General features: G+C 38.9%; 4 protein-coding genes across 4 annotated transcripts; all 4 read left to right on the top strand.

The window, feature by feature from the left end:
• The first annotated feature begins 26,344 nt into the window (after window positions 1-26,344).
• Window positions 26,345-29,368, top strand: LOC140951079 (uncharacterized). Its single transcript, XM_073400301.1, has 2 exons — window positions 26,345-27,170; window positions 28,814-29,368. Exons 1-2 carry the CDS (start codon window positions 26,506-26,508, stop codon window positions 29,115-29,117), a joined length of 969 nt encoding a protein of 322 aa, XP_073256402.1. The 5' UTR covers window positions 26,345-26,505; the 3' UTR covers window positions 29,118-29,368.
• A 7,709-nt stretch (window positions 29,369-37,077) lies between these two features.
• On the top strand, window positions 37,078-38,185 carry LOC140951101 (uncharacterized). Its single transcript, XM_073400319.1, has one exon. It carries the CDS (start codon window positions 37,078-37,080, stop codon window positions 37,624-37,626), a length of 549 nt encoding a protein of 182 aa, XP_073256420.1. The 3' UTR covers window positions 37,627-38,185.
• Window positions 38,186-41,514: 3,329 nt separating this feature from the next.
• Window positions 41,515-42,895, top strand: LOC140950933 (uncharacterized). Its single transcript, XM_073400148.1, has one exon. The coding sequence runs from the start codon at window positions 41,553-41,555 to the stop codon at window positions 42,081-42,083; it is 531 nt and encodes a 176-aa protein (XP_073256249.1). The 5' UTR covers window positions 41,515-41,552; the 3' UTR covers window positions 42,084-42,895.
• A 2,276-nt stretch (window positions 42,896-45,171) lies between these two features.
• Window positions 45,172-68,132, top strand: LOC140950070 (uncharacterized; the record flags this gene model as incomplete). The annotated part of the gene is given in 13 exon segments (XM_073399236.1): window positions 45,172-46,100; window positions 48,937-49,032; window positions 49,859-49,978; window positions 50,517-50,615; window positions 55,126-55,245; window positions 59,587-59,668; window positions 61,243-61,281; window positions 61,824-61,932; window positions 63,128-63,192; window positions 63,683-63,727; window positions 64,743-64,870; window positions 66,151-66,229; window positions 67,780-68,132. Coding segments are annotated over 13 exon segments (1,659 nt in total), but the record flags the coding sequence as incomplete, so codon positions are not given.
• Window positions 68,133-72,089: the final 3,957 nt, after the last annotated feature.

Raw genomic sequence — 72,089 nt, 5'->3', positions numbered from 1 at the left:
GCAAGAAATACAATACTTAAATTTTAAAATCATTACAAGAAATTACCAATCCCAATTTGTAGTATATGCAGATTTTGAACGCTTTACCAAACCACTTTCTACTTGTGAACCCTATCCTCATGATTCTTGCACTTACTCTTACCAAGAACACGAGCCGTCTGGATTTTGTCTCTATGTCAAAGGTCTTGATGGAATTAACAAACTATACAATCCAATAGTTTGCACAAAACAATCGGATAATGAAGGTATTGCAGCAATATTTGTATGAAAGTTAAAAGCAATAACAAAGACGATTTATAACGATTATTACAAGAAACCAAAACCACTCACACCTTACAAAACAAGAACAAGAGGAGTTTGATAAAGCAGAGTTTTGCCATATTTGTGAGAAAGAATTATACGATGATGACTCAAGGGGTAAAATGTTGAAAGTTAGAGACCTTTTTTAAAGTCTACAAAAAGAACAATAAAAATTCTGAAGCTTGAAAAGAGGAAACTGAACGTTATGCTAAACAAATAATTACTCCCATAAGTATATTGTTCGTTAAATCTGACATTAAAATCATGACACTATAATTCTATTTGTTAGAATGAACGTGTCCGTTTTGGGGCAGCAACTTACTGTAATTCCAAAAAAAAGTTGCTTTTTCTACAACTTAAACGCCAGAACTATTAAAAAAAAAAACATAATTTCCGTTGCACTAAAACTCTTACAAGTTTGATACAGCCTTATGGGTATACTGTTGACATCGTCTAATTAAATTTCTCGAGCTTTTTTGCACTGAAAACTCAACGCTGTAGACATTTAAAATGTCAGTTATGGTGAGCATGTATGCATATGTCACGTAGTACTACTTTCGGCTACAGGATGCCCCGAAAGAAGCTCGTGCGGTCACTGGACGTGCTTTAGGACTGAACCAAGAAGCAATGCCAGACGGTCGCATTTTAGGGCTTGTGATGGCTCTGACAGAAAAGGATCTTCCAAAGGCTTGCACTTTAGGGCCTGAGAAGGTCCTAATAGCAGAAACTCCACCAGGTTTTGTGGATTGCTTTTCATCGGGCTTGCTGAATTAGACGGTAGAACCGTCTCCTGCGCGCTTGTTCAGCACAGGAAAATATCCTTTCTTCTTTGTCAAACTTTCAATGCATGGCCCCTCTACTGTTTTTTTTTTTGCCTTTTTGTAGCAACCTACTTGACCACGAGGCTGGATTCTCTGTGATGTTTAAATTTTCCAGCCACTCTCTTGTCGATATCCTGTTGAGGCGTTGGACTTTTGTGCTCCTTTAATCTTCTGTTTGTATTGTTTGACTGCCCCACGTACAAGTACTCAATATCTTCGTCTTTATAACTTTTTTCACCGATGGCATAAATGCCTGACTTCTCAGGTACATTTGGTACAGAGGATGTATACTTTTTCCATGGCGTTTTCAACAAATCATCACAAACCTTTTCGCCACTCATCTCTGCTTTGGAATCTAAAAAGAGATAAAAATCTCTGTTAAGCTGATAAAAAAGGGACCTTTACGCAAACGAAATGTCACATGTACTACTGCAATTCAACTGAGAAATGTAACGCAGGAAAATCTCAGACGATCGGGGAATCGCACCTAACTCAAACTTTGAAGTTAAGTTTTCTTTATTTCCTCATACTTATTACAAAATTTATACAAAAAACGAGGATTAAAAAAAATGTGGACGGGTTTAAACGAAAATCCACTGTTGAAAAGTCAGTTACTCACCTGATCTCATACTTAGGCTATGTTCGCACTATATTGGATAGCTTTTGCCCCGGCACGAAAACCATTCCGGATAGGGCTTCTGTTCACACATAAGAACGGTCATTTCGGCACGATTTTTGTAACAGAGCGAAGCTGTGCCGCGCCGATCTCTAAAGTGAAGAGTCACATATTGGATAGGTGTTACACTATACGGATAGCTTTTCGTGCCGACACGAATGCTATCCACTGCCCACCGAAAAAGGTGACAAACTTTAACTTCAAGTACGATACCGTAATAGAGTAATAAACAGCATGAATGTTCAGCAAATATTTTTTCCTCTGTTTTGACTAACCTCCTAACATTTATCGACCGTCCTAACGATGTATTCGTATATTTTTCACCTGGAGTTCAAGGCTCAAAGCTAAGCCTCCGTTTTTATACTTATAAAAAAGTTATTAACTTTCAACTAATATCTAACTCTAAGCCACCAAAAAGAAATCTTTATGGCTTAACTTTAGGAGCCTTCCATGTACCTTAGGGAAGGGGCTGGGTGATTAAGAAGAAAGATATCCGAAAACACACCTGAAAAAACTCTCCTATCATACTTAAAGTCTTGTGTTTACAGCAAAAAAAATAATATTAAAATAAATAATAATAAAAAAGAATTCATTATGCATCTAATTCGATCACTGCAATTGGTTTGGGAAAAGATCCTTCCACAGTGCACGACCGAATCCCCCACTATACCCCTTTGCGAAGTTGTAGGTCAGCCCCTACATTTAATGCACCGGTAGCTCTTTAATTTTACGATACCTTTTTCGGTAACCAGGTAAATATTTCTTTCAAAAGAAAAGATCTAAAACAAAAATAGGGCCACCCAAAGCCTTCGCCGTCAGCGTGTTTTCTTACTGTGGCCCGCGCAAACAGTTATGTGTAAATAGGCCATTTGCACGATGGTGTCATTTTCCTACTACCACCAGAATCCTTTGTGGAATCGGCTTTCTTGTGCAAATTGTTATATATATATATATATATATATATATATATATATATATATATATATATATATATATATATATATATATATATATATATATATATATATATATATATATATCTTTAACGTCCATGGGATTACCGAATTTAAATAGCCTTTACATTTATACATTTTAGTCTAAGTTACTGTTTCTTTTCTTTGGGGACAGACCAAGGACATCAAAAAACTGATCATTCACCTTTTTCGCCACTAATGACTTTTATTCTTTAATCTACACAAACTATGAGGCACGTGTTCAGTTATGCGGTGCACTGTATTGTGCACTGCATTCAATGTGAAAAGTGCGATAGATTTTATACACTACAAATTGTAAATGTTCCAACAACTGTTAAATAACCTACATAGGCAGGCGTTCGAAAGGGAAGGAGAAGGAAATTTGAGAGGGAGAAGGGAAGGGAGGAACCCTCCCTTCTTCCTCGTGCGCACCACGTGCTTCTTTTGCGCCCGAAATCCCCTTTTCCTTCCCTTTCGAACCCCTGCCACGCAGGCTACAACTTAAATAGCCTGAATTTCAGCCGTCTCCTCGAGTCGCAAACTCCCGAGAAAGGCGTCTGAATCATCGAGCCGCTAATGCGGTCCAGTGTCTCACTACCCGTTTACTTCGTTTGCAAAGGTCTAGAGGGTACAGAATTGTTTTACTCTTAAGTCGTGATTCCTGTTAAGCGGAAGAACTGTTAACTGCAAGCAACATTCTGAAGAATCTTTTGATCAAACTCGATCGCCGCCACGCAAAGAGTAAAATACACAGGGGAAACTTTCTTCAATTTGCTTTGATTTAAAAGAAGCTATTTAGTCCTTAACGAAGGCGAAAGAAGGAAGGAAAAGTAACAGAATAATTGTTACACTTGAAAGTGGAAATGACAGGAAGTTCGAAAAATTACTAGGTCGACACAAGCTTGTTATAAATCTCACAAAAATCGGTCACTGATGTTTTGCTTAAAGGCCTCTGCCAACCTTGATGCATTGTGCGCAACGAACACAAATCCCGCGAATTTCGTGTTAAACGTAATTATTGATAGTTGTATCCGTTCGAACGGCTCAAGCTGTGAGTTAGAAAAAAATTGTCATCCGTTCGAACGGCTCTGGTTATCAGTTCGAAAAAGAAATGTCATCCTTTCGAACGACTTAGGCTATCCATTCGAGAAAAATTGTCATCTGTTCGAACGGCTAGAGCTATCCGTTCAGAATAATTGTCTGCCGCCTACTTCACCAGAGCCGTTTGCGACGAACCTGTCAAAAAATGTAAGGTTTATGAACAAGACGCTGTGGGAGAGTATATTTGGCCGTCGGTGTACTAGGCGTGTGTGAAGTAGGGATGTGTGAGTAGTGCTTTAGGGTTGTATATTTTAGGGGTTGGCTAAGATTCGTGAAGTGGAAGACGTGGAGTTATATTGGACGTGGATTGGTCAGTTAACGGCTGTAGTTTAAGTGAAACTGGTTTCTCGTTGAATTTAATATGAAGTAACAACAACTAATTTTCGGAAGGTAAAAGTGGTTTAAGGCGTTGTAGTGAGGTAGTTGTAGGAGTGTTAATTTGGTTATGAAAGGATAGTGTAGTTACAGTCTGTAGCTAGTCTGTTGAAATGAATTGGTGGTTGTGAAAGATATTACCAATAATCGAAAACATACTTGTCCTTATTTTAAACGTTCTTAGGCTTTCTGTTTAGAAGTGTTTTTCGGTTATCTTTGATAATATTTGTATGGAGAGAACGTGGATAAGGGAAGTTCGTTTAATATGGAGAAGGGGGTATGAAGATGTGGAGTGGGGGCTGAAATTTTGTGTGTATGTTCGGAGGGCTATGAAAAATCAGTGAGGTCAAGGGGGAGGGCGTAAAATCTGGCTATAGGACTAAGGGGCTGATTACATGAGCCAGGCTGGCTCGCTTTACAGAGACCTCGGCACCTTAGTCAAACGCAACAAAAATCAACTTTGTGATTATATGACTAACGAGCCAGCCCGGTTAGCTGGGTTCCCAGTATTGTGATGCTGAGATCTCGGGTGGAAATTTTCTAAGTAATCAGGCTTACCAGGCGGCCCGGCGAATGAACCAAGCGAGAAGCAGGACAGCGGGTAACACACTGCTCATGCGCGTTGCTTCCAAACTCTATATAAAAATGGCGGCTCCGGGCTGGCCCTTTTCATGTAACACCAAGATAAAAGTCACTTTGGCAGAGCTAGCCAGCCCGGCTCATGTGATCAGGCCGTTACTGTGGGTTGTATTGTCACTACACGTATTGTCACTACCCTGCCGCCTTTACGGTTTGAACGTGAAAGAATGCAACTTGGTTTCGCCGGAGATCATTTTACTCAATAAGATTGTAAGAAATCACCTCCTTTCCGAAAATCTGCAATGAAATTATGCATCATTCAATGCTACCTTTATTTATCTCACGCACGATGGCGGAATTTTGCTTGACATCTTCTTTGACTCTCGACAACTGAGAGTAAAATATTGTCAAACTCTTGGCAATAAGCCACACCCATCAATTCCAATTATTTTCGGCAGTTTTACCTTCAAATTTCTGAAAAATCGCCTGGCTTCTAGGTAACATAAAAAATACCGTAAGCTCAAGATTTATAAGTTTATCTTTTCCGAGCAAAAATCGTCCTCTGAGAGAAAATGTCCTTACTGGCAATTATTTAATAGTGTGTACAATTAAAAAGGGCAATAACCGGTACCTATGGTTCGGAGGAAAAACATTCACGCCGTGTTTTCCAAAGGAAAAATTTAAATTATTTAATAATTTGTTTCACTCGGTGTACATTGTTTTTCCAATACGTTTGTTTTTCTATTGCCAGTTTGCTTGCCGTGCGTTACCTGTGGGAAGTATGTAACGAGGATAAATGCTGTGTTGTGACACATCACGCGGCAGACACTCGTGTCGCTTTGCTTGTTCACTTGGCTTGTTTACGTTCGCACGTATTGCGTGCCAACTGCAACTTTGAATCAAAACAAGCGATCTCGATTACCCTATTTGGGCGACGCCAAAATAATAATTGATTCTTCTAAGCGTTGTTTACCATCACCTCATGAATTTTCACGGTACATTTTCTGCTGAATAGCCTTCTTTGCTTTCATAACATTCGATTATCGTTACAATTTTTATTCAAGACTACGTTAAAATATTCAACAAATTTCTCGAACAAGTTATGTTTTGACTTTTCGTATGCAAATATCACGCGCTTTTGGTAGTTTGATATCTACCGTGGGAATACACTCTCACGTACTGTCAATGAACTTCGCCTGTTCATCATGTTTATTACCATCATCTTCCTTCACTATTTCCGGGAAAAAACAATTAAAAGCTATTGCCACGGCACAGATCTGAAAAATACGGTTCCTTGCATCTTCACGGTGGTTTATGTTTTTAACTTGAATGCACTTGTATATTTTGTCACATTACCTCGGCATCTCACGATTCCCCTTACGCGTTTCTTTCAGGTGAACCTGAAATGTCAATTGACTCATCCACTTCCATGAGAAATAATACAAATTGCGACAGTACAACGTGCAAAGTTGTTGTTTGCCAATAGAAACCTATTTCTTTTTGCCGTTCTCGTTGGCGTTGCCGCCGTTGTCGTCTAAGCTCCCTATTGTTGTGATCCCAAAATCTTGCTACCATGGTAACGTGACAGTCACACTTCTCCTCTCTATTGTCGGCGAATTTCCGTATAGATCGTTTTCACTGTCACGCAACAAAAAAATAAATTGGAAACCGTCCAGTGGAAGAAGCCGAGAAAATGACATGTTACAAAATACTAATACATAAACAATTTGTCCAAGTCTCAGGTCTTTGTGGCCCACAGTTTCTGAGTTATTTGCCGAAACGTTTCACGCACCCTTGTAGAGCTTTGTATGGAGACGCCATATTGGTGTACCGTTTTGGTCCACCAATATGGCCGCCGGAAATCAACAAAACATCTGGAGTTCACTTTTTCTATAAAAGCTCTTTCTTTTCACTCGAGAACCAGCCTACGTGCGCATAAACATATCTTGTAATACTTGAAATGGTTATACTGCTGAAAATCAAGAGGAGAGACTTTTTTCAACGAGACAGCATCCCTGTTTTGGTGTCACGCACTGTGAAAACTCGGAAGTTCGTATTGCTGTATTTTCGAAATGAAAAATGCTACGGGAATGGAAACTTGAACAAAGATTTATTTTTTGTTTATCTTCAACCTAGTCTAAATAAGAATTCGTAAAACCTCGCTGTTTTGACTTAACAGTTTGATGACGTCACTGTGAAAACCATCTATAGTAATCGTCTATCGTTCTGCTGATAAGCTTTTTTTTTGCACTCGTTCACTTAGGAAAACTTGTTGGTTTTTGGACTGGGTCCGTTTATTCTCCCACAGAGATTTGTGTCTGACAAATCGTTTCCACTCAAAGATTTGTGAATGATAAACTCGTGTCTGGCAAACCCTCTAAGTGCCTACAGTTGTATACGCCCCTTAGAATTTTATTACTGTGTGTCTTTCGGTCCATAGTTTTGGTGAAACACGAGATTTTCTCTTTCGGGGTCAGAGAGTTTAAGATGCTTCTTCAAGCGAGCAAAATGAGACAAAGAAATGCAAATTTTAGCTACCTTCAAAATGAGCACAGAAAGTTACTGAGCACTTAACGCAAAAGACAACTGAAAAGCCGGTATCGAATGGGATTGTACAATGACTGTCACAAAACCAACCCAAGCGGTTTTAACCGTCCAAAAACAGGGTTTTGGATTTACTGTTAACTCCTGCACTGTGATGCCACAATACCCATAATCTACTTGGGCATTTTCCGTTTTACGTTCTCCTAACGTAATCATTTCATACTTACGGGCGTTCAGCGCTGAAACGTCATCAATACCCAACCATTTCACATGGTCTCGGATTTTTTCTGGTGTACAGACTGCATATTTCAGCTGTAAGTACTTTTCTATATATACGCTCAAGCTACTAGAATGCCTCCTCGAGATTTCGCCTTCTGGGGGAAATGCCCGTGGGGCAAAACAAGGCCACGTAAATACCTAAATAACAGAATTCCCTAGTACTTCGTCCTCATATACTTCAAGTCGTGAAATCCCTAATCTTAGGTCAACATTCAGAATCCTCTTTGGATCCGCAGATGCCTTATCACTCTAACGGCATTGTGTTGGTATGGAGATCTTATGTGACGAATGAGCTGAATATCACTTAACACTCTTAGCTACAATAAATCGTACTTAACTCTCTCGTAAGCGACCACCCTTGGTGCACGACAAAGTGGCCGCTTACGGGAGGTGGTAGTGAAGTCCATAAAGTCTATGAGTGTGAATAAAAGTTTTGTTTGTTTGTTTGTCATGACTTCTGGTTATTTCTTGCTAACGTTAAGTTCCTTAGCGACTGACGCGTTGTTGTCAACCAAATAACCAAATAAACTATACAGCCTCTCCATTGGTTCTTAATAACAGTGACCAGAGTGGCGGAGTGAGTTACTTTTAATTTTAGATAAAACGCGTACAATTCACAAATTACATGTATAAGAACATTATCCTTTACCTACCCTGCAACTCAGGCTCTTCCATCTTATCTAGCCGGAAGATCGATGGGCCTCTGCTCGCAGGGTATTCTTTAACGTGCTCCGCGAGAAGATACTAGTATATACTATTGTCCATGCTACAGTGTTCGAGGTTATTACGTGCAATCCTCAGTGGTACTTGAAACAACTAAAACGTCTCATTTTTTTCTTAAAACCCTTTGACTATAACTCGACTATATAAGACGGTAGAAACCATTAAGCTGTAACTGCAACTGTGTAAGCAAACGGAGAAGTCTACAGCCTTTCCGCCTCCAATGCAGACGTTCTTAGGGCCTCGTCACGCGTTCCTGCTCCACGCGTGATCAAGCCCTAACAAGGTCTGCGTGGCAGGCTAACAGATTGATAAGACTTCTAAGAACAGCTGTTACCGCCTTTCTTATTGAACGGCGGCCTGTATCCAAGCTTCCTGGTCATGCATTCGATATAGTTCCCTTCGTTACATCTTCCGTTCTGGTCCTTCACCCACTTCGTTAAGAGGTCTTTACCACCATTTTTCTGGATCTGCTTCTTTATAAACTCGTCAATATCGAGAGTTTGCCATTTATGCTCTGGTAACCTCCTATGCATGTCTTTTGAATATCCCACGTAAAGGTAGGTAACGTACTCGTATCCATATCCTCTTTGAATGAGGCCTATGGTATAAATACCCTCAGCTTTGGGAACATTGCCAAGATCAGAGATGAACGAACACCATACTTTCTGGATCAGACGGTCACAAATAGAAGATGTCATCTAAGAAAAACACAAACAAAACGTATGTGACGTGACTGAAGTTTCGCGAATTTCATCATTAATTAAGCTGTTTGCCTTTTCGACAATATTCAGTGTAGCTAGTTTGTGAGACTCTTCCGGCTCAACAAAACTGATATTGTGGGCAACCTTGAACCATACTTGATAAGATTCCGGCAATATTGTCATTAGCTTTTCACAATCAATACCGAGAGACTTATATATATATATATAATTATACGTCTAACCTCTCCTTACGGACACCTCTATAATACAGACACCTCTATTACAGACAGTTCGTTTGGTCCCAGAAATGCCAAAAATCATTCATTCCTTACCTCAAAAATACGGACACCTCTGTAAAGCGGACACTTGGTTCTGTCCCTTTGGTGTCCGTATTAAAGAGGTTTGACTGTAATTATTTAAACAGAACAAATAGAAAAAGAGCATAGAACGTCAACGTTTCGATCTGAGAAACAAGACCCCCATAATAGGGGTACATTAGTCTGCCATACGCGGTACGTGACAATTTGTTTAGTCGGGGTTGTATGGTAACTTCTACCAGTGAAAAAAAAAATGCAAGTTAGCCTTTGGACAAAAAGAAACGATTGGCATCTTATAAAGCGGTATCAGGGTCAAAATTTGGTTCCTAATAGGGACAGGCACAGCGAAAGGCCAGCTCAACGTATTTAGGACAGGCACAGCGTATCGAGGATAGTCACAGTGTAGACAGCGTATTTAGGACAGGCACAGCCTATCGAGCACAGGCAAAGCGTAATGCTCCAGCGGCTGACGCGCTGGGAGTTGAAGACATAGCACCAGGGCGGATAAAGGTTGGGCGGTGAAACGAGCGCGTCCGAGCAAAAAGGTGTGGTGCAGTGGACTGGAACTCTGCTTAGAAATGTCGCTTGTTTTCGACTTCGGTCAGGGCTTGCGATGTGGTTAGTCCATTAGACACTGGTGACACTGCCGCTGTCACTGAATTATGGCGGCTTGATTTGTTTTCTTGCACTTCTTCCTCGTTCCTTTGTGCTGGTACGCTGTCTCCGAGAGGCAAATGTTGCTATTTTTTGCGGAAGGTTTAATTGGAGTAGACAAACATCTCTTTCAAAGGGTTTCTCTTATTACTTCCATTACTCTACCACTGAATTATATTTTCGTTCTACTACTCGCCAATTCGATGATGTTATTCCAAAACAAAACACGAAAGAAAATCTCATCCATGTCACCCATGGCAAAACTAAAAGACAGCAGATCGTGTTTCATAACTAGATGACGTGTATTTTATAAATGCGTGCAGCTCGTGCAAGGTGAAATTATGCTAATTTCAATCACCACCATCCTTCTTTTTAATTTTGAAAAAAACATCTTATACATCTTTCTGTTTCTTCGAAACTTCAAAATTAGTTTCCCCTTCAGTTTTTACTGTTTATCTTGTTTTGTTTTAGAGAGAAAAACGGAGAAAAAACCTTACAACTAACCTCAATAAATTTTGTTTATATGCGGTTGCCGGATTTGCGAAGCATGGCGCGAATCGCCATGGTGCGTTGCACCCGAGAAGCAGAGTTTGAAGGAGTAAAACGCCACTATATCAAAATATATCAATCTAATTTTTTGTTATGTTATGTAAAATTTACCCCCCCTTTCATATATGTAAAAATTGAGGTTAAGAAGTGTTAAGCTTTTGCAAACGAAACGGCGAAAGACGATTAGGTGATATTTAGTGGAAGGAGGAGGTATTCAACACTTTCAAATTAAACTCAAATTTTGGCATTATACGACCAACAAGTTTGACTTATAGGGACACAGACACAAACATATGAAACTGTTTATTGATATTGTTATGAAACGAATTTATCTTTTTATCACCGTAGCCTGAAATTACAGAAAGAAAATAGGATTTCCGGTTTGCAAAAAGGAAAATTTCGCCGGCCTTCAAGCGCATCGGAAGCGCGGAAAGAGCGCTCGTGCCAGTCCTACTCCGCAAATGAAGAGCGGAGTGCTCGTTTCACCGCCCAACATTTGTCCACCCTGCATAGCACAGATACTGTCGTCTATATTGTCTATTATCTTCTGCAGTTTCCTTTTAAGATGGTTCATTTTCTAAGCTAAAAACACTGCGGAAATTATTAATTGGATAATTTTCATAAACAGAAAATATCATAACTAGTAGAGTTTATATATTATAAAATTGTATATATAGTTTTTTCTTATTTATTACATAGGTGTATTTTCGAAGCATATTGAATATCGTGTATCTTTTAAGTAGTTTAAGAATAGTTAAATCTTATATATTTCTTATTAATAATTAATTTAAGTAGTGTCCCCGATTAGTAGGCCTGACGGCAAGCTAGAAGATTAGACACTTAAATAAAGTTGTTGATTGATTGATTGATTTGTACAACTCCAGAAAAGCTCTCGAAAAGCACGTAAATTCTTCGTGAAGACTCATAGGACAGTGCTCGCTGTACGTATGTATGTATGTAAATCTTTATTTAAACACGGGAAATCATCAGTTAAGCTTGAGTTAAAAACTAAAACTAATTACAACTGCTTTGCATGATTGCCATGTGGGAGTCCAATATATCAGCTACCTTCTTGATATTTCGCTTAAAATGCTCAACGGATGCAGCATTTTTTAAGTTTTTGGGCAAGTTATTCCATAACATGGCCCCGCTGTAAGAGAAGCTTCGTCAAATAATTGGTGCTTGGTTTGGCTGAGAGAAAAGACTTTGTAGATATTCCGGAGCTAGGGTCATTCATGGTTTTATACATCATTAAGGCTTTTTGTTTCTTTCGTCGAAGAGATAGCCTCCCCCAGCTGAGGGTGGAGAGAAGGTGGTTTGAGCTCGCATCAAAGGGTGATTTAGTAATAACTCTGGCTGCACGATTCTGTAATTTTTGGAGCTTATCACTCAAGTAACCACTCAAACAGTCCCAGACGGGGCTGCAGTAATCAAAATGACCCATAATTAAAGCGTTATAAATTTGAATTGCAGTTTCTTTGGATATAAAGGACCGCACACGTTTTAGGACGCCTATAGCTGAAGAGACTTTCTTGCCAATCTCTTCAACCTGTTTACCCCAAGAGAGTTGAGCATCTATGGTAAGACCCAAGGATTTGGTATGATCGACTCTTTTGATAATTTGGTCATCAATTCTGATTTCTACATCGTCACATTGGGCAGATAGTCTTTGTCTTGATCCAATAATCATTAGCTCTGTTTTAGCAACATTTAGACTGAGCTTGTTAGCTTTCAGCCAACAGCTAAGGTTATTCAATTCAGGGGTTAGAGCTAGCTTAAGTTCTGTTAACGTCTTAGCAGATAACGTAAGGTTGGTGTCATCGGCAAACATTCTCGCTACGGCGCCCCGCAGGGAGTTGGGAAGATGTAGATGAAAAATAGCAAAGGACCCAATATGCTACCCTGCGGCACGCCGCAACTGAGGGTACGAGCAGATGATAGTTTGCCACTAACATTACATCTTTGGGTTCGGCCACTTAAGTACGACAAGAACCACTTAATAGCTGCCTGATCGACACCCAAGTATGGCATCTTACGCAAGATGATCTCATGATCAATGGTGTCGAATGCCTTACTAAGGTCAATAAAGCCAACCCCATTTAGAAGGCCATTGTCGATGTTTACTGACCAAGCATTTGTTGCCTCAAGCAAAGCCGTGAGCGTACTATGTAGAGAACGGAACCCTGATTGGCAAGCTAGTAGCAATTTATTATCATCTAGATAATGGAAAAGTTGATTGTAAACAATTCTTTCAAAAACTTTCGAAATTATAGGGATTACAGATATTGGCCTGTAGTTGATAGGGTCCGATTTAATGCCCTTTTCAAAAAGTGGAGTCACTTTGGCCTTTTTCCAATCGTTTGGATATATCCCAGTGAGAATAGACTTTGCGAATATTGAGGTAAGAGAGGGTTCGACGATATTAGCAGCCATTTTCAACAATTTACTCGGAATCATATCAAGACCGGTGGCTTTCTTTTCATCAATTTTCGACAAAACGTTAGAAACAATATCAACACTCAGAATTTGCAAAGAAAACGAATGATCAGTGGGCTCTAAGTAAGACTCAGGATTAGCATCGACAACAGGAATATCTTGGGCTAATATTTGCGCAACGTTTGTAAAGTGATCGTTAATAGTTTCCGCAATGTCCATGGGGTTACTTACTATTTTATTATCTACCTTGATCTCCAAAATATTCGTTGACATACCACTGTTACGTGAAGTTAGCTCGTTGATAACATTCCATGTTTTGCGCAAATTACCTTTGTTGGCTTCCAGGTTGTCAGAAACATAGAGTTTTTTTGCGAGTTTAATTGCGTTATTTGCCTGGTTTCTTGCACACCTAAATTGATCCCATATAGCCGGGTTATTGGAGGAGATTGCCTTCCTTTTAAGGAAATCTCGTTTTCGGATTTTGCTCAGTAACTCTCTAGTAATCCATGGAGATCTTTTTTTTCGAATTCTTTTGGATTTATGTGGTACGTGTTTATCGACGCAGCTAAGAAACATTTCTTTCGCTGTACAGTAGAAGAACAGTATTGCGGGCTCTGTAGTTTCTGTGCCTGTCTACGATACGCTGTGCCTGTCCTGGATACGCTGTGCTTGTCCTCAATACGCTGTGCCTGTCCTCGATACTCTGTGCTTGTCCTCAATACGCTGTGCCTGTCCTAAATACCCCGTGCTTGTCCTCGATACGCTGTGCCTGTCCTTGATAGGCTGTGCTTGTCCTCAATACGCCGTGACTGTCCTCGATACCCTGTGCTTGTCTTGAATACGTTGTGCCTGTACTCAATACGCTGTGCCCGTCCTCAATACGCTGTGCCTGTCCTAAATACCCTGTGCTTGTCCTCGATGCGCTTTGCCTGTGCTCGATAGGCTGTGCCTGTCCTAAATACGCTGTGCATGTCCTCGATACGCTGTGCCTGTCCTAAATACGTTGAGCTGGCCCCTCGCTGTGCCTGTCCCTATTAGGAACCGAATTTTGACCCTGATACCGTATTATACATTTCTTCTACCCCAAAAAATATAGCATGACAGTATAACGTGCCTATTTTGATATCAATGAAAATTCCATTACATTGCCATGGCGACTCCGATTGCAATAAAACCCAGATCATAAGAAATTTTCATCATAATATATAATATTGTTGTGGTAACCTTTTTCCCATGTCTTTACTCATGCCGACGTAGTTAAAGCTCAAACGTGGGAGGTATCCCCCCCAAAAAAATCCAGTCGAGTCACCTTAATACGCAAAACAACAACTGTGCACGTGCATCACGCTTTTTTGTACATTTCTTTGCCGTCCTTGCACGACTACGACATGAAAATGCCTAATTGCAAGTTTTATGGAGGACGTAAACAAGCGACGACGAATCTCTTATTCTCCCTCTCTAAAGTTGAGTGCGGTCCTCAAGAAATCAACTCTAGGGAAATTCGCCTAAACTTGCCATTTTCAGCAAATTGGAATAAACGCGACAAAGATTGAAAAAACGGGAATTCATTTTAAAACTAACGTTTTCGCTGCAGTCGCCGTCGTAAATGCTAAAGCTCCCTATTTTTAAATTTGGGGCCGCAGGCAGCCCAATAACAAGTAGCTACAAGTGTTTGTCATACCGTGGTGAAAGTAAGGCGAAGGTGAAGAACTTTATTTGCTTTGTATTGGTCCCTGCAAGAGCCACTGTTTCAAGCAGAGAACTGTGGGGCAAAAAACAAGGAAAAAACTGGCTAAGAAGCTGCAGCAAAGGCCTTAAGGGAATCAGCTGCTAAAAACGGCCACGGCGCCGATTTAGGTTCTATAATAGGGACCTTAAGCAAGGACGACGACGACGGCAGTGAAAACGTCGGTAATAAAAAAAAAATTAATATGCGTTCTTTCAAACTTAATCGCGTCTATTTGGACCCGCTCAATATGTCAAATGCAGGCGACTTTTTCTGGAGTTGAATTCTTAAGGATTTTATTCAGGTTCAAAAAGAGGAAGGAAAATTCTTCGTCATATGTCCACGTCCTCCATAAAACGTCAAATTAGGAGGTTTCACGTCCGTCGTAGTCGTCCAGTGGACGTCAAAAAAATGTACTAAAAAGTGTGATGTACGCGCAGAGCTGTTGTTTTGATCATGAACCGGTTTTTTTTTTTTTTTTTTAAGTCGTCGTTCTGGTCGTCGTTGTAGTTCATTAAGCAAAGACCCCTTGGCATGACCGAGGTTAGTCTAGCGTGACTACTTCTGAGAAAATTAGATAGTGCTCAGTTTCCGAGAATTAAGCCATAAACCGGCTTGATTTTTGAAAACATCAAGCTTATATATGGCTTTTAATCTTCCCACCATATCCAAGCCGAATAGAAAGTGGTCCAAATGGTAAAGCGATATTAAAACAGGAGCACCAAGCGACTAAATTCTGTAAAATAACTCATTCAAAGGAGAAATATTGCCTGGAAATTTCTTCTGGATAACCTTTCCATTCGTCTAAATTATTCGGAGTTTTTCTAACAGCTCAACTCCGATTTTCGAAGGTTGTGTTTTCACATTTTAAAATCGATTATTGTTAAGAAAAGAAAAGGTCTCCTAAAACTTTCGCTATAAAGAAAAAGTGTCCCCTATAATTTTCTATGAAAGCAAGGCTACTTCATGTCCTCGAGGGTAGCTAACACTTCCGGATGAGACGAGAAAGCCAGCTAAAACGACCAAAGTTTCCCCTAAGACATCCGAACAGATAAATAGATTTTAGGGCAACTCTAAACCAAACAGGCTTCTTAAGCTAAGCACAGAGAAAACCATCTCAGACACCTCTGGCGTATTTGGAAGCGTTCGGTCTTTGGGTGCACCTGATTAAGATCCATCATACTGTAGAATCATACAAATTGCATGGCCAGTGAGATAAACAAGCCGCCGTGTTGTATCCAGACAATCCGGTGAAAGACCTTAGACACAACTTCAGTCTATTTGTACAAAAATAACTGTTTAGGACGATTCTGCAAGCTCATATTGTCGTCAGCAACTGAAATGATATCACTTGCTACTTGTAGTTAATGACAAAAAACCTAAATGCAGTTATCGATAAAAATATGGAATTTTTGCCAATGTACGCTACTTCCGTTGTAATACTTTTTATTAGATAGAGAGGACGACCGCGGAAAGATCGAAGGAACTTATCGTTCGAGCAAGCGTTTGTAACAAGGTGGCTTCTATCTTGATTTGCTCGCGCCATGCATGATTGTGCCAATTTAGTCCTTTCAGAGATTTCTGCATGAGTCTAACACAACAGTGCCGCATAATACTATTATAAAAATTTTCCGTTTTACTTTCTGGGGATAAAATGATTCGGCAAAAAAGCATTCAGTGTTACCTTAACAACTGTACTGAAAATATCGAGTCCACTCTTGAGTAAATGCGACCAGCCAAGATCTAGAAAGAAAAATCAATAAAATAACACGGTGAGGATAGAAACTCGTCAATTGATATCAAATCGGTAAAGTACTAATCGACAAAGATCTTACTGTTTGGAAAGAAAGTTCAAACGGATTCACAAAGCATCAAAATTTATATAAATCCGTTAAAATTTCCGCAATTTTTCCGGCGCTTGCTTCCCAAATAACATAGCACGTTTGCCAGAACTGAACGGACCTCTTACTAATACCTTACAATTTTGCTCACTTGATTCGTCCTTCCCCTTGCTTGGCTTTGTTGGCCTTCCGAGGACAGAACAGCAAAAAGTTTAAATTTTGTAAAGAAAGGATCGATAAACCATCAATCTTAAAGTGCAATGTTAGAATGAATTTGAATTTGCGCGCCGATGAGAGTGAGAATTTATAGGCTTCATGACGTAGTCGCTGTTTTCGATTGCTGACCACTCATAGCTAGGCTTCTAAAATTTGATTGGATAGAGAGGCAAAGGTGTTTTCCCGTCCGCTAAAAGGCTTAAAATATATTCCAATAACAAAGGGATATTTCCCTGCGATGGCAAATGGTTTATAAATAACACTTGCTGATTAATCACGATGATGGAAAAATTTTGTATTTTCTCAATAGGGCGTGGATAGGATATCTATATCGTTTCGCTTCGAGGACAAAATGCGGTACATGACTTTCTAAGGGACGACTTTTTCCTTAGAAACGACTTGTTTTTTTTCTTAGCCGAAAGACGGCGCAAACCAGGAGCAAACTGAAAAACAAGCCGATCGAGGGGTGTGGCGATATCCTACAGCAGCATTCCCGAGCCTGCTGTGTAGGCGTTTTTTTCGGGCGTGCGAATGGTGCTCGCCGCGAAGCGCCATGTTGAAACTCCCGAAGAGGGGAGTAAATGGTGCGAGTCAACCACCCCCCTCCCCTCTTTCCTTCTTTCGCCCTCACACCTACCCGAAGGGCTCCCTAAGGGTGACTATTTCTACTCTCCCCAATCTTCCTCTGTCATAAAATAAAAAATGGCGGCTTCAACAATACGAATGAACGAAGAAGTCGAGGTCAGCATTAGATCCCATCGGCCGTACGCGTAGCCCCTTTCTCCTCTTATGAAATTTACACAAGGTAGAACTGTTTTCTACTTTTATATCACACTTAGATGATATTTCAAGCTGGAAATGTTCATGAAAGTGAAAGTCTCTTCAATTTAAAAGGAAAAAAAAATCGGAATGAAAGGTGTTAGGATTGGATCTGGACCCCTTGTACTCAGAAGAACCAGCATACCACACTAACCACTAGACCACTACGGATTTTTTGGATGGTGGGGAAATAATTTAACAACATATAGCATCAACCTCAACCCAAAAAAGAACCTAACCAGTTTCTAACCCTAAGAGGGAAAACTATATACGTTGCTTAAATTACATGCATATGAGGTGTACGAAGGGGCTACGGTCCATGATGGGATGTAATAATAACCCACAGACGAGGGGAGGCGCCATGTTTTGCTGTTCTTGTGGTTCAGAATGCTCATCTTTTGCAAATGTTTGCGCCTGCTATGGCCATTAGATCAATGACGCCATTGAACAGACCTCGACACATACAGTGGACATTGAAGAACTAATCAAAGAGTATTTCCACGGAGGATATTCCTATATTCCATCGTTGGTTTGTTCAGGTTTGTTGGAAAAACAAAATGGGGTGCAAATGCACGTCCGAACTCTGAAAAGGAAGCTTAAGGGTATGATGAAGATTCATTACGTGATCTAATAAAGCTGGAGATGCAAGGACGGGCGCATTATTATAGCTGGCTATAGCTACATTTGGCATTCTCTCCATTTAAAACACCACGTCAATGTTCTGCAAAGTTTTGTGGCCAGTATCTTGAAAGAAATTGACCCTGAAGGGAAATTAGGAAGAAGGAAAAAAGAGCGACATGACTTTATAGGTGCGCCTATGTTTCTGAGGGACCAATCTTCTGCTGGCACATGATGGTGGGTCTAATTATTGTTAAATTGATTGGTTGTATACTTTAATAGCTAAACTTACACCTTATATATTTGATTGACTTCAAATTTGTGCTATATACCAATCAATCCCAAATTTTAATATTCCCCACATCCCACCTGGTAAACCCTGGGGATATGTACAGGTCCGTTTTTAAAAGTTCAAAATTTGAACATTTAATGTCCAGAGTATTACCCGTTAATCCCCCAATGGGCTGGGGGATGTTGAAGTTTCAAATTGATTTTTGCACATTATTTTCTATCATCTAGAGTGGCCATATGTACTTGTCAATAATAGTTGTAATATCAGACATCTTTTTGCCCTACTTCCATAAAAATGAGTGGAGACTTTAGAAACACATGCATGTGTACTTAAGCATTAAATGTCACTCAACTGCCACTCCCAGAACATTCATCATGCATTTTTAATGCTATCCTAAGATTGCATACATGCTGTATTAAGTCTGGCCTCCTCCTTTTCCAATGAAGATATCAAATTTTATGTTGCACAGCCATTCCTCTCTTTTAAAACAGGAGTTAGAGTACCATAACTGCTGTAGGATTATTCTCCTTTATTTTGAACTCTAACAGCACTGTGTTTCACTAAGTTGAATCAGCTCCCACCATCTCTCTCCATCCACCCCTTCAAATAAGGAGCATGGGGTGTTAATGGAAGATTTATGTTACATGTTACAGGTGCATTTCACAGGAAAAAATAACAGATTCCCATTTTTGGATATTTTAGGGTATTTAAGAATACCCATAAAAATCCCAAAATTGGCAAAGTGAGACAAGTCCCAACCAGGGAATTCCCAACCAAGTTCCCTCGTTGGGACTTGTCTCACTCTTCCAAATTTGGGATTTTTGTGGGTATTCTATACCCTAAAATATCCAAAAATGGGAATCTGTTATTTTTTCTGTGCTTGTGGATACAGCAGAAGAGTAATATGGTTGGAATTTGATAGATCCAACAATGATCCTAAAATTCCAGCAACGTTTTACTTGGATGCTGTCCACAATGGTGGAGGCTGTCCAATGATTGTATGATCTGATTGTGGAAGTGGATACGTGTTGGTTGCGGCAATGCAGTCCTATTTTTGAGCAGGTGTAGACGACAAGTTTGCAGGGTCAAAAGCTCACCAATATGGATCTTCTCCTTCAAACCAGAGAATAGAGCGTTGGTGGTCTTTTTTTAGACAAAGCCACTCAATTGGTGAATAAATTTTTTCCAGCCTAGTCCCTACGCGTTCTTTCTTGATCCGTTGTCCACGCCCGTGACGTCACAGCTCATGGTAGAGTCCAGGAATGACTGAGCCAAAAATGCCTGGGGACTAGGCTGAATTTTTTCTAGAACATGAGTGAATCTAGGATAATAGAACTTGGCAATGACTTTCAGATGGAATGCCTTTGGTTCTGCTTTTCAACGGTAATTCAAGAAGAATTAACCATAGACTATTATTCTTGCAACTGCTTCCCATTCTGATTTCTACAAATCATGCCTGATGAAGGGGATTTTCTCCCCACTACCAACTGTGAGTGAGGTGTAAACATTCTGCCAGAATTCCCTAAGAATGTCCAGCAGAAATCATCTGCCTCTGCCCTCTTCCTGCTGGCTGTGGGCATCAATAACAATGACATCTATCAGGAAGCCAGAATTACTTTTATTATCACTGAAAATTTCAGTCATATCTTCCCTGATATTGCTCCGATGAATAAACACTTCCTTTTTTGGTGCATTGTAATCATAAAGCTTAGAGGTCAAGTCTTCCTCCTCACCTAACACAAATATAAAAATAAATGACATTGAAGATTCCAAGTTCAAAGTACTGATTGCCAAGTGAAACAAATGTTAAATAAGGAAACTAAGAAGAAAAAAGGCTCAATGATATATGAAAATGTTTTCAGGAACAAAACCTCATTCGCCACTTTAGAAATGAGAAAAAAAACCTTGGCTGAGTTACCTTTGGCAAAGACTTCTGGGATCATTACTCGGGACGTACTGGTCAGCTATTGGCCAATTATGTTTTCCCTTTCCCCAGTAATAGTCCCAGAAGTCTTTGCAAAAGTTAACTCAAACTGGTGTCCTTCTAGTTTCTAAACTAGTGAGTGAAATGTCAAAAAGTTTACTTTCCTTGGATCATTATCACTGGAAGTTCCCATGATGAAAATTATTTTGGTAATGCTGACATTTATGAATACTTATTAAAACATTCTGACTGCCCGTACTGTGATGAAACCACTGGGGTATTGATAAGCACTGTCTTTCAATGAAGTTTATGGCAAATGTTTTACTTTACCTTGCTGAGTTAAGTCAAACGTACTCTGCTGTGTTGCTTGATAAAATCTGTCAGATTGTTCAGACTGGTTGCTTTGTACAGAATGGGATAAATTTGCTTGTTGGTCCTGACTGGGAAGATTGGCTGGAGTCTGATAATCAGTCCGGAATATCCCTAAATTTAAGGACAGGACCAACTGGTCACGAGACACTTTTCAACCAAAGAGAAGGCGCGCTTGTGTATATCAAAACACAAATCAAAACATCGCCCCAGTGATCAAAAATTTTCACAACAGCGGACGGAGTCGGACAGATTTTAAGATGAGTTTACAGTACTCGTCTAGGTTTCACATTTAATTTTTCAAAGAAAACATTTCATGTAAGAAAATAAGAGCATTATTCATTGCAAGGAATCATTGGGGTGTTCGATCTGTGAATCGAAAAAATAATAGATACTTGTTAACCTACCTTGAAAACCGACCAAAATCTCGCCTATACATCGCGTTGTTTAAAAGAAGAAATAAGCCATAAAATGAGCTGAATATGTCACGAGACACTTCCAATATGGCATCCGATATGCTGTCCACTTAAAAGAAATTGTGTATGCCTCATGAAAAGTCTTAAAAGTATGCCTGAGAGCCTCGAAACGATGACTGATTCTGTCCGACTCCCTCCGCTGTTGTGAAAATTTTTTATCACTAGTCCAATGTTTTGTAAACACAAGTGCACCTTCTCATTGGTTGAAAAGTGTCGCGTGACAAGTTGGCCCTGTCCTTAAATTTAGGGATATTCCGGATGATTGGTTCACCTCAGCAGTTAACTGTACCAGTTGATTTGGCGGCTGGGATGGTAGTTCAAATCTGTGAAAATGACATTTTTACAAAAATGTACAATTATACAGTAAATATGGGTAGTGTAAGTAAGCCAGCCAACTGCTTAGCAGTACATGTATAACTAGCAGATCCCAGTGGTTTAAAATACAGTGGACATTAATAATTTATAATTTATTAGAAAAAGCATAATTAATAGTTCCTTTGGTCAGTAATATTTATCTGGTAGAGAGAATTATCTAGAGTGACCATTTTGTACTGGAACCAGACGTCTAAATAAAAGTAAGTGAGGTTATCTTATAAACAATTTAATTTTTTTCTCTTTTGCTTTCACGATGGTTATTTAATTTTTAACATTGTCCACCTTTTGACAACATGTTGGGTCAGATATTTGATTTTAAAAAAAGTAACCAAAGTAGACAGTAATCCCTAACACCCTTTCGACAAATTTTAAATTTTCACTAGGTTATTGTAAAGATAATCAACTGTCAGCAAAATTATATTTTACTTGTAGCACATGGCCATTCTATTGGTGGATTATGCAGCTAAGTTCTCTGTGTCTTGACATTTTTAACTTTTTTCCTCAGTCTCTCATTTTTAAATAGGGTCCTGTGTCTCAAATTGTAGTTGAATTTAATAAGAATACAATGAACACCCGGATATAAGAACTTTCTGTTTTTGAAGTCAGGCAAGGTAGGTTTTTATATTTTAGAGTACTTGTTGTCAAATTAGGCAAAGTAGGTTCTTAATAAATATTACATGTCAGTTCCTCATTTCTGTGAAGGAGATATGGTTAGCTACAAGAAAAATAAAGAAACTTGACAGGAGCCCCTGAACTTGAGTTTGGAGTCAGTTTGGTCCTTAAATCTACAATATAGATTCACGACTGATCTGGCCCGGCTGCTTCGGCGAGCATATTCTCGGCCTGTTTGGATTATATTCTTCGAGTTTGTCAAAGTCTGTGGGATTCGTTTCTCTATCTGGGAAAGCTTCATTGGTTTCTATATCTGCTGCTATCCTATTTCTACGATCCTGGCATGTTTATTTTCCGTTGGAGTTCGAATTTCGTGGAAAAAGTTGTGTTGAATGAGAGCATGTCGGCGAAAATGGCACCTCGTGTTCCTACCTTGTATATTATTATTGTAGATAGAGTGAATTTAAACAAATTACTGCAAATTATCACGAAACTTTGTTGGAGCAATAAGGACAACAACAATTAACTTCAGAATAAGTTTTATTGATCTTTATTTAGTATTTCCTAGAAATTTTAGGATGATATTTTTACCCCATACAAACACTGTAATTTTACTGGAACCGTACTGTGGTAGTATCACAGAGCCTGGGTTACCTGTGGATATCCTTGAAAAGTCCTTGAATTTTCCACATAAGTCTTTGAATATTTTTGCAAGCTCCATTAATAAAAGTAACCTTCGTTAAAAAAATAAAATGTTTTGCACAAAGGAATGGTTGTAAGCACGGCAATTCATACACAAATTTTCTTGGTGATCATGAATATAAGGCGTTTTCTTATGATTACGGTGTTCACGGCATAGTTCATTATACACTGTACTTAATGTCAGATCCCGAGGGAAACATTAGTTTTGTTTTCCCGAGAGCTGATGTTTCCCGAGACGAAGTCGAGGGAAACATCAGACTCGAGGGTAAGTGTATATTATTTGAGGTACCCTATGAACCGTGCCTTAATGAAGGAAGGGTATTGCAATAAGCGAACCCCCCTCCACCTACGCATTTTAAAGGTCTTCACTTCATGTTGTTCGGGAAAAGAAGTCCTTGATTTTTTCCCAAAAAATTCTGTATGAACCATGCTGTACTTCATATAAAACTTTTTTTTTTTTAGTGTGGAAATTATATATATTGTATTATTACATATAACATACGTGTAACCGCTGCTCGCTGTGCTGTCCCCGACTAGCTAATCTGTTAACTGCGGGCAGTGGATATTGCTTTCTGTAAAATTTGCAATAATTAATAAATAGTTGAAACAGTGTTGACTATGCAAAGTCGAGAGCTCGGCTTAGCCTTACCCCGCGTAGCAAGCGTTTCCATGCGGTTTCAGAGCAAATACAGTGCAAAGAACCAGGAGCGAGAGTCAAAGACCGCGCGAAAAAGGGGCGAGTAATTCAGCATTTTTTCGCTCTCGTTCGATTTTTCGCTAGGCCAAAACCGAAAATCTCGTTCCTCGGTCTTTCTTTGCTCCGAAATCAAACGGAAACGCTTGCTACGCAGGCGAGCTGGCCCAGGCCCCGGTGAAGAAAACCTGCGAACAATGGGGCGCAAACAGCCAGCCGCACGACGAATTGGGGAGGGGGAGGGGGAGAGGGCGGGCGTCGAAGCGGCGAGTTGTCATCCAGTGAGAAAGGAATATTTTTTATTTATGTATTTATTTTACTACTCCAGCTAGATTTCCGCCGACAGCAGATCAGAAGCACCCTCTTTGGATCAGGATAGAAAAAATCGAGACGGAATAGACCTTTGCCGCGTAGCCTGAGATCATGCCCTCTCCCTAGTATCCCTTTATGTCTCTCACGCAGGTTATTTGCAGCGGGGCGGCCATTTTGTCTCAGGAGATTTAAAAAGCTTAGTTTATGCACCGCTAGCCTCGTAGAGAGAACGAAATTAGCCGTGCATAAACAAAGCTTTTTAATGGAATAATGGAATACGCTAATTGAAACCAAAAAAATAGTTACTCAATCTCCCGCTCTATTGGAAAAGGATCTTTTTTTTTTTTTTCTTTTTTCGTAAAACCTCTGTTTCGTCCCGTCTCTGTTTCGTTCTCGTCTCAAGAATCCAACCTGCCTCTTTTCGTTATAAGGCTGGAATTGAAATAATCAGCCATAATGATAGACTGATTATTAATCCTTTAATCAATTTATTCCTATGGGCCAGGAGCTCTGGGTCCAGTAGTTCGAAGGCCGAATTTATCGCTTAACCCGGGGGTAAATTTAACCCTGATTTCCTTTTCTTGTGTTCAAAAGCATTTTCACGGATAATTTTCTCTGTTATTTTCAGAGCTTCCAATCATCAACTCGTAGACAAAAAGAATTCAACTGCATTTACTTTTAAAGCTTTCAAATCTGAATTCAAATTTCGCACTAACCCCGGGTTATCTTAACCCAGCTTTGAACAACCCGGCCCTGATGTGAATAAATCGCATGCAGGGTATGAAGATTTCAGAACAAAACAATACTCTAGAAATAATACTAATAAAAGTAAAGGAAAGGGAAACAAGTACATATATACCAACAGGTGAACACTATTTACAAAACGGTGAGCTTTCACCGTACGTAGTCAAAATAATGTACAGAGATGGTGCCTTCGCAGATATGTTCATATAGTTACCGTTTATTGAATAAAGGCTCTTCAAGATTGAAGATTATGCCCCTGGGATAAGAAGGGTATTTTTAAACAAACTGAATGGAAGTCGTCAATAGCGAAAACGATACGCTCGTGTTATCATAAATGGAAGGCGACACTCCACGTAAACAATAATCGGAAGTGAATAAAGGCTCTTCAAGATTGAAGATTATGCCCCTGGGATGAGAAGGGTATTTTTCAACAAACTGAATGGAAGTCGTCAGTAGCGAAAACGATACACTGAAGAAGCATAATGAATAGGGAAAGAGGTCTCGCTCCTGCTTCATAAGGCAAAACTGGTTTAAGAGAATAAAACTGAACGATATGTATAGGGAAGTAAGTATAAAACGTCCTGTCAAGGAAGGAAACTAGATTAAGAAACATTTTATTTCTTTTTTTAAAAAAAGGATGGATGGCCTTTTTATTGTAATGGACGAGAGAGAGAAAAGATACTACGTTTTTCGTTTCGCACGTCAGGTACGTGTTCTTGAGGGGAAAAAAATGCGAATGAAGTAGAATTCGATGGCGTTACATTGAAGGGAATTCTCACCTCTTAGGGACTGGAAAGAAGGAATTGTGCCCATGCACGTTTTTACTCTCTATATTAGCGTATTAACAAATCGTAAAATGAATAAAATGTAGGGAAGCCACAACTGAAAAAACGACATACTATGTAATTTGCATGGTTCTTTTCCAGCTTAAAAGCCCGATATTTTGCTGTTGCAAGAACTTGAGGTGTTGATGAATCATACATAGAACAGGATTATTTTATTAACAGTGAAGATTAGTTTAACTTTCGAGGCTTTAGTGAAGCAGTCTGACAGGTGACCAGCTTCATCACATCAATTTTCTGGTTCTTTAAATTTGACATAATCAGCGGAAGTCACGCATTATGAACAAATAAGGTAAAAAAAAGCAGCATTATTGTTTCGCTGTCGGTTTTACTTTTTGCTTCTGCTTTTTGCTTTTTGTTAAACGTAATTTAAGTTACGTTACCTCGGTCACAGAAACAATCTTCTTTGACTTGAAAAATCTAATGTATTCAGGTATTAAAATTAACATGGTTTAGGGCCGTGCTTTTGGAATATGGGATATCACGGTTTTTGCGAGGAATTGTTGTACTAAGGGGAAATCGTTACTATTCACTAACTACAAACAGGGATACCGTATTCACTACTATTCATTGCTACTATTTTTATTTTTACCAATGAGACATTAGTTATTTTTACTTAAAAAATCCTGTTTATTTTACTTCTGTCAGCAGCTTGTACGATTAGTTGCGCAACTTGACCATCAACCTATGAAAATCTTAACCCTCATATGATCTTTGTCGCGACTTAATACTGGACTTATATGGCGTAGTGTCGTTTGTGTTATCATAAACAGTAGGCGACACTCCACGTAAACAATAATCGGAAGTGAGTGTAGCATATCACGCCTGTGTCACTTGATTGGCTAAGTAAAGGCGGATCCTTCGGCTCGGAAACCATAAATACTCGCAATCGAATTTCCTTGAGCAGAAATCAGATGGAACAACGTTCAACAGAGAGGTTAAAAATGAATCTCAGACTTGTACATCGACCAGTCTCTATTTATCTCCTTGTTTTTTGGTACTGTCTTCATCTGGCAAACTGTAAACCACTGGCTCCTCAGGCGTCATGCAATCCGCGTGACGGTTTAACCGGCAGCGCAAATTCTGTCACGATACGCATTCAACACTTCAAGGGAGCGTCAGTTAACTTCCAACGAGATAAACCGCTTCTTCTAACTGTCGTACATCACAAAATATCAAACGATGGACAAATATACGTATTGGCAAAAAACCTCAAGGCAAAGTTCCACGGACGAGAAGTTTGTTTCTCAGCATTAAAAGAAACTATTTTGGACGCAAAAGGAGCCGAAGAGACCAAACTGTACTCTTGCGAGCAGGTGTGTCTGGAAGTTGGACATGTTCGAAAACTGGTAACTAACTCATCCTCAGGTGGCCGCTTGCATCCTGGGACGGAGTGCTGTGTATGGACACTAGAAAGATATCTTCAGCTGGCCGCAATTGAAAATGGTTCTAGGTGCTTGCAATGTAAAGGGCGAGAATGCCTTAATGATAAAATGACAACCAGACAGTGTCCTCCTGGCGATCAATGCCTCGCCGTCACTCTCGAAAAAAAGAATAATACTGTAGGAACAAACTCGAGGTAAGTTTTGTAAAATCGTAGTAATAGGCGCTTTTTTGCTGATCGAATCTTATCAAATTTAAAAACTTATTAGAACAATTAACGACTATGGCAACGAGCCTCCGACAAAGTCAGCTTTTCCTTCCTTATAAGTACATGAGGTCTTATGACTAGGATGCTTGAGGCAAAACGTAAAAGTGGGCACCAAACTAGGCGGTAATCGGCTTTCGTTACTTTTAGGGGACCGTCGTTCTGTAAGGAGAAACAAATAAGTGCGCGAGCAAAATGACGAGTCAACGGAAAAATAATATCGTATGTTCCCCAAAAAAGAACGAAAAATGTCGAAATACTGGTCATTTCTGGATGCATCTTTTAGCCACGAATTATGAATATCGCAGTCGGAGCATTTCTTAGTAGTTTTTTGGATTTAGCCAATTTACCGTAGATTCAAGTGAGAATGACACAATGAAATAACTACAAAGGATTGATTTTTTTTTCTCGTTCTACATTCTACATTTGGCGTATACATTCATCATGTTGTCGCGTAAACTCGTCAAAAAACGACGATCTCGTAAAAGTAACCAAAGCCCGGTAATCGATCCTTAGGAAGGCACTCCCTTATGTTGCCTACAAGGGTATGTCCCGCTGAACAGGGTATGGCATGGGTTTAGTGTATTGAAGAGGGTGTCTTTTGGTGAAGGTCGGCGATGGGCGGTCTACAATTGTGATACCAACACTTTTTATGATACTAGTTTGAAAAATTTTTCATTCTGTATGCAAATGGGAACTAATCAGGGCATAAAATACGATCTTTTTTAAAGTCCTATATTATGCAAAAAGGGCAGGTTTTAAGGACTCTGCAGCACACCTTAACCCAAGATTTCCCTGGAATGCGCCCCCCCCCCCCCCCCCCCACCCGCAATGGCGCGGGAGAAACGGCAGAGCTGGTGACACAAGTCCGCACTGTAAAATAAGACGCCTAGCGCTTGAAATGAGCGTCGCTTATTTTGGATGCGTTTCTTTTAAAGCAAGATCCAAGATTAGTCTCTTGATCTCAGGTTCTTTTATTTCGTTCAACCAACATTGGCGTGAACAGGCAAGAACGTGACAGCAGCCTCATATTTTCAAATCTAGACCGCCCGCCAAACCAGGGAAAGCACCGTAGCAGCGGGGATGACTAGCTGTTTTCTAATACATCTGGTATTCTGCAAAAAAAAAAAACTATGTGGTTTATTGGTGTTGAGGTAGAGCAAGAGACGAGTGCACCCCCTCCTAAAAAAAATCCTGGATCCGCCCCTGCGTAGCCTGCGCTTAGAAGCCAATGGGCAAGAAAAAACGGGCGCGCGAGAAGGAGACACGCTCCCTCACCCCTCGCGTGTCTCCCTCGCGCGCGTCCGTTCTCTCTTTCGCCCACTACTTCCAAGCGCCTGCTACGCACCGTGATAAGGTTGATGGTTCATAAATCTTAGACACCCGGATTTATGCTCTCTAATGAATCCATTCCTAGTATGCATCTTTTGAATAAAAAACTCAGAAGAGGCACAAAATCCGTTTTTGGACTTTCCCATTGAAAGAAAACCCCCTAGTTATTTCTTCAGCCTTCTTCCGGGGCCTACAATATAGGTTGCTCACAAATAATTCTTCTTGTTTTGTCTACATTTTAGCGTTGTACCAATAATGCTTGGTTGTTCAAGTGACAACTCGTTGCGCGGCTACTCATGCAACGAGGGATGTAGGGAAGTAAAAGTGGCAGGTTCTGGAACGAGGAAAGTTTGCGTCCACTGTTGCTCTGGCGACGAATGCAATAAGAAACAAGAGACCTTCAAAAACGCAACTGAAACTGGCGCATTCGTAGACAAAGATACAATTGAACCAAGAAGTGACTCGTTTGATGTTGCGTCCGATAGGAAGCTGATATTGCTTCCTCTTATGTTGAGTGTATGGTTCGTCAGAAGCATGGAATCTTAGCAGTAAGAAAGTTAAAAGTTACTGAGATAAATTTATTCTCAGATGATGCATATGATTTCCAATCGTGGCCTATCACAACCGAAGTCGTGCAAGTGGTACTCTGATAGCTTCAGTAATCTTCATTGGCGGGGGAGGATTTTTATCATGCCTTTGATTATGACTGTGAATTTTGTGCGACAGCAACATATCTCTGGAAATGTAAGCTCTGATTTTAAAAAAAAAACTATAGTCCTTGTTCTATCCCACCACCATAGCACGTTCGTTTAACAATTAAAAGTATTAGTCCCCTGGTCATTAAACGAAGCTTGGTTCTCAGGGTCTCCCAGACACGGCGGTGTAGAGAAACCTCATAGGGCAGGGACTAGGGCGAGTAATTCCAAAGCTCAACTAAAAAAGTCTCTTTTTCAGGAATTTTTCGAGATTTTACCCTTAGCCCTGACCTTTTTCGTTGTTACACTCTATGCCTCTATGGTCCGCCCCCGACGACGCGGCAGGGAAAATGAAAAGGTTTTCAATAACGTAGTATACGGGGCCTGAATAAAACACACTTGTCCAAAATTTAAAATAATGAAAATAGAAAATACTTTATATTTCAATTCTCTAAGGGTTCTCTGTACATTTTTTTTATCGTGTATACTACTCACCCTTATAAATAGCAATTATATACATATATGCTAATAACACCTTGAAAATATTATGTAAAATAGAAACTAACAATTCTTATTTATATTCATTTACAAACTGAGTGTCCAGAATCCTTACTTACTATTAATATCACTATTTGATGTACATATCTTTGTTCAATTAAAGATTCTTAACCTTTATAAAACGTTACCTTTGTCTTAGTAAACAATCAGCTGTACGTCATTAAGGGCGCGATAATTGGTAAACCTGTGATCTTCACATCACCACAGGCCACCAGCCTATGGACATTTGCGAGGTTGTGCTTGGGACTGGGGCGTGGGTGGTGATTTGTTGAATTGCACTATGGGATTGTTTTGATGTTAATACTCGTTTTTATAGCCAATAAAAGAATCGCCAGCCTCCCCAAACAGTCTCGTAGTACCCAGTCTCACTCACAACCTGACAAGGCCAATACCCTTACAAGAAATCGAATCTGTGCTGTTTTGACGGTTTTGTGTCTGTAGATCCGGCGCGTAAATTAAGAAAGAGTGGTAAAACCTTACATTACTACCGGCCGCCAGCAAAAACCAATTACAATGTGAGATCGGTACTCTGCAACGTTTGCATTTGTCTTGTTATCTTCTCGTCAGCAATCACCCTTTAAGGCTAAGACGCGTTAGATTCGTGACACTGGTAAACCAGTGACCCACACCACCACACCCAACTATTCCTACCAAATAACACTGGGTAATCTGTGCTGTGTGGCTTTTGCACCTTCCGTGTGGGCTCTAAAGCGCGCCAATACACGGTTGATTCGTGATACTGTTAAACCTGTGTCCCTCACAATACCACACCCAACTATTCCCACCCAATAACAGTGGGTAATTTGTGCTTTGTGGCTTTTGCACTTTCTCTGTTGGCTCTAGACCAGCCATACAAGAGAACTAGTATCTTCATCGCTCCAGCCTCACTCTAACTCACAAATGCTTGAAGATTTCTCAATTGCTTGGATGTTTTTCAGCAAATCTGCGAAGAGCGTCATCATATTCCCCCTCCATTCTCTTCCGTTTCTCTTGCTCTTCAGAAAGCCTTTTCGTGTTGAAAATCCTCTTACTCTTTCGTCGTTTTGTTTCAGCTCGTCGAAAAGCGAGCATCCCCGCTAATGCCCGTCCTCCTCTGGAAAATGGTCTTTCACATTTTACGCAATTCACTTTGTGGGAATCTCCGATCGCTCCGTTTAAGGGTATTCCATGTTTGCAGACAAGCTCAGGTTCTTCTTGAATGTCATTATCAGCAACTGAAATAAAATATGTCAAAAGAATTATAGACAAGATGGCTCTTTGCTGTACAAGGTGGTTCTTGAGAGTCTGTGAATGAAATCGGATCCTAAAGTGTGGCCATTCAATTCGCAACTTTAGAAACAAAAAGGAATCTGGTTGGAGCCAACTTACGCAAAGACTTCTGGGGAAACATTACCTAACAGCTGTCCGGTAGCGATCCCAGAAACAATTTCGGGACGCACTTCGGCTCCAGTTCCCCTCTCGTTTCTATTGATCTAAAGTAGCGAATGAACAGTACCTTCCTGTGATTGGTATTATTTACGATGCTGAGTGTACAGGAAAAGTGTATGTTAGTTAACTTCTGAGTAGCTAGGTGAACACTTAAGTATTTCTCCGGGTTTATGTGTAAGCTTTGGAATCGGGTTTTCTGTGAGGCGCAGTCAATTGCTCTGTTTGGGTGCGGCCAACTCGTCCGTACGGAGCGAGAGAGAGGGACGAGTAGGAGAGAACACTGGGAACGAAGTTGAGGATTTGCATTTTTAACCAAGCGAGTCAAGCGTGAGGTCAAATGGTTGGTTATTGACTAAGGTCAATAGGCACGCAAAAAGAGATTAAGGCCAATATCCAGCCGTATTGACCGAACGAACTTAGTTAACAAAGGATTTGTTACTGATGTGGCCAAAAAGAGGCCTCTTTTGCGGGACTAAAGTGGGAAATCCCGCGAGGGCAAGATGGGTCGTCAGTACTCGCTCGCCGTCACCGATAGAACACGGATTCGCTTCATCTTGCCCGCTCGTAAATTTACCCATATATATAGTACGAAATCTTTTGGAGTAACCCATTTATCTACAGTGTATCTACAGTATACGGTGAAGCCGGAGCGCTTTGTATTACCTAAGTAAGGTTTCACCATTATTAGTCCGGATTCCCATGGTCTCGGGGTCGAGACACGAGGTACACTCCTGCCAATGAGTGCCCCGACACGTGACTGTCTTCCATCAATCAATTGATCGGGCATTGAAGAGCTGAATTCCTGAGCTGCCTCGTCCGGTAATAACGTAGAATTCAAAAGATCCTCATCCGGTTCAGGAGTAAGAAGACCTATGTGACAGAAAAGCAATTTTGAGCCCTGGGGCCAACCTGTTCGTAGAATACTCGTGTTTGCATATTTTAAGGTGTTTGTAGGTGAACAATTGAGGCATGTCAAATAAAGAAACAATGTAAATGACAAAGGAAAACACAGCTGCAAACCTAATAAGAAAGGGCTAATGAAACAGTCAAAACTGGAGGAAAGAAAGAAAAAACTGTTGCGAAAATCTTGTCCGCGAGTATGCTACTATCTTGTTGCATGCGATCATCCATTCATTTCGTTCACTCTATGGACTCTATGCAGATTAGTGTATAAATTACTGTGTAGCCGGATGAATGGATGAATGGATAAATGGATGGATGAATGAATGGATGAATGAATGAATAAACGAACGCGAAGATGGTGGGTGAAGAGTTTAACGCGTGGAGAGTTTAACCTTATAGAATTTAAGAGTTTAACTGTACATAATTCAACCCAGAGCTACCCTGCGAGCAGTGGCTACATTTTCGCTGTGTGAGCTGCCGTGTGAAAAGTAGCCTCTGCCGACAACCATTCAAACGGATTTTTTCCTGTTCTTGACCGATTTAGAGCATTGCGTGAATCTTGCGTGAGTCTTGCGTAGCAGATCAGAGCTGTCGCAATTTTTTATTCCCGCGAAACTCGTGCCATCTGACGACAGACCTGACGATTAATTTTGTTTGCACATGTACGATAGAAAATTGAACGGTTGTCGGCAGGGGCTAGTTTTCGCCCGCCAGCTCACACAGCGAAAATGTAGCCTCTGCTCGCAGGGTAACCCAGAGCATGACATTAACTGTAGAAAGTTTGAAAGAGCTGTGGGCAAAAGAATTTCTTCCCAATAACCGAAAGGAAATCCGCCAGGAAATAGACTCGCTTAAAGCTAGTCTTCTCGACCTAAAAAAGGTTCGACGAAATTTAAAAGTCCCAAAATTTTATTTCAAAGAAACATGACACTGTGATATCGACGATCTAGGACTTAAAACAACACAACGAAGGCGTTTTTGATAAGTATTGTATAACCTCCACCCACTTGTAACCGCTCTGTGGTAGTAGCCAACTCGAAAGCTTGGCTCGTTCGGCTGCTACGCACTTTTTCCTTTTGTTATGTTTAATTCAATGTATAGGTAGCTCTGTTTTTACTTCTTCTTTCTTTTTTTTTGTTGTTGTTGTATTGTAATTGAATAAGTGTGAATAAATGAACTTGATCTTGAACTTAAAGGAATGAAAGCTTTTCTCCCCTTTATGTTTAAAACCTACCTGGATGTTTCTTACTGGAAGGAGAACTTTCCTTGTTTTCTTCTTGTGTTAATTCATTATTTGTGATCTCGCCTTTCAGTTTCGAAGAAAGCGTCTTAACTGACCCCAACGAAATGGTAGCTAAAGAAGAACAATTGGAGAGTTCTACTGAAAGCCACTCCAGCGATGAGTGCGATGGTCTATGAAAGCTGAAAGTTTTTTGTCCCACAATCGAGGGATTGGATCGTTTCATCGCACTGGGTAAAGTACGTAGTGGAGCGATTTTTGCGCTTCGGAATTTACAACTTGTACAAGACAAAGTCTGGCCCATTTTAAGCAGAAAGCAAAAGTAGGCGTAAATAATTTTTTGGTGAATTCAAAAATGACGTAATAATACGGCATTAGTAGCGCGAGCTTTCGAGAGAATTTCTTGTAATTTGCTGAGAAAGATTCTCTTTCCTTATCCGTCGTGGGTGCTTTTTAGGCATAACATAAAAATAGGAAAAAACTATTTACATACATAAAATAAATCTATGTAAATACATAAATCTATTTTAGAAGTTTTTATAGCGCTGCGCGCAGGCAACTATTAAAAGATTCGAAACTCGGACAAAGAAACTGAAATTAACATTGGCGAATTCCTCACTTTTGTCATTAAAATGTCACGTTTTTCTGTCTTTTGTCATTAAAATGACAAAAATGACAAAACTCAGACAAAATTGCAAATTACCGTGTGGCACGAAATTTTTGCGGGTTCTAATTTTTGCGATTTTTCCATTCATCCGCGGCAAAAACAAGTTGCCAATAAAAATTTCGTCAAACATTTTTCCCGCAAAAATTTATTGCAGAGTAATGCATCAGTCAATTGCAGCTGCGCCCAGCCTCCCCCCCCCCCCCCGGGCTACTACAGGGCATTTGCCCGCCTTGTCAGTCCCGGGGTTGGGGCATTTGCAGGTTGTGGCTTTTACGGTTATCGGCTAAAATTTTGGCTCTTTTACGGCTATCGGTTAATTTTTACGGTTAACAAAAAAAAAAGTTAATAATTAATTTCTTTTGTTTCAAAGCGTTAAATATTAAAGTGTAGTTTTTGTATCTTTCAAGCAAAATAAAGGTCTTATAATCATCTCGGGACGAAATAAGCTATTCTTTGAAAAAAAATTAACATTTGATTGATCATACTTTCTATAAAGTATTCCACTTCTAATATTATTTTACGCATAGAAATGTCAATAGTCAATTTGAAAATAGTCTTCGTGAAAAAGCAAAAGCAGACACGCGAACGCCCACTGACTCAAGGCTGGGCCGGATCGACATTCATTTATAACAGAAATGGCCGTTTTCACACTAGAGACGGATTATTCGTGTGAGAAGGGTTGTCCGTTTGGTAATGCGAGTCAGATAGGTAATACGTCTTAATTTGAAAATGAAGTGATTTTAATTTTGAATGAACAATCCGCCTGACTTTATCCGTCATGTTTTTCTTTTTGCCTTGGATGGCAAATTCCCGGGGGTGGGGACTATTGATCTGTCAAATCCCCAGGGGTGGGGACGAAAAAAGAGGGAAGATATCCCGTCCTCCGTCAACGCTGCAACATTTTCCATTGATCGCACAGTCGAGTAGTGCCATTCTAAGCATTATAATGTGCGATTTTTTTGTTTCAATTTATGTCTTAATTTGTAGTAGTGTTATTCTAATTAAGACTTCACGCCGTGACGACACCAGTTTATGGTTTTAGTATTGTTATAAAATTATTGACATTAAAATTAATAGTGCGTTGTAAAGTGAACTATTATCAATAGTTTTATGAGGGTCTCAATGGGGTTAACCAGTAGGCGTAAAACGGCCATAAAATTTAGTCGATAGCCGTAAAAATTGAAAAATTTCAACCGTTAGCCGTAAATAGGGTAAAAAAGAGAATAGATTTGTTAATTTTAAGGAAGGTGCTAAAATCACTTATGGTTGCGTTTTTTATATCCCGGGTACTTGGACTCCGTACGCACGTTAGGCCAAGCGCCTTTTAGGTGTTGACCTAGACCTGAACTAAACTGGAACAGGCACTTCTATGGACGTTGGGACAGATAAAAATTTGGTTTTTGACTGTTGACGATCAAATTTTGGTCATTTGACGGTTCGAGGTAAACTCGTTAATATTACTTCAATCTTTCCTCAAAGGAAACGAAAACATAAAAAATATCGACAGAAGATGGTCGTGCTACTCGTCATTTATAAACCACTTTACTGGCCTATTGCTCGCTCATATTTTCCTATCGCAACCCGCTGTACTGACAAGCAGTTAATGTGTCTATACCTATAACCAATCACTTTTTTCATGCATTTGTCATTTGTAGACCAGTTTCTGTTTTCTCGGCTTGCTTTAAAAGCTGGCTTAACGGATATTGATTACGTTTTTTTTTTTTACTGAGACCCGAATGGATTACTGTCGACATCGTATACAGTGTTCATTGAAGCTCCGTTCACACGAAATTGGATAACCGCGCGGTGCCGACACGGGAACAGTACCGGATAGGGCGCTTCAGTTCACAAATAAGAACGGTGATTTCGGTGTGATTTCTGTAACGGAACGAAGCTGTGCCGCACCGACCTTGAAAGGGACCGTGACATATCAGGCAGGTTTCTCCCATTCTTAGTCGCATTCGGACCGAAGAGGAAGTTAATAAGTAGGAGCGAGGACTGGAACCAACTGAGACGGAAGTAAATATTCGGAAGTGAAGCTTGGGATTTCAATAATACACCAAACCATTTCGGCCAACTGCTCCGACACGATGGTCGATTTGTATGTGAAGTATTTATTCCAGTTCTGTATCGTTGCCGTTGATACGTATTGTAGGGATACTTTTCCCTTGCGACCCAAAAGGTTTGCGGTATAGTGTTACCTAGCCCCCGCTACCTATCTAGCCTGCGAACAGAGACGTACTTCCGGTCGTCGCTTCTCTGTGTTCGCAGGCTATCAAACGCCACTCTACGAAGTTTCCTACGTAACGTCTGGAGGCCTAGAGAAACCACTGCTCGCAGGGTAGTAGTGTAGACAAAGCCTGATCAAAGTGGCATGTTAGCCTGGCTTAATTTCCATCGGAGCCTCGCTTAATGTCAGAAGCTAGGCTAAAGCCGATTACTTCAATTTTCAAGGAAAAACAGGATGTCTTTTTTCAGGAGCCGACTAGTGCAATATTTTTTTCTCGGAAACCTTTGCATAGCAGATCATCCAATAGGATTCCATGTCGTGCTCCGAACCGTATTCCGATGAATATTCAATAGTCAAAAACTCCTTTTCTGAGAACTATCTTTAAAGGTCGGTACACACTAGGCGACAAGTTGCTGCAACAGGTCGCGGCGACAGATCACTCCGTGTGTACAGGTCGGGAGACTAGTTGCAGCAACAAGGTGAGGCGACACGTCGCAGCGACAAATCGCTTCGTGTGTACTGGAGAATTTTTGTGAAAATCCTTGTCTCCACAACAGAATTTTGTCGCTGCAACAAGTCGCAAAAAATCAAATCAGACTGAATCTGTGCGACTTGTTGCGGCGACAAATTCTGTTGCAGCGACAAAGATTTTCACAAAAATTCTCCAGTACACACTAAGCGATTTGTCGATGCAACGTGTCGCCGCGACATGTTGCTGCGACTTGTCACCTAGTGTGTACCGACCTTAACAGACTGAGGTTCGTTGGGTACTTAATCTCGTCACTATGTCTTTGAGCGATTTTTTTGTTGAACCGATGCTAGACGACGACAAGCATTTGGACGAATACTTTACGCAGATTACTGAGCTTGGCAAGGAAGGACTATTGCCTAATCTTGACGAACCTCTGACCTACAAGGTCTACTCGATTAGTGGAGGCCATTTCGGAGCACACAAATCAATCGTTCTTACCACAAATGATAAGCATTTCATTACAGTAGAGCTGGATTTCAAAACATTCGCCGGTAAGAAGCATATCTACCCGAGAACGAGAGAACTTCCCTCGTCAATAAAGCCGCATTTGACGGAAATCGGTGAAATCAAGGAAAAGGGACTGGATTTGATTTTCAAGGCTGTGGCTGTGATGAAGCGCTTTGGCAGCTACTCCAAGCTTAGTAACAGCTGCCAAGACTTCTGCAACAAGTACCTGGCAGAAATTGGTTTAAAGGGAAGTTTAACCGATGTTGACAAGGCGGCAATAGTAACGATTGTCACCGGAATGATGCTGTCGGGAGGGGTCATCGCACTCGGGAATATGAGGCAGAACACAAAATGAAACAAATGACGTAGACATTGCCTTTAGTTTGTTTTATCGGTAATTTGACATGCGTGTTGACTTCGTTTCTGCAACGTGTACTATTTGGGTCGACAGTAACATAAAGATATTTCGTAGGTTAGTGCAGTGTATAGACCTTGTCACGGTTTTCGACGCCATCTTGACGAGTAGGCAAACGCGTGAGAAATTACAGTATTTGTATGAGAATCTAATGTCGAATAATTTCCATGAAACGGCTGTTCTGAAAAAAATATGACTTGTAAACTAAAGCTACAAAGTAAAGGATTGTCCTAAACAATTTTGGGGGCGTACCTGCGCTTAAATTTCTCCAGAAGCTTGCTTTAGATTTTCCATATGTTTGTCTGTAATTTTCCCGGGACTTTCTTACAGAAAATGTATATAAAATTTAAAAACGTGGTTCTAGGTGTTCTAGTGCATTTAACGCCCTTAATTTAGGAGTGAAGCTTTAGTTTACAAATCATATTTTTTTCAGAAGAGCCGTTTTACGGAAATTATTCGACATTAGATTCCCATACAAACACTGTAATTTCTCACGCGTTTGCCTACCTTTCAAGATGGCGTCGAAAACCGTGACAAGGTTATTAATAACCATAGCAACGATTATGTACTATTACCAACGTCAGTGAAACTAAGTCATATTCCAAAGGTAATACAGCGCAAATGTACTGATACTTAGCGAAAGTAGATTAAGATTTGTACTACGATAAAGGTACTTGTTCAGTTAATAAAGGACATTATGTAGAAACAAGAGACTATAAAGGGGACAGAGAGGGCATCCCCCATATACACCCTTTTCCATAGGTAATTCGTCTCAAGTTATTTTTAGAATCGGGATAAAGTTACCTCGCGCGAGGCATGGATGTTTCGTGGAGGTTTCGCATGACCAAACGCCGTGCAAAACATGTCGGGCGAGAGGCCATGAAAGAGTAAAAAGATCGAGAGTATTCCTGAATATTGAAGCGAAATTAGTCGGCGCTCACCTGGGAAAAAGGAATCGCTGGACTCTTTGACAACCCGTGAAATCAGTTTAACTCGAAGTTGTCGTAACCTCAGTGCTTTAATAAAATGAGAAATTTCGCCGGTCTTTTGAAACCGGTCGTTTGTACAATTTAGGGAGTTTAAGATCCAACGACGCGGACGACAACTAGAACGTCAAAAAAACAATAGGTTTAATTAGCAAAACAACAACTTCGCACGTGCAACACACTTTTTTGTTCATCTCTTTCCCGTTTTTGCACGACTACGACGTGAAAATGCCTAATTTCGCGTTTTATGGAGGACGTAAATAAGCAACGACGAAATTTTATTTCTCTTTCTGAGCTTGAATATGGTCCCTTGAAATTCAGCTTTAGGAGGGTTCGCCTACAATTGACAAAGTAAGTGAGTAGGAATAATCGCTATAAAGACTGAAAAAAATAAACATCAAACCAGAAATTGCTGTCTTCAAACTGTAAATTATAAATGATCCTGAGAGAATATTCAGTGTGTTAATGATTTCCCTGCTCTACTGTTAGCTCTATACAAGAGTGGAAGGGCGGTTCTTTTTTAATTTCGGTTTCGCTGACACAGCTTTCGCAGAAATCTCTCTGTAGTCGTTTTCGTCGACAAAAGGAATAGCAAAATCGCTCTCCGCGTCTTCCCCCTTTTGTTCTGCGTCATTTCGTAAAGGACGCGTGGCTCTCAGCGTGGGTCATCCACGCGGAACACATTCGCGCTATGTGATTGGCTGTTGTCTAATCCCCCTTGAGATCCGTGGTGTTAAAAATAACTCGAGACGAATTACCTATGGAATAGGGTGTATATGGGGGATGCCCTCTCTGTCCCCTTTATAGTCTCTTGGTAGAAAGCAATGGAAGTGTGAGTATCTCCTTGTCGATCTTGACACCATAGTTAGCTTAGACTTCGTTTGAGTTTACACAAAAAAGCTAAGGTTCAAACGTCGAATTTCACGTGCGACGAATTTAATTCCTATTTTAGTCGACTGATAGTTAAATACGGCATTTGATACAAACGTCTCTTACTGTCAAAATTCCCATGCCAGTCTCTCTAAATGAATAATAATAATTTACTATAATTCATGCATTAAGTTCGGCACCTGTAAAATGCGACGTTTGAATCAAAAGTCGAACCTAATTCATCCTCGGAGACTCAGGGGCAGTTAGTCGGGTCGATAAAATGTTCGTGGTGAAAGTTTACTGTAAGATCAACTTTTATCGACCCAACTAACTGCCCCTGGGTCTCCGAGGATGAACCTAATTCGAATCTTCGACTGTTTCAGTCGCAGATACAGCGAAGGTCGCATTTAATTTAAAGAGTCGATATTCAACCTACGTAGGTGGTCCCAAACTATTAAGACGTCTGTTACGTTCGACTGTTGATTCTGCAGACTGTAGAACTTTACCTGTGCCGAACCTAATTCGTGGCGAAAACAAATAGCATGAGATCCTTACCAGTGACGGATCCAGGGGAGGGGTCCGGGGGGACCGGGCCCACCGGGCCCCCCTTATCTCAGGGTCTGGGTAACCGGGCCCCCTCTTTTCTGAAGGTCTGGATCCGCCACTGCTTTCTGCTTAAAATAGGGAAATAAACTGAAAAAAGTAAAATTCAGCCTGAAAATTCTTGTTTTGATCAGTTAGTGCCGAGGAAATTGTGATCATGTTGACATTTTGACAAAATAAAGTAACAAATAAAATACAAGTACACTACGATTTCTTTATGGATACAGGAGCCTGATGGATATAAAGAAAAGCAACTTTTAAGAAGACCGTTTTAAGCTACGCTTCAGTGAGTTCTGGAAAAACCGGAAACCGGAATCGGGAACCGGAGACGGAACAGGACGGAACAGGAACAGGAACAGGAACAGTAATGTGAATGAGAATGAGAACCGATACAAGAACAGGGACATCATTAACCATAAAATATTTTAATTCTAATTCAATTTATACGAAAAATAAGAAAACTAGCCTGGGATCACCCCCCCCCCCCCCCCCCCCCCATATATTAAGGCAAAGAGAAGGTAAAAAAAGCAGCCAGTTTTGGGGTTGGCTAGAAAATTGTGCGCCATTCACTTTTACCGATATATGATTAGCAGTAAACCAATCAGTTGTGAGTTGCTTGTCACATGCATTGCGTGTTTCCTCGCGCGTGTTTGCGTGTTTCCTCGCACGTCTTGCCGACTTGTACGAGAATAATTTAAACAACATCGCATTCTTTTTTTTAGCACTTTTCAAGGGCTATAGATTTTTAACAATTAATGAATGAGGTCGAGTATCTCATGAAGAATTATGTAGATCGAGGGGGGTGTTATCCGTCGAGGCCGTAGGCCGAGGCGGAGAACACACTCCGAGATCTCCATAATTCTTCATATGATACGAAAGCCGAATTCAATAATTGTTTTATTATTCATTCAAAATAATTCCTAGTTTAAAAACATGGCTAACACATGCTTACCTCCATTGCCAGTGTTAAGTACATCTTCGATAGTGCACGTTTAGGGTTGTTCAGCTCCGCAAATATTTTCCAAATAGCAGATGCCGCCCATCGAGTTGTCTTCTTGCTGTTCTTGCCATGTGCTTAGTTTTTTTTTACTAGTTCTTACTCTTGAAACAAGTGAAATGTCCGCCATTTTTCAAGTTCACAACCAAAAAAACTTAACCTCGTCCCCAGGTCTTCTCGGTTAACGGTGCATTAACCTGCGCAGCATTTTTGACGTCATTTCCTCGCTAAACACAAAATTCTTCCAAATTTGGTCATAAGTAACTGGTTATGGTGAAATAAACGTGTGCTTTTAGCCTATCAGAATCGGGGAAATATTTTGAATGAATAATAATCAATGTAAAGAATCTCCTTTTCTGAGAACTATCTTTAACGACTGTGGCTTTCCTTGGGTACTGAATCTCGTCACTATGTCTTTGACCGATATTTTTGCTGAACCGATGCTAGACAGCGACACCTATTTGGAGAAATACAAACAGCAGCTAATTGAGCTTAACAAAAAAGGACTTCTGCCAAAACTTGACAAAACCCTGACCTATAAAGTCTACTCAATTCGCGGAAGGGATTTCGGAGCACACAAATCGATCGTTCTTACCACAAATGATCAACATTTCTTAACAGTAGAGCTGGGTTTCATAGTTGTCGACGGTAAGAAGCATATCTACCCGGTAACTAGGCCTCTTGACTCGTCAAGTAAGTCGAAAATGGAGTACCTCGGTACAATTAACGCCAAGGGAGAGGATTTGATTGCAAAGGCTGTGGCTGTGATGAAACGGTTTGGCAGCTACTTCAAGTTTTGTAACAACTGCCAAAACTTCTGCAACATGTACGTGGAGGCAATTGGTTTAAAGGAAGGTAAAAGTTTGACCGATGGCGACAAGGTTGCAATAGCAGCAGTACTTGCGGGAATAATCGCGTTTTTGTTCGCCATGTTGAAATGAGGCGAAAAACACAGTGAAACACATGACATTGCCTTAGTTTGTTCAGTAGTAATTTGACTGACTTGTTTATTTGATTCATTTCTGTAATAATTGTTTTTGTCCGGTCATTTTTGGCCCATACAACTCCACGTAGTATCAAAAAAGGTTTCACGTAACTTATATATTACAAGATCTTCGAGTTCCGCCAAATATGAACTGTTTTGTCATGAATTGTGAAAGTGAAAGCGGAAGACTGATCATCAGACTTATAAAAACAAGTTCGGAGGCATAGGTTATTAATTATTCAGGAATTATGGTATTTACAATGGTCATCTTGCTTTACTCGTTATGTTTCTCTTTCTCTGATTCTTCTTCTTTTCCATTTAACAGTCTACTGTGAGTGCACGCACTTCCTTGCATAATAGACTACCCTAATTAAAGAAACAGATATACTTCGTTTTAAACCGGAAGTACATCTAATTTCACTTGACTCTAAGTCAAGATTTCAGAGTACCTGAAGCCTGAAAATGTACCCCTTTTAGAGAAGCATCTCCAAAGAGGTCATTATAGGGAGTACCCTTCAAATCGCACCCTGAGTTCGAATTCTAACTCAAGGTGTGATTTCACATGACGTGACTGTTTCGTCCCCAAGGCTTTTATTTTGTCCCCAGCTCCCTTCCGTTTTTCCGACAAAAATCCCACGGCCACAGGCTAGTACACAGGCCACATTTAATGTGATTTAGTAACGATATGTAAGTTTATGTGCAACTGCTGTTTTGGGTTTTTAGTACTAATTTGTGACTCTTTATTGAAATTTGAATAAAAAATACACAGGATCATTAATCACTGATGTTTACCTTACTTCATAGGAAATCCTCACCTAATTCACTTACAAACCAGCTCCCGCGAGATTTACCAGCGTGTGATTAGACGTTTCCTATTTCATTTTCTTCACGACTTGCTCTGTCGCGTGAAGCAAAGGAATGTGCCCAGCGCTCGTTTCTCGAAAGCCCCGGTGACGTTTCGGGAGTACCCAACGCATCCTCGGAGACTCAGGGGCAGTTAGTCGGGTCGATAAAATGTTCGTGGTGAAAGTTCGATCTTACAGGAAACTTTCACCACGAACATTTTATCGACCCGACTACCGTAATGATTCGATTTAGCGCCCTCCTTCCAATAAGCGCCCCCTTCCAAATAAGCGACCCCTTCGAATGTGTTTTTGTTAATAAGCGCCCCTATTCTAATAAGCGCCCCCTATTCTTCTATTATTACAGCGCCTTCAGAGTACGTAACAAACGTGGTTTATCTTCCTTTAATAGCTGACATACGTAATAATGTATTACAAAAACAGTGGTCTTCGTCTGAGTTTCTCAACTGTAATGTCCATGTGAATACATAATTCCTTCAAACGAATAATTTCTTCTTCAAATTTTGTGGCGATTGCTCTGCTGGTCGTTCTGGCCAGAAAGGATCCAGGGACAACAGAGTCCGTTTTCCAGTCTTCTTGATCCAGTCACTTGGACCTGTACATTGTTCTCATGGCGGGCTTTGAGAAATGTGAATATAAGGAAGGAAAGTTCCATCGGCACATGTCCAACAAGTTTGTTATCAGCTTCAAGGTAAGTCCCAACTGCGTATTCATCGTGCTCTTTAGCTTCTTTACGGTCATCTTTCCTGCATGCCAGAGACTCTCCTATGATTGGAGACCACGCCGCTTTGTAAACATGATGACCTCGTATAACAGACGAAAATTCTACCTCATAAACAAACATCGAATTCCAAATCAAGTGATAGCGAGAACGAGCCATAATCGTAAATATTTACCACGGGTAATTTCTGCTCGTGTTGCTTTCCCGCTTCTGTCTCAGGGGCGGATCCAGGATTTTTTTTAGGAAGGGGTGCACTCGTCTCTTGCTATACTTCAACACCAATAAACCACATAGTTTTTTTTTTGCAGAATACCAGTTGTATAAGAAAACCGCAGGTCATCTCGGGGGGGGGGGGGGGTGCGCACCCCCTGCACCCTCCCCCTAGATCCACCCCTGTGTCTCATAATTTATGTCGTTTGCATTGTTCTTACTTACGATGAATCATTAACAGCTTAACGATTTATTACTGTTTCAGTTTCTGTTATTGTTAGTTACCGTAAATAAACTCATGAACATTCACCGTAGCGTACATGTATATTTGTTACTGCTAAAATGAACAATTCTTTTAAAAGTAACTGAACTTTCAACAATTTGTTACTGTTACGGTTTCTGTTATTGTTAGTTATTTTAATATTTATTAAAGTTTTGTTTTGAACATTAGGTTGTTTCTCAAAAAATTAAATAAGCGCCCTGTCCCGAATAAGCGCCCTGTCTCGAATAAGCGCCCTCCCTTGAGGTACCAAAAGTAAATGAGCGCCCCGGGCGCTAAATCGAATCATTACGGTAACTGCCCCTGGGTCTCCGAGGATGTACCCAACGATGATTTCCTCCTAATTACGTTGAAAAGACCTTTAGGCTATCCAGAGTACTTTTAGACCTGTAGAAATACATTCTGAGCGGTGCTACAAAATTTGTATCTGTTCGGTCAGCCTAGGGGACTTTGAGTCTTTTCGAGTTAAATGTCAAAACTGTAAGCTTCAGAAAATCGTAGGGAATTTATTAGATAAGTTTCGAAAATTGTACATGAATGGAACGGTCATCTAGAAATTTGTAGCCGACCTCAAGCAATAGAAAATTCTAGGCAATGTTTGCTTTTCCAAAGAGATAGTTTACAGACAACAGTCGTTGGGTGCCCGTAAGGGCCCCTGACGTTTCGCTCCCGAAATCAAATTTTCAAATCGAATATAAAGAATAAGAGCGCGGGTCCTGGCTAGCAAACTACTCCATTTTGTTTCATTAACTAATAGTTTTATCATGTTTAAATGCAAAACTATTGAAACCTCTATCTTGCTTGTAAACAACAACAGCTTTGAGGGCCGTCAGTTATCGGGACTTTCTAGAAACGGGCCCCAGGGCCAAAGTTCCTTCATTTCCCAAGTCCAAGCTTGAGTCCAAGCCAATGGTAATCGGCTCCAGTCTCTTTCTCTTGTCACGGACCTTCTGCCTTCTCAAAATTCCAAAATTCTGCCTTTAGGGCAGATTGAAAAAATAGCCATGGCATGCTGTACAAGGAGTTAAAAACCTTCCTTATGGTCTTCAAAATTTGTAGGGGCTAAACTGCATGATGTATCGATATTCATGATTAACAAGCCGGGCTCGGATTTGTGAGACTAGTGAAGGAAAGTTCACCGTAACCGAGACATATCATGGCGAAGATAGGTCTTCGTCCAAGCTCAGCGTCTGTTCATATGCAGTCTTAAAATATTCATGAAGCAGGCGTAGTAACTTATAGCATGGACGACAAATGGTCTTTAGTACAGTATAAAGATTAAAATACCACGTGTCATGCTGACTCCACGTGGCTAAGTCTAACTCGAATACAGAAAGTGATTCGTGAAAATTACAAGTTTTAGGTTCCGCCATCTTCCCGCCAAAGTAATCTGAGTACGCAACGAGACGCGACGGAAAGATTTGCGGCTGTTAGCAGGATTAAGCAAGGATTTTCATGGCTTGTAATCGGCGTGTTGGGTTACCCTTGTGACTAGTGCATTATAATTTCAAAGATTTACTCTTCAAGCACGACAGTGTGGTCTGAGGAATTCCAATCTCCCACAACAATTACAATATGTCTACTCAGCAAGTGGTTCAAGACTTGTCCTTTCCAATAAAGGTTTACGTTGGCATCGTTCATCTGTTACTTTTGTTTCTAGTCATTCTGTTTCTTCAAAGACCCAGGAAAAATGGCGTCAAGGATGCTCAACAAGGTCGCAAAAGTCGAACGATTACCAAAGATGATCGCGCCGTGACCATCGAATCATGCGAATGGATCAACTCGACCCTAGCTTGGTTTTATCTTCATGCTCAAAGCGATGAAAACAAAGATCGCACGCCGCTGATTGTGAAGTTATGGCTACGTGCTTTGAATAAACAGCTTCTGAAAGAGAAAAAGGTATCTTTCATCCATTTGTTTGTTTATTTTGTAACCGGTAATTTTGCAGCGGACGAAGCGGAGGGACCGGGCTATCCGTGTAGTGTTTTGTTTTTCATCTCAAACAGTACTTGACCTTCTGTTTAAGTCGTACGTTTTTACATTGTAGCCATAAATTTAAACTTATCTATTTGTTACCTGTCAACAGTCTCTTGTGTGAGTTAATTTTGCCCTTAGTTAAAGTTCCCAAATAGCAAGTTGAAATTTCTTAAACCATCCGTTTTGACTTAGGGTTTGACCTAATGGCATGGGTTACGCAATAATTTTGGCTTTTTAGGGACATTAATATTGTTTAAATCTAAGTCCTTCGGAAGTCGTGATTTTTTATAATTTCTTTTTAGCATACTTTAATAATAATAATTATTATAAAACGTGTTCCCTTTGTCATTATTGGTTAACAATGACTGTGGAATAAAATTAAAATTCTCTTTTAAGTGCTGACCCTGTCACTATGGCAGTCAGATGCCTAAAACTGTCACAGCAACAACAACGACATTGTAAACATTGCAAGCTCATTGCAAACATGGAAAATCATTTTCATTGTGCTGAAATTTTTTTTCAACCATAAAAAATCTATTGGTTTTTGCCCTGCATTTCTGCCATCTTTGGGGAGGAAAACAGTAGCCTTGCAGCACATCAGAACCTCCAATTTAATGAGGCCCTGTTAGGGTAAAATTATGACAGGCAAGATGGCCTTGAAACAGCGACATAAAACAGATGAGTTGGCGACAAACGGCAGGTCGTTGGTTCGAAACTGCAACAGTGACAAGGAAAATCACAAATACAATAGTAAAATACTGAGAGTGACATGGCTTCCTCTATAATACATGAAGCAACTGCTTTTGAAATTCAGATGAAGGACATACGTACCCCCCCCTAAGAGGGCCTTTTTAATTGGACCCCTATGGGTCCTAACTTTTTTGTTTTCATAGACTTGTCCCCAGTGGTCTCTCAGTCTCGTGTGCGATCCAAATAGAGATGACTGGGGACTAGTCAGTTGCTTTCAGCTTAGTTCCATTGTTAATTTTGTTTATTTTCATTGTATTCCCAACTACAGTTGAGCCTCAATTATCCGGACTCTTTGGGATTCGAGTAGAAAGTCTGGATAATTAAAATTATTAAAAACTGAATCATTGGATAATGCAAGTCTAGAGCTGTGATTGGCTTAGCCGTCATGGTATATGAGCCATTATACCATGCTCTTGAAATATGGTAACTGTACGTGTCTGCTCAAAATTAAAAGCAAGCTGAAAATTAGTTGTTTTTACAAATAAAGTCGAGAAGAATTCTTGATACATTGTGGGCATTTTAATAAAACAATAATTCCACTCACGCTTGTTGGAAATGAGATGATTATGGCCAACTGGGTGCTACGTGCCTTGTTGGTTATCTACCATCTCATATCCAATGCGCACTTGTGGAATAATAATGTTAAAATATATGAAAATTAATGAGATAAAAATGTTAACATAGGGAAAAAAGAAAACCAAATTTTATTGTGAATTAGCTCTTTATACTTGAATTGATTTACGGACTGTAAGTATTTATGTATTTTCAATCCTCTGCTTGTCTCCACGCTGTCAGTGAATTTCAGGATCTCCCCTTTGTTTTTGCTTATATCTGAGATATGCTGCTTGCTGATTTTAAACTTGAGTGCTAAATTTGTTCCTTTTCACCTTTCTCCAAATGTGAAATAATCGGATGGTTATCCTATATCAAGAGGACGGACTGCTTTTGTTGAGTTTACGATTGATTGGTCTTGTGTTTACATAACCAATGCGGAATCAAGAATGACATTCCCTTAGCAACACTATAAGTGAGCTAATCAGAATTCAGCTGAATACATCAGAGTGTTGTTGTTTATCTTGTGCCACTTGCACTTTTTCAAAGCGAAACAGATTAAAACTGTTTCAAACACACGTTTGGAATGATAACGAACTTTTAATCGTTCAATTTTTCAAGATCTCTCTTATTAATTAATCTTCATGACAAAAAAGCAGGACCAGGGAAACAAGTCCAGAAAATAGAAAAGTCTGGATAATTGAGGTTTGACTGTAATCTGGTGAGGTCTTCTGAGAGCTGCAAGAGGGTCACCCAAGAGGAATGGTTGTTTCTTCTATGAGTTATAGGGGGTAGATATAGTGCCAAAGGGTATTTAGGGGTGGGAGGGGGGTGACAGGGGGTCCAGACCCTCTGCCTCCCATACCTGGCATTCCCAGCTTCCCTCTCTTTTCTTGACCTCCACCCTAAGCCCTTTTACCATTGCAAAATTTTAATATTGCATAAGTTCCTCCTTATTTCTCCCACTTCCCACCTTTTTCGAACTCCACCCCCCACCTTTACTTTACATCTCCCACCTCCTGTACCCTCCTGCTCTCTGTTCTCCTGGCCCCGGTTGTTCAAAGGTTGGATAGTGCTATCCACTGGATAAATCACTGTCCAGTGGATAAGTGTTAGGCCATTCAATTGCCTTATCTAGTCGATAGCGCTATCAACCTTTTGATCAACTAGAGCCTGGGCACCTATCCCCGCCTTCCCCAACTGTAGTGTAGAATTTTATAAAAATCCACCTCTTTAGGTCTGATTTAATGTGGGCTTGTAGATTTTGCATGAGAATTGCTTCATATTTTTTTATTTCGCTTTTTTATGTCATTTTCAGGCAACAAATTTGATCTTAAATTGCTAATCCCAGTGTTTTTTTTTTCATCTACATGCAGTAAGCTTCTAGTGGTGCTGAGACAAACTTGATTCACTCAGCTGAATTTGTGATTTTTTAGTATTGTTTTTTCTCTTGTAGAAAGATCAGAGGATTGTTATCGAAGGTCTCAGCCCAGGCTGTCTTCCTCCAAAACTTACAAGTGTGTACTGTTTGTGTGTTAGCGGGAATATGCAGGTAAAAAAAATGTGGATTAAGAATAACACAAATATTCACCCAAATCTCTTTACAATACATCTTAATATTATGAATATGTTTTGCAAAGTTTTTAATGAATTTTTTTTCGCTTAAAACATTAACTCTCGTGAACGAATGCAAAATGTCAGACTGCCATGTACAAAAAGGCATTAAATGATTGTGTAGCTTTTATAGGTGTCTTAGTTGAAAAGGACTTTTTGTTAAGTAGATAGTTTGAAGACTGAACATTATAATGTGACTGCCTTTGCACGTACTTACCAGTGCAAAGCTTTGGCAAGCAGTTAGCCACTATAAAGCTAACCAACATGTTGCTTGTACCAGGTCACTTCAGAACAGAATAATTCTGTTTTTACCAGTCTCCCGCCTTCGGTGATTTCATTTGCCTGTAACTAGTCAATGCTTTTTAGATTTCTTATCTTCTTTTTGGATCTGAATTATTTTCTATAGAGATAAAAAACTTTGACAAGACAAGAAGTAAGATTCCTTTGGAAATCAAAGGGAAAATTTTTCCATTTAAGACAAAATTAATTCCTTGAGTTCCAGTTCAAAACATTGACAAGGCACTGAAAGTTAGTCGCCTTCTGGTGACTAGCCTTGTAATTCTGGTTGCCAACACTAAATTTCAGTTGCATTGGCAACCAGCTGGTCACAATTTTGGACCCTGTGTCATCATCATCATTGGCACCACTACTTCCACCACCACCACCACTGCCACCATCATCATCATCATCATCATTGTAATCATCATCATCATCATTATTAACTTAATATCATCACCATTGTCAATAAATTGTTGTTTTTCTAGTGCATAACATTTCATGTGGAGTCAGCAGACCTTGGTTTTTTAATTCAAGTTCTTCAAGAAACTGATGATGGGCCTAAATCTTCACTGCTGGAAACAAGGGTGCTCAAATTAGCTGGAGAGGTATTATAATATGTCTTCATGTACAGTGTGTATGAACTGCGTAGTGTATAGCCTCTTTGAGATAAAAAAGTCAGTCTTGACTCTGCCACAATCACCCTGACGTAAAAACATGGAAGCAAACGGTTCACAGTACTGCTCAAAAGTGTTAGCTAAAGGCCGACACTCAACTTGATTCTCAAAACATGATTCTCGTGTTTGAAAATGTGAATAACTTGAACTTTGAGACAAAAGAATTGAGTTCCAATTCTCTCATGTCAAGTTTCAAGAAAACAGGATTTTTTTAGTTCTTCATTTGTCAACTTGCATATTTTAACTTTTTTTTCTTGAGAAATAGACAGGTTTGACTATTAATTTGACCACACTGCAATTCAATACCACTAAGTTTAAGTGCTGTTAAATTCTGTCACACAACTTCCACTGCTTTGCAAGGAGTGAAACTTTGTGGCAGTGGGGAGGGGGGGATCACTTTAAATTAAATACCTTCTCATAGTCAAGAGAATTGAGATAATTAAACCATTCTTCTGTTTTCTTCTTTGAGGTTGCCCTTAAGCTGAACACTGTTCCTTCTAGGGTGGAAGTATCTATACAGTTTATTGGTGTTCCAGAGATTGCCATGGCAACTAAATGCTTTGACAAGGTACAAAACTGTTTTCTGTAAATGCTGATGGGGCAGTGGGTAATCTTTCATAAAAGTGGTCACAAGAAGACAATATTTCTCTGAAAGTTTGAAAAGATTGCCAATAATATTATTTGTGGCCTCATTATTTTACTTAAATGGGCCAATTTTGTTTTAAAACTAAAACTCATACTAATTGAATAGACGACAATGAAATATGTTATTAAACGAAATTATTTATGAATGAACCTCAACACTTAGAGTGTATGATTTATTATGTTTGTTTTCCCTTTGAGCTTTTTGAGTCTGATATCACGTAATAGGGCTCTAAGCTATAAGCTCTGCCCTCCTCCAAAAAAGTGGAAATTTATACAGCATGTTGTGGAATCAATAAATGACAATGTAATATGGAAGTGCTGTCTGAGCCTTAAAATACCATGATCTTTTTTTCTGAAGGCAGTCATGCAAGTGCACGCCGACTGGTTTATTTGGGCTTTTTTGAGGTCATTTTGTCCTCAGAATAAATATAATAATTTGTGTATGTGCTCACAGGGAACTTACAGGAAATCAAAATGGAACAGAACTGAATCTGTTAAAATGGTCAGCATACACTTTTTTTTATTTAGAGTTGCATAAATTGTATGTTCAGTACCATTAACCATGAAGATAAAATGAAATGAATTTTTGTGCATTGGGTTACATTTGAATATGTGGAGATATTTCTTTCATAGAAAATACAACAGTGTTTACAAGTACCTGTCATACCACCTGTAAAACTGTTTAATTGAACCATCTAGCTAGATATAATTTGCTATTTTTATTCCTAAAAACTTAAATTATTACTGAAATAATTTAAAATCTCATTTATTTTCACATATTTTTGTTGATAGTGAAGAAAATTTCTTTGTTAATTAAGACAAACTCTTTATCTTTGTAATTAGCCCTTTACTGTTTGTCAGAGTTCAGGGCATTAAATTTTGTTATTATTTTATAACCTGAAAATTTAAATTAGATAACAGTGGATCCAATGTTAACTCTGTGCAATAATATGTCATGTGTTGTTTAATTTTAACAGTTTTATCTCTTTTTTGTGGTTTATTTTGTTTGTTAATATTGTTATGGAAATGAAAGTTAAGAGAAATGCTGGAAGAGAAAAAATTGAGAAGTTGAAAAATTTTATAATGCCACAATATTACAAATCAAAAGGTGTTTGATGTAAAAACAATTAATTCATTATTTTTATGTCTTATTAAAAAGAACCAAGTATTTTCCATCACTCCATTTTATAATCATGCCTTATTTTATGTTAAGTTTTATATTGCAATGTAGCAATAGAAAAGGTGTTTTATAACTTATACATTACTGTGCGACTTTTGAATGCTTTTCCTTGTTAGGACGTTCTTATATTGCTCATGGTGTAAACAATCATTTAGTTGTCTTTGGGATAAGAAGGATAGAACAAGAGTGATAGAACTCAAGGTGGAATAACTTTAAGTTGGCATGATGAATGCTAACATAAATGCAAGAGAAAAGTCAGTGGACTGGTCACCGATACCTTTGTGTTTAATTAGCGTTGAGGATTTCTTTTCAAGTAAACAGGTCTTACCTGCTTAATGTCAATGATATCTTTAAACTTTTCTGTTTCACTTCAAAGACTTTATTGACCTTTTTTAAGATCATCAAAGGTGATTTAATGTTTCTGGAATGCAACTTTAACCCAGACTCCTAACTCTTTTCTCTTACTCAGCTGAAACTGCTCTACTATATTACACTAGTAAATATCAAGAAGCTTTCAGCTCATAAATTATTCACCTTGACAGAAATATTGCCAGACTCATTTGAAATACAACCAACTTTTGCCCTCCAGAAGTTACTAATAATAGTCAGTTTTTGAAGGAAATTCCAGCTATCCCAATATGGGACAGGAGTCTTCAAAGCAAGGTAAAATTGTCTCTGATTCTACAAAGAGCTTGTTTCTATTGTGTTGTTCTACCGGTTGTGGTGATTTTGAAAGGGTCCTCAAATGTTGACTGCAGTGTTGTGGTTTGAAGCAGGGATTGGCAATGAGGTTTTAGAACAAAGTGAGGAAACCAAACTGCAGTGTGTTATTAAGACATCATCAGACCCCTCTGGTTTGGATGGGGTAAGTTTTCAAATTAACATGTTTCTTTAAAGTCTTTACACACCACTGTGTCGCCTATACGACTGGTACTCTTAAAACAAGAAAATTGAAGGAAATAGCTTTGCTGTGACACTCTGTGTTAGTTTATTGTTCAAGCACTGCTGTATTCATTCTCATCTACCAATTCAATTAATTTTAGAAGACTAAAGCACAGCTTTTACATTGTTTAGTATTAAACAATTGTAGCTGCTAGTAGAACTATAGTGCTTTTGATGAAATATCAGCTTTTTAAAAGAGACAGTTGCAGACTATGAATCCATTTGATACATGTAAAAAATAATCGTAAGCATTTGTGGCAGTAAATGTTGTAGATGTTAATTATTTTCGTAGGAATGTGCGTATACTAATCATTTTAACAATGTTATTAATGTCTTCCATTTTTCTATGGATTAAGTAATTATATTCTGATTTTTGCTTCCATAATTTCAAGAATGGTTCAAAAAATCTTAATTAATCTTAAGTCACTAGATTACTTTAAAATGTAACAATCGTTTTGTGAGATACAGTGTGTAACTGTTTTAGTAGGTGAATATTTAACAAGTTTAATTATCATTTTGTAATGCAGAAAAGTGACCTCTAGCACAAAAATGTTCCTTACAGTTTGCCTTTTTCAAAGGGATGCTGTTCATGAGTTAGTATACTAGTTTGAATTTAAGAAGATGAAGTATTTTTGTTTTGTTTTTTTCTTGAACTTCTAGAAGACAAGTATGCTGTTCATTTTGCTTCATGTACTTTAGAATGCTTTCAGGTCCTTGGATAAATAAAAAATATATGCCTTTTTTAAGTAAGCATGTGCCAAAAAAAGGGAATAAGGCCAATATCCAGCCAATGTTGATGTACATGCAGCCAAAGGACCTATATTGGCCACCAACTGAAGGGTTCCCTCTGTCTAAGTGATGATTATAAGCTGCTAGATTCTTCTTTCAATGTACCTTGTAAGTGAGTGCAAATCAAAAGGAATTGAATATTGGATCAGGAAGCACTTAGGGCCTTATTCCACTCATCATGCTACTACAGTCTGTAATTCAAACAACACATCCACTGACAAACCCACATTGTAATTTATTTTGAAATACAGCAAATAGTCACTCACTTGACTAACAAATTGATAGTCGCCTTGATTTTCTGCCCAATTCCCTAATTAGATGCCTTTATAATTTACCCAAACAATGTACTGTAATAATGTTGTAATTATTTTTAGTTTATACCACCCCAAAGTGGTACATTAATCCACAATTTAATTAATTAAAGCCTCTAAAAGGGAATGGCAATCTCTCCTCTCATTCTTACAGGGGTTTGTATACACCCCTGGACATAGACCATGAACCAATTGCTGGCGAACAGCCTTTAATGTCTGTACTCAGTAGGCTTACAGATTCTTTGCTCGTTAGGCTGTTGTTTAGATCTATTTTGCCACTACTACATGTAGATAATCCTTTACTTTTTTCATACAAATTTCAAATTATTTGCATTGCTTTCTGTACAGAATTTGTACAACTGTACAGTGTGTTCTTCTAGGGAATATGCAATATACTCTTGTTACACTCTCCATGGAGGATCTCTCTGATTTGAGCTGGAAATTTCAGTTTAACTTTGGATTTACCTTTTAAATATTGGCCTTTAAGATGAAGACTTGATCTTAGTACCCTCTGTTGGGCTGGTTTGACTATTTTGTACTGCACCACATGATACAATATATGGATGCAGCATGACAATGATGGTTATGGGCAATTTACTGGGCATTATGGAGGAAATTTAGGCTTCATCAGTGATTTTGTTACAAATACATGTACATATGGTGCGTCCTGGTACTCAACTCACTTGTGAAAAACTCATGAGTTCCAGTCCAGAACCAATGAGACCCAGTTAAAAAAAACAAGTCTGAAGTTGAAAGTGCTTGGCCCTTTATGAAACTAGACAGTTAATTTAAAGACATACTCCAAAACTCTGTATTACAGTATACTGAAATTGAAATATAGTGCTTAAATTTAAAGGACAAGAGAGGCTAAAAGAAAAATAACTGCCACAGAAAGTACACGAATGGTACATTTCTACAAATACACATGCATGTTTAGATCAATTATTAATTGATCTTTGCGTCCTACAGGACGCATGCCTTGAATTATTTTGTGTCTTTGGGGATTTTTGTTTGCCAAGGACGCAGCACGCAGAGGTAACAAAATCACTGCTTCATGGTTATTTAAGGATCCTTAAATATAACCGGAGTGAAGCAAGATATGGGAATAGTGATATATCCATCACATAACTGAACAAAATTGTACACAGTCATGTTCTTCAATCTTCCAGGTAGTTAACTCACTGTATTGTTGTCTGTGATTTGTATCTCAGGATAGTGAGGTTGATGGCGCAGAAGTTCAGGAGAAAGTCAAAGAAGTTATTTGTAAAACCATCACTACACTTCCACTCACTGCAGATACAACTTCCAAGGAAAAGCTCAATTCAGATTTGGTGAGTAGCATTTCTACCTGTAGGTCCGAGAAACCTCTTTGTCTTAGAATAGCGGGGGAGAAAGGAGCACTGCAGCAAAATAACAGTTTATTGAAAGCTATCAGAAGAAGGGTTGTTCAAAGCCATGTCTGCCATTTTCTTTTTTCTGAGGCTTGACACTTGATAAGTGATGAAACTTTCATTTCGTGATAAGAAAATTCCTTGAACCAGACCAAATGTAAAGAAATGTTCAATTTGTGAGTCTCTATTACTGTTGAAATTAAAGCTACAGTGTAGCTTTTTACAGCAGTAGCAGTATTTTCTTGTGGTATATGTACTGTCTATTATGGTGTACAACCGGGTTTGTACAGGTCATGGAAAACCTGGAAAGCCATGGAATTTAAGAATTTCATTTTCAAGGCCTGGAAAGTCATGGAATTTAATTGTCAGTCCTTGAAAGTCATGGAAAATTAAAGTTTTGTTTGGTAGATCAGTCACTGCAGATGACAAAACAAGGATAACCCATGAAGGGGAGTTATTAAACAGTGCGAATGACATGCATTTTGGTGGATACCAGAGTTTGTTTCTGTTGAACTGTGTAAAGTAAAAAAAAAATACAGATGTATGCTAAAACAGGTTCACCTGTAAGGCTTTGAAATTTTTGAAAATGACAGCTACGCATGAGGTCATGGAAAACTGAAAAGGTCATGGAAAAAGTCACGGAAAGTCATGGAATTTGAAGAACTCAAAAGAGTAGGAACCCTGTACAAAACGGTTCAACTTTTAACCCTTTAAGGTAAAAGAATGATCAGCATGAAATTTCTCCTTATAATATATAAAACAGTGGTCAGGAGAATTGAGGACATGATCAGGAAAGATGAATCTAATTCAGCAAATTCTCCCCACCACTTCTTTTGAAAACATACAGGGACAACAAATGAGGATAACAATTTTGATATTAGGGTGTAGAGGGTTGAATTGGTACAGGTGCAGGTGTAGATGAAAATCATTCATTGAAAGTTACTGAACAGTACAGTACATTTGAATTGTAGTAATTGTTCCTGGTGTGTAAATTTGGTATTTAATTGGACCAGATTTTTGATCAAGAGTAGTGACTAATGTGAGACTTAAATTGAAAGCCACATCATAATTTTATATTGTAAAGTGATCGAAGAGTCTGTTTTTGTAAATCACTGCAAATGAAAATTATATGTGTGTAGCTCAGTTACACCCACATCGTCTGACAGCATAAAATGCTAGAGATCAATAAAGTGCCAAAATTTGTACAGCTGTAGTTAGTTCATTTTAAAATATTATTAAGCTGCACCTACGTTGGAATGCTATGGCTTAGTAGCACAGGCATGTCCACTGGTCTGTGGGGCAGGCAACAGAGAGAGGAGAAATCAGATTTAGAAATGAGAAATAATATTATTAGAATAGGGAAAATAGAGAAAGTGGTAATTTTCAAACATTAGAAAAATGCAATATGAATATAAGGCCAAAATTTGTTCACTAAATATTTGAAAAAAAACAAACAACAAAAAACAAAAAACAAAAAACTACTGGCCAACAAATGACTTTTAAAAAAATTGCCTTTTGTAAACACCAGAATTTTTTTTTTTCTAAGTTACCTATCTCACTAGCATTTGGTTTGTCAGATTTACCTGTGTCGATGATAGAAAGATCAACCGTCATTCTACACGCAAGTTTACCAGATAGTGGATCACATACTGCTTGTCATCCAGCAGCTAGTCCACCAAAACGTTTTTTTGAGGGGCACATTTTCTGAATTTGGCAATTGAGTTCCTTGAAAGAGAGAGAAATGGCATAATTGAAAGGCTACTTTACAGGTGGAAGTGTCCCCTCCAAAAAGGAAGTGTGGGGAGTAGGGAGTGTTTTTACTTGAAGCCCTTTTTTTTTCAGTATGCTTAAATGTGATAATGTGACCATTTAACGTAACATACAGCTGCACAGAATAGTTAAATGTCACCTTTAATGCCTGTGTGTTTGTCTTCTATTTTGTGCTTTTGAAATTGTTGTTATAACTAGGCTTTTCCAAAAAAAGTGAAATTCATTGATGCCATGGGAAAATTATTTTAACCATAATGTAAAGATTTTTTATTTTATTTTTGTTTATCATACTGCCATGCTATAGAGTCATATTAAATTATAATGAAAAACAGATATATATATGGGTTACAGGAAACATTTTTTATGGACCTATCTAGGAAACTTAGATACTGGTATGTTTTTTGGTGAATTTTATTGATACTGGCTTATAGTTGATCTAAACAGTAAAATGAAGATGTATTGGACATTTTTATGGTCCTGTAGTTAGAATTATTAATGTGAAAAATAGAAAAATTAAAAGTGAGGAAAAAAGCTTTCTTAGATATCAATATAAACTACCACCTGCTCATCTCTTGTCATGCAAATCTAGTTCTTATTAAATATTAATTTCCAAAACTGTTTCTTTGAATGGTTTCATACTGAATGTATTTCACTAGAAAAGAAAGCTTAAAAAACCAAAGAAAGATGCTTACTAGGGGATGATGCTGTAAATATTCATCAGTTTGTTTACCAACTTTTAATTTTTAATTTTGGATGAGTATTTTTGTCTCAATGTAAAAAACAATGCTAAGCCAGACAGACAGCTGAAATTTTTACTGCTTGTAATTACCTTGAATGTCAAACTTCCCATTGAGATTTTCACTTTGAAAGCTTTATGATGTTCCAGTCGACATTTTTGCTTAAAAGTCTCCTTCCATGTAAACCTCTGTGGAGCTGTGGCCATTAATTATTACAAGCCAACATGAAGAGTCACACCAACATTGAAATCGAAAACAACTACTTTGTCAATGTTCATGTGTATGTGTTTATGAATGAACGGAGGAGACGAACTAAGGTAGGATACGCTCTGCTTATCAAACTGTGTTCCTTTATATTTCACTGCTCTCACCTTGTGTTGTCCTTAAAAGGAACATTTTATTCAATGAATATAATCAAATGGTTCAATTTATTGTGTTTCTATCTGAAAGAGGAACAGTGCAAACGATCACCAGGAATGTTGTGATCATGTAAAGTGTACCAAGGGAATCATTTTTGCAAGTCTGCAAATTAATCCATAATGCATGAATTTTGCATTGAATGAAGAAGTCAAAGTTTTTGTTTGTGCTGCATTAATACTTATTCCTTAAAAAAAAATGATTGAGTATAATGTGACTAGAAATTATAACTTTTATTTTAAGCGGGTGACACCAATTACTATGAAAAGTATTCTCCCTAGGATGAGAGAATGAGACCTTTGCTTTTACAAATGTAGAAAATAATTTGAGAAAGATTGACATGATAATATTATTTTTGAGTTCCAGAAAATTACATCAGTCCATGTAGACCAACAGTACATTAAATTAAAAGCCATTCAACCAGGCTATATACAGGTGTATATAGCACAGTCAGAAAATTTTGTCTTACAAAGAAGTTAATATTTCCATTGTATTTCTAAAATATATGTGAATGTGGCCTTAATCACATCATGTCATGTCAATATTAGTTTTGTTTAACTCTAGTGAACTTGATCTTTATTCACAGTTCAAAATATGATTCATTCTATTATTTTAATTCACTTTGAGTGAACTTGCATGCTCCTAACAGCTATATCGCACAGCAAACACCTTACCATGGTCGATGAGCTGGCTTCCTTCCATTTTTTAGCAACTTACTTGAAAATTGCTGAATACTGAAAACAAAGGGCTTTTTCCATTCAGCCCAAAATTCCGGAAATTTTGGTTGGTACATCAAAATTTGATAGAACAGATCGTTTCAGTTTGGTTCAACTGGAATATTCGGGACCAGCTTTGAAGGTGGTCCTCTTTGACTGGTCTGGTCATTTTGGTCAGTTGGACTGAAATGTCCCTTTCCTTTTTGACAAAATTGTTGACCCCAAAAGGGGTACTGCTCTTTTTTATCCTGCTTACAAGAACAATAACCAAACGTGCAGAAAAATAAAATGAAGTATTTGTATGCAAACAGATTAGACAAAAAATTAATGTTCTCTCAGAACACTAGAAATGGTGTTTCAGGGGATCAGGAGAATGCCCTCAACCCCCTCAAACCCCAGCCCCCCCCCCCCCCCTCCCTCCTTTCCTACCCCTAGCAGCTCACCCCCTTCAGCACTTGCATGGTTAATTCCTCGGTTGTGAAAAAGTATCCTGATTTTACATACCCAAAAGGCTGGACAGTCTGTTTCCCAAGCACCCTAACAAAAATGCTAAATTGCTCTTGTCCTTTATTTTTACAGACCAGGGACATTTACCAGTAAGTTTGAAAGAGAAACAAGTGATTTCAAAATTTTCTTTACAGGGCTCAGCCAGTTCTAAAGAAAGGCTCAACTCCCCGTCATCCATATCATGCATTGGAGAAGAAGGCAAACTCCTTGTAAAAGGTTAGCACAGTGTTCTTGAAATGTTAGACCTTGATCAAGGGTATTGGGAATCTTTCTTTTTTGAGGACCTGCTAGAGAATCTGAGAAGACAATTCATTTTGAAGATTTCAAAAGGCATTCTATCTGAAAAGTTTCAAAGGTCTTGATCATGGCTAGTTGAGAGACTTAATAAGGCCTCAAGTGTATTGTGAGAATTGGAAGGCAATCAATATGATCCGGGCTCTCATTACCTTTGTCATCAAGCCTTTAACACTTCACCCCTTATTTCCCATACAAAATGATTCCTGCAGAACTTCTTTTTAATGTATGTTTAGACTGTTCATATTTGTTTATGTTGATGCACAGTATAGTGCTGATAACAATGGGTTTGCAATCTTAATTTGATATGGCAAGTGAAACTTGAAACAATGCAAGTTATTTTTTGTGAGAATAGGAGTAGGAGTAAAATAAAATTAATTATGCCCTCCCCCAAATTTCTTTCACCTGGGAAATTTGTTCTTCCTTCCCCTCTTGGCCTCACTCCTCCACCCCTCCAGCACCAGATTCTGTTGAACTGGCAGTCTCTTGACGGATGATTATATTTTTATTATTGCCTAGAAAAGAAACCTAATAAGAATTATTTAACAATTAGTGAATGAGGCTGAGTATCTTATGAAGAATTATGGAGATTGAGGAGGGCGTTATCCATTGGGGCTGTAGGCCGAGGCGGATAACACGCTCCGAGAAAGCTGAGTTCAGTAATTGTTTTATTATTCATTCAAAATAATTCCTAGTTTAAAAACAAAGCTAAAACGTGCTTAGCTCCATTGATGTGAAGTTCACCTTCCATATTGCACATTTAGGGTTGTTCAGCTCCGCAAATATTCTCCAAATAGCAGATGTCGCCCTTTGAGTTGTGTTCTTGCTGTTCTTGCCATGTTTTTAGCTATAATTTCGCCTACTTCTTACTCTTAAAAAGAGTTAATTGTCCGCCATGTTTTGTTTTCACGATCAAAACAACTCAGTCGCGTCCCCAGGTCTTCTCGGTTATGAGTTCATTAACCTGCAAGAACGCTGCATTTTTGACGTCATTTCCTCCTTAAACACAAAGTTCTTCCAAATTTGGTCATCAGTAACTGGTTATGGTGAATTATGCGTGTGCTTTTAGCCAATCTGAAATGGGGAAATATTTTGAATGAATAATAAAGTACATTAATGTTGTACCCAGTATCTGTCACTGAGTAAGAGGTACAGTTAATTTTGGAGATCAGCACATGGTACAGATAATTTAGTTACTTGCTCGCAGATTACATATAATATAATATATAATGTTGCTTGTGCATGCAATGCATGATATCCAAGAGCCATGATTCATTAACTGTGTTCTATGCTATGGTTTTTTTTTTTCATTGTTTTCTTAAAAATGTATAATAAAATGATCTGTTATTAGATTCGGTTTATCAAGGTCTTGGTAAGTGTTTTTAGCCTTGGCTGATAACAGTACTTGTCTGGAGCTTGGTTTTACCGGATACCACAAAAACCTCATCCAATAATAAATTATTATTTATCAACTTACTATTCTTTTCTTTTTACAGTAATCAAAGCAAGTGGTCTCTGTGGAAAGGAAAAAAGTGGTGAGAGTTTTAGACCATGTCAAAATAATGCTATAGTTGTCATCAGTTTCTATATAATAAAATAATGTAATAGTGATATTTGTAGTGTCTTGGACTCAGCAGTAGAATATTGTTTTCCGAAACCTTAAATGATCCAAAATGTGTCATTTATGTTTAAATAAAATAAAATAAATAAAAATTAATTAAACAATGATTTTATAAGCAGAGTTTTGTTAAAACGAGCAACTAAGAGGAAAAATGAAAGATTTATAACAGGATGCTTTGGGGTCCTTGTAACTCCAATACTAAGTGAAATGTGAATAATATTACAATTGAGCAAATGTGGACCAAAGTGTTTACTTAACCAGCTCCATTTGCTCGATTGTAATATTATTCACGTCTCTCTTGATAATGGAGTCATGAGGACCCCCAAAAGTTCTTGTTAGAAATCTTTCATTTTTCTTCCCATTATATAATAAACACAAAAATTAAAACCTTATAACATCTCTCCATTCTTGTTGTTTCATTTTTGCTCACCTTTTTTTGCATCTAACTTGTTTCAGGTACTGTCAGCCCATATTGTGTTGTTTCAACCAGTAATCCATTGCAACGCAAGCGAACCAGCATGGTCAGAGATAATGACAGCCCATTTTGGAATGAATATTTCACTTTGTAAGTTTACCACAATCTTTCAAATACTCCCTTGAAAAAAGAAGGGGGGGGGGGGGGCGCTTAGTTTTCCAGCCATTTTAAGGAGAGGGCTCCACAAATAAAGTACTTTCGCGCTCATAAAGTACTTTCTTTAATACCACCTTCTCCGCTCCTTAACCAGTCAACATTTGCCAACCCTTGCTCTTGCCAATAGGCTACAGAGATGAAGTTAGAGAAGAGCTTCCATTTCTTGACTGGGAGGTTCCTGTTTATACTCTTCGCTATACCAATCCTTTGGGCAATCTTTCTCCCCTATATTCATCAGCATGGTTATCAAATGCTAAGGTCGGTTTCCATTTGTCAGAACTGACCTGCCAGACCATTCCCGTCGTGATGAGAAATTCACTTTTGATCAAAACTATCCAGCCAGATCAATCAAATCTTAAATAGTGTCCACGGAGGAGATGGGTTTTTATTAAAAATTCTTGGAAAAAGCCTATTTCTTTGTCAAAATGACTGGTGCGGCCATAATCCGGCCGGCCATTTCTGAGTTTTGGAAAGCGCTCTAAGTTAGCGTTAACTAACTTTTGTTTCATAACTGTTTGCAATTCTCCGGACATATTTCTCCTTACTTTAAATCTCCGACTTAACCCCTATGGAAGGCTTGATGCTTAGGACCTAGGCGCCTTTTCCTTCATAAAACAGAGCAGTGTGGGAAGAATGTGGTTTACTTTCATTCTGGGCCTTCCCGTGACACGCTGCTAGGCCTATAAAAGAAAAAAAAAACGGATAGGCCCAGGGAATGGACAAGGCAGACCCCTTGGTAGGCTCGATCTCTGTCGCTCTCTCGGGTCCTGTCTTGATCCTTACTGCGCGTGTGAGAGGTTTTTGCGTCTTCTCCACATTCTCCATACGGCTTCGCAACTCCACTGCCAAAACTATACTCGCGCTAAATAACGATCCTGTCGGCTACGCAGGTTACTCCCTGAGAAGAGCCAGTAGAGCGGGCTCTTTTCCCAAACAGTGCTAATGGTAATCGATCCTAACTCCTTGATGCATCATATAACCTACATGTAGCTGCACCCTTCCGGCGAAGAAGGAAAAACGAGACGCTCCCTCCCGCCATTTTTCCTTCTTCGGGGGAAGGGTGTGGCTACACGAAGGCTGTACCTCATACCGTCTAATTTTATATATTTTGTTCACTTTTTTCCGTTAGTGACATCACTCCTAAGACCAAAGAGATTTCTCTTGATATATATGACTACGAGAAAACCGACAGAGGCAAGTCTGAGGTTTTTCTTTTTCTCCTTTTTTGTATTTTTTGCCAAAATCAACTATTTTCTTGTTATTATTGATTTTTTTATTCAATATGTCATAATGCGTTATAACGCGTTTGAAAACGAATTCACCACTAAAACAAAACACGTTAAAACTAACTTTTCATTTTGTAACTGTTAAGGGAAAAGACCTATTGTCATAATATTACTTAAAAATAAATTTGACAAAACTCTTTTAAATATGTTTTGAATTAATAATCACATTTTTGAGTTTTGTGTTCAGCAGCCAGCTTTTATTTTGTTGGTCTTAAGTGAAACTAAATTTGACTTATTTTAATCATGAAATTCTGCAGCTTTAACTCTTGGCAGCTCTTAGGTTTGAAGGACTCATAAATTACCTTCTTTTTGTACTACTGATAACATCAAATGCTAATAAATTTTCCTAAATGTAGTATAATACTATATCCCCATTAAATTATATTAATTTTAAACAGATTGCAATGGCCATGTGAACGACAGTGAATTCACCCAGGAACAAGGTGAAAATAAAGTTTGTTTTAAGCACAGTGTACCGAGAGTTTTCAGCTCTTTTCATCCTAAAATTAATATTTTTAAAAAAATCTTAAATTTCATTTCTTAAATCACTGGAAAACAGATAGTACCGTACGACAGTACTGCTCAGTAGCTTTCATTTGATTCGTCACACTTTATATAAGAATTCATTCACAAATTTAAAAGTAAAACTCAGTTACATGTCTCCATTCGAAGGGAATAGCTGGCAAATTGTTGATGTTCGAAATATGTTTAAGTCGTAAACTGTTCATTTAATTAGTAAGATGTCTAAAATAATTTTATTCGGTTATCTTAGAAGGATAATGTGAGCACAGTTACTGACAAGGCGTATGAGTTAGAAAAACAACCAAAAGTAAAAAATGCAACTAAATGCACACGTCATTAGAGAGGAGAAATCGTTACGTCACTTTGTCATGGTAGCAAAATTTCTGGATGAAAACAAACTGAATTTTTGTGTTGTGTTCACTTACAGTGCTGTACTCTGTCAATTGGGGGTGTGAAATTAGAACGTTTCATGTCGCAGACGACGGATAAGAGATTTACAAAAAAGCAGGATGCACATGGAAAGTTGTTATTTTGCTAATGTAAATCTATTGCTTTTTTGCCGTACTCGTTACTCGTCGCCGTCGTCGTTGTCTAAGCTCCTTATTGTCGTAATCCAAAAATTTTGCTTCCATGGTAACGTGACGTCACAGTTCTCTATTACAAAAGTAAATAAAGCACGTGCTGGTAATTAGATTGCGATTGAGCACACAACTTAAGCCAACAGAAAATTACGTAATTAAGGAATTTACGGTGTCACCACTCAGCCATTTAATATTTTTCTCATCTGCCTTGTTCGGAAAATAGCAAATTTTTAAATGACTGTTCTTCAATTAACCTACAAATTTATTCGATTTTGTATGTTTAGCTTTTATTTGAATTATATTTAAGTACCACAATAAAGCTTCTATATACCAAAATATCTATTTGTACACATAGATGATTACCTTGGCCAGGTAATAGTCCCGCTTTCCACTGTGAACAGAGACCAGACTTGTAGACTCATCTTACCTGTCCTGCCCAAGTCTTCAAAGAGTGAGCACTCTAAAGGAGATATCAGCTTAGAGGTGAGGAAAAATCGAAGCATTTTTTGAGGGTCTGTGTGGCGGAGAGACTGTTTGCTGTTGTACAGACAGGGCTGTCACTAAGGGCCGGGAGACCGGGATTTTTCCTGGATACTAACATCAAGCATGACCCCCGGTTACTTTAATAGGAAGTAGAAGGTATAAAGAACGAAAATAACCTCCTAGCTGTTCAGTTCCCCCACCTATCGTCGCTGACAAGGTAATTCAGATTCCGGAATTCTGGGAACTTTTTGCTTATGGAATTTGAAATCCTGGGCTTTGGAATCGGGAATTCAGCTTAAGGAATCTGAAATCCCGCTAACGATTGGAATCCGGAATCCAATACCTTGAATCCAGGATCCACTGTCTTGGATTATCTTAAACCGGGCGACACGTTCATGTACTTATTTTAGGGACCTTGGGACTCCAACGGTAGCATCAAAAATAGCAGTAGGTATAGTAAAACAAAGACCCTGCAGGTGCATCACGTTTTTTCGTAAATTTCTTTGCCGTCCCTGCACGACAACGACGTGAAATGACCAAATTTTAAGTTTCTTGACTACGGGGATGGCAAAGCGATAAAATAAATTCTACTATCTCTGTCTGAACTCGAGCGCCGTCCTTTCTCGTCAGCTCCAAAAGTAACAGGTCGACTTAGTATAATCGCGAAATAGTTTGAAAGGACGCGAAGTATATTTGTCAGCGACGTTTTCGTGGACGACACCGTTGTCAGATCGTAAGGTCTCTATTGCATATTCCCGGCAGCGTGAAACCTTAGTGACAGCCCTAGATTGAATCCTACTTTTTTGGTGCGATTATCGAAACCCCTGTTGAGCTCAATTGTAACCTGCTGTTTTGATTTCGTATGGCGAGTGCTCATCGAACTATAGAGTCACTGTGAAAAGAATATAATGCACGACTGCAATAACAGTCTGCCCTCGGGCAATGTCCAACGAAACTATCCTTTATGTTATCTATAAAATCCTGTCTGCGGAAGGACATGGGAACCCCTCACATCAAAGAGTTTCTTAGCTGGAGATTTGCTTGGTAGCTAAAGAAATTGAAAGTTAACATAATACACGGCCGTGGCAATCGCTGCTTTTGAGATATACGACTGAGCATTTACAGGTTACGTCATTGTAAAATGCTCTTTCAGTTCCTGCTAAAAAAAATTCCAAAGACGAACTGTTTTCGTGTTTACAGAAAGTTGATCACGTGATCAGCTATTGCAGGTGCTCATACATACATTCTAACAGTTTAGTATTTGCCCTTCTATGTTTCAGTTTACGTTTGATAAAGATGGTAAAGTATTTGACGCCACTCTACCGATGGTCAGTGGTTTTGAGAGAAAAGTTTCTTCTGGCAAGTATCTATACTTTGTTATGTAGTCAAACAAATTAAATTTGTGAAATTCAGCGAAATCTATTTAATCCATAGTTTTTAATTTTCACTTTTCATAGCTTTTTCCTTTACGATTGTTCTGTTGATTTCTTTAACCCTTTGACTACATGTGTCCCGTGTACAGCCGTCACCCTCCCCTCAAACAATCCCCGATTTTGTTTAAGTTGCCGGGAAGGGGCGGCTGTACATAGGCTTTGCCTCCTAGGCTTCATACGTCACTCTAACTTTAAAGTCTGTGGGCGAAATCCCTTGGTGCTACCATTCTAATGAAACCTCTTCAGCAGTACTTTCACATGGTACTATTTATTTAGTATGTAGCTCTAACTTTTGAGTCTGTGGATGAAATCCTATGGTGATACCATTCTAATGAAACCTCTTCAGCTGTACTTTTACATGGTACTATTTATTTAGTATGTAGTTCTAACTTTTGAGTCTGTAGATGAAATCCTATGGTGATACCATTCAAATGAAACCTCTTCAGCAGTACTTTCACATGGTGCTGTTTATTTAGTATGTAGTTCTATCTTTTGAGTCTGTGGATGAAATCACCCGGTGTTATCATTCTAATGAAACCGCTTTGGCAGAACTTTTACATGGTACTGTCTATCTCATAATATTTAGAATTAAGACTAAGAGATTTGATTTTGTTTGTGGGTCGATTTTTCCTTTGGCCAGTAAAGAAATGAAAGGTTATTTCGTACGGAATGTTTATTTTAAAGAGCCAGCTTACTAACTTGCTGGCCCTATCTATCGCAACCGTAGAGGTAAAGTAATATTTAATATAATATTTATTGATTCGTATTGCGCAAATATCAATCCAGGGAAAGAAATTTTCATCTGCGCATAACATTGACTCAACAAAATCCTAAAATCCAAATACATATTCCAAAAACAAAATTTACAGATCGTTCCTAAAAAATTAGTAAAAATAACAATTTAAAAATAAAAATTAATCTTTAATATCCTATATGCAAATCCTTCTTAATAAAGAGAATAAAAACAATAAATTAGCTGGGAAACGCCTTCTGAAATAAATGAGTTTTAAGAGCCTTCTTGAAAGCATTAAGTGAAGGTATATTTCTAATAAAAAGGGGAAGATCGTTCCATAATTTAGAGGCAGCCATATAAAAAAGGAAAGAGACATGCATGGTGGAATGTTAAGAAGTTTGCCGTTATTTGATCTAAGATAGTACCTACCCCCTGTGTCTTTCGGTGATACAAGTTCGGAAATGTAAGTCGGAGCAAGTTTATGAATGGCCTTAAAAGTTAACAATAAAATTTTAAAAACAATTCGATATGCTAAAGTAAATCGATAAATCGTTTTAGGAGCCAACTATGTCGCGACTTGATCTTGAATGACATTCCACTTGAAAGACAGTTGACCATGCAAGGGTAACTGGCCAAGAAGCTTGCTTTGTTCTTGAACATAAACCTAGTAACTACTAAGTGTAAAGAGGCGAAATAGCTGAAAGCTCTTGTAAAGTCAGACTGCATGCCTATTCCTTTATCAGATGCTGAGAAACCTAGTGCTCAGAGCACCCCATCAGAGGAATCACCCTCGATCCTGGTGAACGGAGTGGGGTCTGGTGTGGTAAACGGACACATTCCGCTTCGCAAGCGCTTTATCGAGTCAAGCCTGGACGAGCTGGCCATGGAGCTTGAAGCTTATGAAGAGGGCGAACAAAAGCCCAAGACACATGATGATCACGTGAACGACACGCAAGAAACAGAAGACCTCCACACAGAACCAGAATTATCCCCAGTTGTCATAGCAGCGGATGAAGCTGAAACGTCACGCGACACAGAACAGATGGAAGACGAGTCTGAGAGGGCCATTGTAGAATTACTGAAATTGTCTGGAGAGGTATGGTGCATGCGTTTTATTGTCTTCGTCTGTATTTTAAAAGACAGTACCCTATGCGCAGGTATTCATGAGTTTAGCAGCTTTAAAGCTATCTGCCAAAACAATGGATAATTGTTTGCATTACTCATCGGATTTCTATGCAGCACAGTATATTTTGTGCCTATGTTTCATGTTTATCTTAGTTCACTCCCTTGTATAGCTGTTTTGTCATACGCGGCACTGTTTTTGTTTTGTCTCAATAGCTATTTCTCCTTGCTCTAACATTCACAGAAATGTGTCATACTCTCGTATGTAGTGGAACCTTGTTTTAACGAACCTCTATATAACTACGTTCATTTTTTGAGGACCGAGAAATTGTCGGTGAGAGTGGAGTTCCTTCATGGGCCTCCCGACCTCGTTCCTCAAAAAATGTAGCCTCCCACGCAGGCGTTTTTAGAAGAGCTCATTTTCAACCCTCCCCAGTGGGGAGGGATGAAAAACGAGCTCCGCTAAAAACGCCTGCTTGGGACGCTACAAAAAATGCAGGAACAAATTCGAATGCCTAGTCCACGGGATGCTATTTATATAAGAACGCAAACCATCATTGAATGTGCAATCGGATTCGATTCGCGCTGAGCTTTTCTGTTAAGAAATCTACATAACAATGAAGCATGCACGAATACAATCTAATTTATTCAAAGCACCGATCACCCAGGCTCTGTGATATTACCACAGTACGGTTCCAGTAAAATTACATCGTTTGTATGGAGTAAAAATACGATCCTAAAATTTGTAGAAAATACTAAATAAAAGTCAATGGAACTTACTCTGCAGTTAGTTGTTGTTGTCCTTAAAGGGACACATTAATTAATGCTCAAACGAGGTTCCATAATAATTGCTCAATTTCACCCTCCTTATTGCTGCGGAGCGACCGAAGGGAGCGAGCAGCAACATAATCAGGATTTAAAGGAAATATATAAGGGGCGACGAATTCTCGAATTCATCACTTTTAACCACAATGCATTGCATTTAACCACACTTTTTACCACAATGCATAGCATTTAACCAGAGTGCATTGCGCCACGAACAACTCAAATAAAAACACGGAGAAGTTCGCATCGTTCGCTGCCCAGACTTAGAGTTTTCTTTGTGGCAAATTTTCTACAGCACGGTTAGAGGTCTTACCAAATTTTAAGACACGCAGGAGTCTTTCAGATGAGTACGATGGTTAACTTGGGGATTGGATTTCAATTCAAGAGCCTTTTTTGACTCAAGAGCCTTTTTTGCTCTTCGACTCCGCAACACGGGGGATATACAAATTCCAGCTTGCTAGAAGGTGATGTGAAAGTGAGAAAATGTCATGCAATGCTATTCTTAAGAAACTGTATGAGCCGAAAATGGATGTGATTTTGACCATTCGCTTCAAAATAACAGCGGAAATCGAGATAACAAAACATATGTTTTGTGTCCTACTTTGCAGACGAGGACGTGTATCGGCGTTTTGAAAAGCATAATTATGTTCTTTCATTCATTTATTGCCATGGAATATGCGTTTACATTGTTTTTTCACTGTTAATAGCTCGGTTAAAGCTGCTGGCGATCATCTTGCCGGCGGAAGTTTCATGGAAAAGGAATAAAATGAAAGACTTTTCCTTAAGACTACGTAATCAGTCTCTGTGGTGTAGTGGTTTAAGTGTAGTCGCGTCAAGTCGAAGGTGCTGGGTTTGAATCCTACTAAGTTATTCATTCCTTCTTTCTTTTTTTTTCCCGTTTTTTGTGTTGTTGTTTTCTATAAATATATAGCTAAATAATTGTTACTTAATAAAGTACAACAAACAGCAAGAAAAGTATTGTGTTTCCAGAGAAAATATCGTGCACCGTATATTAAATATAGGGATAAACGATCTGAATTTCTATTATTTCCTACAATTTACTGTGGGAAAACCAGAGTTGATAACCACTTGATCATTTTCTAAACAACGTTCCCACGAGTTCTTTCTATAGACTGATAGTAATTATTCTCGTACTTTCCAACATGTAAATAGGACATTCAATGTCATTTTTGATTCTTTTAAGGTGGCTCGACTGGATTTTTTGGGGTTGATACCTCCCAACTTTGAGCATTAACTACGTTGGGATGAGTAAAGATATGGAAAAAAGGTTACCACAACTGTATTACATAAAGATGAAAATTTCTTATGATCTGGGTTTTATTGCAATCGGAGTCGCCATGGCAACGTAATGACGCCATTACGTTTTTCATTTATCTTTGTGTTTCTCTGTTCCAGGAGTTTTTTGAAGAAATCGCTTTAGGGAGTATGTACCTGTTATAATTGCCTCCATTTTGGCATAGTTTGAACAAATTCTATGAGAGCGTTTTCGAAATATTTTGAAATGTAGTTTTAAGAATAATAAAAACAGTGAAATAGCATGCTAGCCACACAATTTGCTAATATTTTAAGAAAATGATAAGCTTTGGGAACGAGGCTTCATCTCATAGTGTTTGATCCCATCGAAAACCGCATACGAAAAAAGAGGGGAATTGTTCCGGGCGATCACGAGTAAGAAGAATTTTATTAACTTGCATTCAGCTGCTTTTGATACAGTTTTGGGACGTAATTTGGTCCATGCCTAAAAATTTCGCCTTTTTCTAAAAACCGCTCGATAAATTTTTTTATAAATTCGACAATCCCGAGATCAATTGTCAAGAAATATTCCCTGCAAGTTTCAAGAACATTGAAAATAGGGAAGGCTTTTAAATAGGGCCTCAAATATAACCAATTTTCCCCCAGATTTTGTGTTTACAAGTTAGCGTCCTCATTATTCACTGGCATTGTTTTCAAGTTTCATATGCACGTGCACAACTAGCAAAAGATATAAATTTGCATCAAAAAGAACTCTCGATTACTTTCCGAAGAAATATCCGGAATAAGCTAATAATTGGCTTGTCGTCACAGATAGCAGTGAGAGCCGAAACGGTGAACGTCACGGCTCATCGTGTAGGATGAAATACTTAATTATCTTACTCGGGTTATAACATCACAGAAACTCTCACAAAGAGTTGCTCTGATGTTATAATGTATCATTAATCTCTTTACCCGGTAATTAGCATATCCCGGAGATTTAACCGAGGGTCCTTTTTGATGCAAATTCTATCTTTTTGCTAAATGTGCACGTGTATATGAAACTTGAAAACAATGCCTGTGAATAATGAGGACGCTCACTTGTAAACACAAAATCTGGGGGGGGGGAAATGGCTATATTTGAGGCCCTATTTAAAAGCCTTCCCTATTTTCAATGTTCTTAAAACTTGCAGGGAATATTTCTTGACAATTGATCTCGGGATTGTCGAATTTATAGAAAAATTTATCGAGCGGTTTTTGGAAAAAGGCGAAATTTTTAGGCATGGACCAAATTACGTCCAAAAACTGTATCAAAAGCAGCTAAACGCAAGTTAATAAAATTCTTCTTACTCGCGATCGCCCAGAGCAATTCCCCTCTTTTTCCGTATGCAGTTTTCAATGAAATCAAACCACAATGAGATGAAGCCTCGTTCCAAAGCTTATCATTTCTTAAAATATTAGCGAATTGTGTAGGTAGCATGCTATTTCACTGTTTTTATTATTCTTAAAACTACATTTCAAAATATTTCGAAAACGCTCTCATAGAATTTGTTCAAACTATGCCATAATGGAGGCAATTACAGCAGGTACATACTCCCTAAAGCGATTTCTTCAAAAAACTCCTGGAACAGAGAAACACAAAGATAAATGAAAAACGTTATGGCGTCATTACGTTGCCATGGCGACTCCGATTGCAATAAAACCCAGATCATAAGAAATTTTCATCTTTATGTAATACAGTTGTGGTAACCTTTTTTCCATATCTTTACTCGTCCCGACGTAGTTAATGCTCAAAGTTGGGAGGTATCAACCCCAAAAAATCCAGTCGAGCCACCTTAAGTCTCACTGCCTAACT

Source organism: Porites lutea, chromosome 10 (assembly GCF_958299795.1).
Source record: "Porites lutea chromosome 10, jaPorLute2.1, whole genome shotgun sequence".
Classification (NCBI taxonomy): domain Eukaryota; kingdom Metazoa; phylum Cnidaria; class Anthozoa; order Scleractinia; family Poritidae; genus Porites; species Porites lutea.
This window is presented reverse-complemented; position numbering and strand designations above follow the sequence as displayed.

Coding starts and splice junctions, on each gene's coding strand:
- LOC140951079 (XM_073400301.1), top strand. CDS start 26,506: ATGGAACAACGTTCAACAGAGAGGTTAAAAATGAATCTCAGACTTGTA. Junction 27,171..28,813: donor ACTGTAGGAACAAACTCGAG/GTAAGTTTTGTA, acceptor TCTACATTTTAG/CGTTGTACCAATAATGCTTG.
- LOC140951101 (XM_073400319.1), top strand. CDS start 37,078: ATGTCTTTGAGCGATTTTTTTGTTGAACCGATGCTAGACGACGACAAG.
- LOC140950933 (XM_073400148.1), top strand. CDS start 41,553: ATGTCTTTGACCGATATTTTTGCTGAACCGATGCTAGACAGCGACACC.